At 39.2% G+C, this 72,089-nt stretch overlaps 1 protein-coding gene and 2 pseudogenes across 1 annotated transcript; 1 reads left to right on the plus strand and 2 right to left on the minus strand.

Moving 5' to 3' along the window:
• Positions 1-142: 142 nt before the first annotated feature.
• On the minus strand, positions 143-1,805 carry LOC127670675 (peptidyl-prolyl cis-trans isomerase FKBP3-like; annotated as a pseudogene).
• Positions 1,806-3,861: 2,056 nt separating this feature from the next.
• LOC127670676 (sperm motility kinase X-like) lies at positions 3,862-4,670 on the plus strand (annotated as a pseudogene).
• An 11,406-nt stretch (positions 4,671-16,076) lies between these two features.
• LOC127671006 (vomeronasal type-2 receptor 116-like) lies at positions 16,077-58,331 on the minus strand. Its single transcript, XM_052165648.1, has 6 exons — positions 58,117-58,331; positions 36,362-36,653; positions 35,192-35,998; positions 33,117-33,344; positions 29,224-29,347; positions 16,077-17,005 (listed from the first exon to the last, which is right to left on the minus strand). Exons 1-6 carry the CDS (start codon positions 58,329-58,331, stop codon positions 16,077-16,079), a joined length of 2,595 nt encoding a protein of 864 aa, XP_052021608.1.
• Positions 58,332-72,089: the final 13,758 nt, after the last annotated feature.

Consider the following 72,089-nt stretch of genomic DNA (forward strand, 5'->3'; position numbering starts at 1 on the left):
AAATTTCTCAAAAGTTGAGATCAAGTAAACAAACTTTAACTCTTTAAATTTTCCTGTTGCCTCTTCCCTCACGATAGTAACAAGTTCCAATTGGCCACATTAGGTTTTTATCCTTGCTGACGTCCGATCTGAAGTACCGGTTTCAGTCAATATCTACTAGTTCCACTTCAAAAGTGAGCTTGGAGTTTGGTGGAATTCTGGCATCGGGCTGTCCTTTCTTTCCGTAGGCCCATTCTGGTTCAATCTCCAGTCGAGCCTTTTCTTCTTTATTCATAGTCAAGACTGCTCCATCCTATCTTCTGTTAACCTTGCCTACTCCAACCTTAAATCTTAAAAGGCTTGGCATTTTTCTTCTTTGACCTTGTTTGAATATTAGGATCAAAAACAGTTCCATCTGGGAGTGTCCCCATTTACCAGCAGTGAACAACATCTCGCTTTTTAGGAATGTTGGTTTTTATCTCCATTTTTTTTAGAATAGATTTTGTATATTTTGGTGGACCCTCGAGAGTCTCCTCAGACTTGGATTCTTTGGGTTTATCGTCACCAAGTTTCACGTTTCTCACCTGTTCAGACGCTTTATTTCCAGTTTCAGCAATTTTGAGACACTTTCAAAAAGATGGTTATAGGCACTAACCAAATGGTCCTCATTAGCAGTCTTAGTTACATTTTTTTATGTTTCCCTGTAATTTATGCTCTGTGAGAAACGAATCTGAACCGGGACCCTGCAGAAACTTGATGATGGCCTTCCTTCTTGGGCAGCTGCTCCCTGCTGCACTGTTTGCAAGTGTGTTGTGGAATATTTTTTAGTATTGTATCTTCTTTCTTAATTTCCTCCTTTTCATTTTTTTCTTTCCTCCTCCTCCTCCCCCTTCCTCTTCCTCCTCCTCTTCCTCTTCCTCCCCTTCCTCCTCCCCTTCCTCCTCCCCTTCCTCCTCCCTTTCCTCCTCCCCTCCCTCCTCCCTTTCCTCCTTCCCTTCCTCCTCCTCTTCCTCCTCCTCCCCTTCCTCCTCCTCCTCTTCCTCCTCCTCTTCTTCCTCTTCCCCCCTCCTCCAATCACATTGTGCCTAATGGCGGCGGCCCTGAGGACTGTATAAAGGCCTGCTGCGTGGGTTGCACTTGGTCGTTCTCTCTCCATGTGCAGCGTGACCCATCATGTTAGAATGACAAATTCCTCTTGTTTTTTACATCGATTCCTGACTCTGAGTTTTTCATTCAGGAGATCCTGGTAAGCTAAGGCTCACCAGAGACTTACAGAACAACTAAGTTTGAATTTTTTTTCTCCAAATTTTCAGGTTTCATTAAATTAAAATATTTGTTTTACTGATTTCTTTTATTAATGTTAGCACTTATAGGTATCTATTTACCTCATAGGACTACTTTAAGTATGTGACACTGATTATGTAATGTTGGAATTTTACGCTTTCACATTTTGAAAATCTTTTTCTTCATTAACATAATTATTCAGTAATGCTTTCTTTTATTTCCAGGAGTTTGTAAATTTCTTGGGGATTTATTTGTTGTTAGTTGTAAGCTTTATTACATTCTGCTCAGATTGTAGTGCCTGAGTTGTTAACGTTCCCTGTCCCCATTCCTGTGAGGTTACAGCTGAGAAGCCGCCAAGGCCACTGCATGTCCTTTTCTGCCTCAGCCTGTGACAAACGTGAGGTACATCAGCCTGTGACATCCGCGAGGTGCCTCAGCCTGTGACCACCATGAGGTACCTCAGCAGGAGCCACCACTGCGGTGTGCTTACTCTCCACCCTCTTCCTGCCATCAACATGAGGTGCCACAACAGGGGCTGCCATGGGTCAGTGTCCTTTCCACCTGTCCTGAAGAGCTCCATGACTGAGCCCTAGAACCTAAGCAAAAGCAACCTGTGGCCTGAAAGGACTTCCCAGCCTGGCCAATGGAGCATATGTGGAAGAAACAGGGTGAAACAAGTAAATACAAACACCAAAAAACAAAACTGAGTAATCACTAAGCAAAAAACCCACTAGTTCCTGAGGGGAAAAAAAAAAAAACCACCAAACTCTGAGCTCCAGAAGATCAGGACATGACATTCCAGCAATCTTCACCTATTTCTAAGGGAAATATCTACCCTTAGAAATCTGTGCCTGCTAAGAATCCAGGACAAGCTTTGATTGCTTGGTCTTGGAGCAGAGAGCCCCTCTCCTGGATGCTTCCTCACCCCCAAATCTCCAAAATGAAGTTTGTTGTACTTTTATACATCTGGTTGGAAACACACACTCAAATGTGTGCACATACACACACACACACACACACACACACACACACACACACACACGAGAGAGAGAGAGAGAGAGAGAGAGAGAGAGAGAGAGAGAGGGGGGGAGATTCTCTTGTCCCCAACCCATCTAAAACATTCCTTTTGACATGAGACTAAAACCCTAGTGGGGGAACCCCAACATTCCCTCCAAACCCCTCATGCCATGAATCTAAATAAAGCTCTCCCTCCCTTAAGGTGTCTCTTGTCCAGTGCTTGCTCTCAGTGAAATGAACAGTAACAGACAGAGCACCTTGTAAGGAGTGAGAAAAATCACTGTGGGTTGTGCCAGCTCTGATTGGTCACTAATGCTCTGATGTCAGAGAGAGCCATTGTGAGGAATGACCAAGAGCTGATCATATAGTGCACTGTCCGGGCTGTTTTGTGTCCTTCTGTGCAGAGAGCTGTTTGGTAGTGAACTACAGGACTCCGTAGTTGGATCAGATTTGGACATCGGTGATTGTTTGGATTTCGACATTGAACATCAGCTACATGTCCACAGACTGAGTTCTTTCCTGCTGTTTCCGTAAACTCAGAGGTTTGGGTTTCTGTGTATGTGATTTCATTCATTTGGGAGCTTTGTTTACAGCTTTGCCTTCTTGTTGTTTGCTTGTTTGTTTAATTATTTTCATTTTGCTTTCTGGATTAACATCCATGTGTTTTCCTTCCTTCCCACTCCTTTCTCCTTCCTTTCTTCCTTTCTCTTTCCTTCTTCAGTTTGTTTTATTGTTCCTGGGAGACTGGATTTCTTTGTATGGCCTTGGCCAACCTGTAACTTTCTGTGTAGACCAGGGTAGCTTCAAACTCAAAGATTTGCCTGCCTCCGGAGTGCTGGGATGAAATGTGGGAAGAAACCTGAGCAGCGTCCCTCCCTGGCCAACATCCATATTTGTTTTCCTAACTTCTCTTTTGACTTTGTCACTGTCTGTTACTCTCTAGCTCATCCTGCCTCTTATCCTCCAGTCCCCTCAGAGTTCCCCTTCCCTTTAATTCAACCTCAAACCACCAGTATCCTGCATATAAAGAAAAAATTGTGGTATATATCTCTGTTGGACTAAGATGTTCTGTATATCAGAGTGATCTCAACATCCATTCCAGAAAAATACTGATAAATTTTCATTCTTATTCATAGGTGCTGTTTGACTTTTGCCCCCATCCCGTGTAGATACTGTATCTACTGGGGCAAATTGCATCCCACACATTTCTGGGTAAAGCTATCTTGATGTTCAAGTGTGGCCTTTAGCTCAGTCCTTCATGATGGACGTCTTGGGTAAGCTTGTCAATGTTCTGCTCCTTTGAAATGGGGATCCTTGTTCTCCTGGCTAAAATTTTATCTTCCATCACCCTTGCTCTCTTTCTGCTCTGAGCCTTCTTCCTTCTTTCCATCCTCTGTGTTTGTCTTTGCTTTGTTCTGGTTTCCCTGTGTCCTTAGGCAGAGCCAGACTCGTCTATGGAAGTGTCTGTGTCTCTTAATCTCAGAATCTCTAGTAGTAACCTATCTTAGAAGGAATTCTGATCTGTTTTCCCTGCCATCTTTGCTTGCTGTAGCTCCTGGTGACCAAGAGAATGGAAGTGTGATGTCGGGGGACCTCGAGGCCAGTTGTCATGAAGGGAACCCCCTCGCACAGCATTACTATATCCTGGGCACCCTAGATAAAGGGTCTTTTGCAGAAGTCAAAGTGGCTCTCCACCTTAAGACCTGGACCATGGTAGCCATCAAGATATTGAAAAGGGGCACAGATATAGACTTCCTGGTCATCTCTGAGATAGATCTTGTGAAATCCCTGAACCATAGTCACATAATACAGTTGTTCCAGATATTTGAGACAAGGCACAAAACGTACCTGGTGATGGAATATGCAGCCCGGGGATCCCTGCTGAAACACATCAACAAGTGTGGGCATCTGGACGAGGAAGAGGCACGTAGGATATTTACAGAACTCTCTTTGGCCGTCAACTATATCCACAGTCAGAATATTGTCCACCGAGACATCAAGGCCGAGAACATCCTATTGGATTGGGAGGGGCATGTGAAACTGACTGACTTTGGCTTAGGCAAAAGACTGGCCTCTGGGGAAAAGTTCAAAGGATTTTGTGGCACACCACAATATTGTGCTCCTGAAGTGTTTGATCACAAACAATATGATGGCCTCCCAACTGACATCTGGAGTCTCGGTGTAGTATTATACTATTTAGTTATTGGCCACCTTCCCTTCCGAGAGACAGTGCACTCCAAGATAAAGCATCTGATCCTAGCCCGGAGCTGTTGGATCCCGTATCACCTGTCTCCAGAGCTTCGAGACCTATTAAAGAGATTAATGACTATAGACCCCATAATGAGGCCATCCATTAAAGAAATATTGGTACACCCGTGGCTGTGCCATGATCAAGACCCATTGAGATCTTCAGAGGAAATCCCTAGAGAACCAGAATCCAACCTCGCTTTTGACATGTTTCTTATGGGGTACAACATTAAAGAGCTCAGGGAGGCTTTGAGGGAACGGAAGTACAATCATGATATGGCGACTTATTTGATTATAAAAAAGAAGTATACCAGGCAGCCCCAATTTTATCACGATGGAGGGCAGGGCAGTACTCTGGACCCTACAAAAGCCCCCAACCCTCCCTGGCCTGTAAGGAAGGGAACCAGTGCCCGTACTCTTTCCACCTTCACTTTGCCCACTCTCTCTGAGCTGCCCGGATGTGGAAGGAAAGGCTGTAGGAGGAGGCATAGTGTACCTCCCAGCCTTTCTTCCCTTGAGAGTAGCTTTCTGGAGAACACCTACCCACTCCAGGGGCTTATGCCTCATGTTGGAAAGAGTACATGCAGAGAGAAGGAGAGAAGCATCAATTCCACAAAATCATCATCAAGAAAAAGAAAGGCAACAACAACAACGCTAACCTCATCATCAGGAGCCCCATGGTCACTTTTCATATCCACACAATCCTCAACCTTTGAAAACACGCAAGATATGGCCCAAGAGAGCTCCAGTGCTACAGACACAAGTAGCAGCATGTCCTCCTGGGAGTCCAGAAGCAGCAGCCCTTCCCCCAGTGAGGAGAACCAGGAAGAGAATATAGGCATCGAATCCTTACAAGACACTAGCTCATCCTCAAGGGAAACAGTCCATCAGGAGCAGCTCCGAAGGAGGTCCCAGGGTATGCCCAGAGTCCCACTGAGAAATCGGGCCTGGAGGAGCCTGAAGAAGAGGATTTCCAAAGCCTTAAGGAACTTGTGTTGCTGCCTCCCAGTGAAAAATAACAAGGTCATGGCAGCCAATGAAGAGTGCTTCAGAGACACAGGCTGAAACAAGTAGGTGGGGTGTGATTGGAAAGGATGCACTCTCTAGTTCCTCCTTCCCTTAACATATTGCAGCATGCTCACTAAGGGTGTTGGTGACATTGGGTCTATCATGCCAGAGAGAAAAGTCTCATCCTGTTCTTCCTCCTCCTAAGACTACACCCTTCCTCAAAACTTGAGCAACATGTAGACAGCAGAGGATAGTGGCCTAATGCTAGGCAAGAATGCTGGAAATTTGTGAAGGAATCAATGGAGCACTTGGGCGGAATCAGCCTGAGGTCCCATGCCATCACAGGGCCAGCACAGCAAAGCATAAGTCCTGCAGATTTCTAAGATTTCTTCTGTCTGTTTCAAGGGCTATCAGAGGCCCTGTGGTCCCTGGAGGATGATACCAGAGAGTGGAGAGGAGTCTGCTGAGGATGCAGACAGGAGCAGGGAGGACAGAGCCAGACAGGAATTTCAGGTGGCTGTATGGCAGAGGGAAGATCTGTCTATAGTGCAGGCTTAAATTAGAGGCAAAATGTTATTTTCCCCTGAAGTCTGAAGGAAGATTCTGAGAAGTTCTGAATGATTTTCCTCCCGTCCCCTATAGGGAGTTCCACACTGGGCAGCAGTCCCAGGATAGCTGTGGCCCAGTGAGTTAATCTTCACAGCACTCAGAAGCCCCTGGAAGAAACATCCATGGAGTGCTAGTGGTTACCAAGGATACTGAGAAGAAACACCAGACTTCAGAGAACCTTCATGCACAGTGAGAATGTCAGCTCAGCAGCCTGTCTCCAGGTGTACTTGTGAGCTGAGGAGAGAGTGGTCCTGGAGGCAGAGGAAGGAACCCAGAAGACCTGACCTGTTGCATGTATCCAACAGATATGTCTGATATTGTAAGAGGAGGTAACAAAACTGTGAAGCCATGAGTGTCCATTGGAGTCTAGAAGTTAATACAGAGTGGGCGGAGATGGTTCAGACCCACAGCTATGATTCAGAGCAGAGCATCCTGATTACTGCATAGTCACACTGAGAGAGATCCTGAAGCCCTCACAAAACTACCAGCTCTAGTCTCTGATTGTGTATGTTGCACTCAAATTTGAGCCATTTGATGAGTATTCTTTACATCTGGTTGGACACACAACACACCCACACCACACACACACACACACACACACACACACACACGCAGACACACAAAGAGGTGCAGTCAGTACTAATGCTGTTTCTTTGAAGTGGAGAGAGCCCACGTTACAAACAAGGGAATTTCATAGTTTGAGTGACTCTGCCTTCTGTAACCTTTCTGATCTTCTGTCCTGGGTTGCCTGCAGTTCTGGTGATCAGTCAGACTTCAGGTCCAGTGTGGTCTCTTTTCTAAGACTTTTTGGCCTGGACAACCTCTTGGAATTGGATTTGGGGAACCACCATAACCTCTTGATCCCTAGAACTGGCATGACCTCTGGGAATGTAAAGATCTTCTAGCAACATTGTAGTGTCTAATATGGTTGCCCAGAAGATGGGGTGTACTTTATGGCTTTTGGGTACACTTTAAGGGGAGCTAGTATGCAGGGGACCATGTCTGACCTTGGGTCCCAAGTGCCCACATGGCCTCTGGGAAAGCTTCCAGAGTCATGGACCAGAATATAAAACCCAGAGCATTGGGGGCCTTTTGGTGATGTTAGGCATACTTTAAAGGGAAATTGTGGGCATTAGGTGTGGTCTTACATAGGGTCCCTGGCACTTAAATGGCCTCTGGGAAGGCAGCCAGAACTCAACAAGTCTTCTGAAGAAAAATATTTAATTGGGGCTTGCTTATAGTTCAGTGTTATAGTCCATTATCATCATATTGTGAAGCATGGTGGAATACAGGTAGACATAATGTTGAAGAGATAGCTAAGAGTTCTACAACTGAATTGGCAAGCTCCTGAGGAAGAGATTTTGGACCTGGCTTGAGCATTTGGAAAGTCAAGGCCCATTCCCAGTGACACAATTCCTCCAACAGGGCCACACTTACTTCAACAAGGCCACACCTCCTAAAAGTGTCACTCCCTGTGCCACTTTAGGGCCATTTTCACTCAAACTACTACATTCTACTCCATTGCATCAATAGTCCATCATCATCATGCAAAAATCATTTAGTCTTACTTAGAATGTCCCCATTGTCTAAAACGGGAACAGCTTCATTTGAAAGCACTGAGTCTCATGCAATCTAACTGTAATCCCCTGTAAAATCACAATGAAGAAGAAAGTCACATACTTTCAAGAAATAATGGCAGGGGATATATGCATTACCATTCCCAAAGGGTATAAAGAGGATGTAATGAGGAAATACTGGGCCAAGGGAGACTAAAAACCAGCTGAGCAGACTCCAAACTCTGCATCTTCATGTATGATGTCAAAACACTCTTCAGATCTCCAACTCCTTTCATACTTGTTGAGGCAACACACTATTTTTCTTGGGGTGATTCAGCCCTGTGTTAGCAGCTTTCTTCAGCAGATATCCCAGGGCTCTGGCATCTCTAACATCTTGGCGTCTCCAAGGCAATCCAGGCTTCACCTTCACAGATTCATGCAATGGCCTCTCTTGACCTCTATGCAGGGACACCCCTAACATGTCTGACCTCTGAGAATTCCCTTCAACATGGAGGGAGATTTCACAACCTCTTTCTTGTAACCTTGACTCTGACATGACCACAAGGCCAAGGCTGCCAAGTTTTGTTACTTGTTGGGCTGGAAAATAACCCCCTTATCAAAATATTCTTAGTTTTCAAATACATTTTTCACCAGATTTCTGTATTCAATGGATTTCTTCAGTGACTAAGGTTGAACGACTTAGAAATTGCTCTGAAAAAACATGGTGGCCTTGAACTCTGAAGTCTACTTGTCTCTGCCTCCCTAGTGCTAGTATTAAGGTATGAATCAGGCCTTTTCATGAGTTGGAAGCTTGGCTGGGTTTTGTCTTACCTTGATGTCAACCATTCCTTGTATTTCAACTAGCATCAGGCACTTCTTTACATTTTTTTTAAATGTCCTTGTGTACAGGATTTAGTTGCTTTAAATGTCCTGGTGCTCTCTTTTTCACACTGTACATTTTGTATTTTTCCTAGTTCAGATTGTTCCTTTTCATTATAAAACTGCATAAGTCAGACCAAAAAGAACCACATGACACAGTCAATGCTAGGCTGATTTAAGTGACCTCTGTCAAAACTTTTAATGCATATTATGTTCAATCTAGCCTCAGATTGATCTTAACATAATTGTAGAAAGCAGCAATGCTCTTAGCCAAAATACCACAAGAATATTTTTCTAGGCACTATACTAATAATATTCTCCCCTGAATCTTCTCTAACTGAGCCCTCACAGTTTAAATAACCCCAAGCATCACTGTTTTCCATGATCCTACTACTATAACCCAATAAACCCTGCTTGAATTGTCCATCTGCACTTTAGTTCGAAGTCTGAAAGTCTTCTGTATTCCTCCAGATGAAAGCATGTTCCATCCGATCTTGGCAACACCACAGGCCATGGCACCAGTTTCCATCTTAGTGTTTGATTGCTGTGAAGAGGAACCATAACCATCGCAACTCTTAAAATGGAGAATACTGAATTGGGGCTGGGTTGTATTTCAGAGGTGAAATACAACCATTATTATTATGACAGGAGACTTGGTGGCATACAGGCAGACATGGTACTGCAGAGTTAACTGAGAAATCTACATCTGGATTGGAAGGGAGAAGGAAGAGAGAGGGACCCTGAGCCTGGGTTGAGCATTTGAAACCTCGAAGCCCACCCTCAGTCACATACATCCTCCAACATGTCCTATGTGCTCCAGCAAAGTCACACCACTTAATCGTGCCAATCTCTGTGAGTGTATGGGGGGCGTTTTCATTCAAACCACCACAATCCTACTTTAGAAAAGTAATTTTTGTCTTCTTCCTCCTCTTCTTCCTCATCCTCCTCTTCCTTCTCTTCCTCTTTCTATCTTTCTGCCACCAACCAAAGATTATGAATGCATTTTTGTATAGTCGGCCTTTTCCACAGTTTTCTTTAGCCTTACATAGACTGCCTACACGACTGCCTGGTGACCTCCACTGTAACAGGAATGGCTTCCTTTGTCCTCTTCATTCCCTTGTGTTGGCAGCTCCTAACAGTTACTGCTAGCCTGTCATGGTTTTCTCTCAATACTTGAAAAAATGTTGAAGGGGTTCATTCAAGAGTTTTACAATATTATTTTATTCATTTAACTAAAACCTCAAGAAAAAAGAAACTCTGATATTGCTAGTACCACCATTAAAGCATTAGCCTAAGTAAGCCTTGTTTCCATGTCCTTCATTTATATAAAAATGAATCCTTGACCTATTGTCATCATTTATTATCAAACTCTGTCAAGTAAATGTCTCTACATGTGAAAAGATACCCAACCCTTCACATGTTATTTTTACAAACACTCATCATTACTGTATTACTAAAAGTACATACTATTTACATTTTTTACATTTAGTTGTGTCCGTGTGTGTGTGTGTGTGTGTGTGCATGTGTACGTGTGTGCATGCTTATATGAAGTTTATGTGCAATGAGTGTTGCCAGGAGTCCTGAAGAGCACATCTCAAGTCCTGATCTCTCAAACTGATGTCACAGGTGGTTGTGAGTCAACGTGTTGCTGAGACCCAAACCAGGACTTTCTTAATACCAGGAAGCACTGCACCATCTGTCTATCACTATTGTCTTACTGAGGGTGGTAGAGCTTCAACTTTATATATATATTGCTTGCACATGTTATTTACACAAATTGGAGAGTGTTACTTATGAGAAATCCATGTGTGTATCCATTGAAATTTAACTATAACAACCCGTCTACTTCTTTCTTCCGACCCTGTCTACATACATAGAAGGGCCCTGTCACTTTTTTAAAATACATCAGTATCAATTTTCCAATGTATATGATTTAACACAAGAGTTTATATTTTAACTCTTATGGTTCATAAGTTTGTGGTGGTGTACCTTTTTTAGGACAGCAAAATAAAAACTTTCCAATACAGCAAACAATGAAAACCTTAAGAATACATGCAACTCAACTGACCTTTGTATAAAGCCATGCATTTGTCAGTGCTCCCCCAATCACAAGGATTCTTGACTGTATAAAAGATTCTTTTTCCTATAAAGACATTCAACTATGAATGAAAAGATTAATATGAAAAGACAAAGTTAGTACCACCCATAATATCATGACAATTTATACCAACTTTGCTGTCCTTTGAAGCAAAAGAAAATAGTTACTTTTGTTATGCCATGCAGAGAGAAACAGCAAGTTCTTTTTCCTTTTGCCAATTCCATAAGAATTAGCTCCTCTTGGCACAAAACTCTAAATGGAAATCATGATTTGAGTCCTTATAAGTGGGCACAGACCTTGAAAAGGAGATGCTTTGGTATCCAGGTGGTCACAAAAGAGACTGAAAGAAAAACAAGCTCTCCCAGGACCTGCTATGGAGGTGTAAGGCATGACTCAAAGCACTGTGCCTGTGGTAAACTCATTGGAGGGAGGTTACATTTAAGTATTCTAATGAAGAACTAGGCATGACAAGTTCCCTTGTTCTTGTCCATATAATGCTCTCTGTACAGCCCTGAATGCCAGCCCAGGATTCTGGCTCCGCAGCTGTTGGAGATATGCTGTGACAACAGACTTTATCTCCAAGGGCTTGTGTGTCAACATTAGCATAGGATTCCAAACCAGTCAGTTTATGGGATAATCCATAACAAGCATGCCCTGATGTTTCAAACGTTTCTGAGAATAAAGATTCCAACAAGGTAACGCCAGAAGAAAGTACCGAACTTGCATCATTCATGTGTTTAGCTGCTTAACTGTACCTCAGCACTCACTAAGCAGCACTGTGGGAGGCTTAGACTTTGTTTTCTCTACTTGATTGCCAGTATTTCACCTTCTGTCACACAGAAACAAATTCCCTCTTCCCTAGAACCCAACCAGCTCTGCAACTGATACACTCAGACTTCTGCAGGACCTTGAAACACAGAGCTCTTCCTGACGGGGCAGAGGCCAGGTCTCCATTCACACCTTGTTCACTGCAGTACCTTAAAACCCACACCGTTCTAATAGGACATGAAATTCATTCCAACTCACTTTGTGTCTTCAGAAATTCATCTTCATAATCCCCATCTTCCGCTTAGAAAATGAAGGCTCCCTTTGCCCTTCTGCCACCTCCAGCTAGAGTGCGTTCCTGTCAGCAGTGATGGCAGAAGTCTTTGTGACTGCCTCCTGTACAGTGGCTATGGGCAGAAATGTGTACCATGAGCTCTTCTGTCCTGCAACCAGGGTGCAAGGTCTCTGGTGAAGTATTTATTTATCAGGGCATAGCATGAGGACAGGACACAAAGGCCTCTGGGTGGACCAGTTAACTGGGTGTAGCACAAAGGAGCAAAGGCCTCTGGGTAAAAGAGTTGGTAGGTGTTTCTGTTTCTTGGTCGTGGAGATCTCTGGGAGGATCTCAGCAGTTGGTCTCTGTGGGCTTTTTGCCAAAGGTAAGAAGGGATTAAGTAAAAGGATTAAAAATATTTAACTGCAAACTTAATACAAGTACTCATTGCCTGGGTCTTTCAGTTTTGTATGTACCAGAACTTCAGGCGTTTGTCACATTGATTAAAAAAAAAAAAAAACCTATCTTCAGTAATTTCCCACATGTACACATTACAGTTAGATAAGGTTCATTTGTTTCTCCTGCCTCCAACTGCAAAAGGGTGTTTTCTTGTTAACCAGGTGAACTGAATGCTGTCCCCTGTGCCTTATTGCATCTTCAATTAGCCACAACTTTGCCCTCCTGCTTTTTACTAGAAATACTTTGGATGTCTTTGAAGTAGGCTACCTATGTTTTATAGATGTTATTTCCTGAAAGGTATTGCCATATCTTTTTTTTAATGTCTGAATATTTATTTATTTATTTTTACTGAATATAGTCTTCATTTACTTTTCTTTTTTGCTTTTTTTCATTTTAATATTTTTATTTTCTATATTCTTTGTTTACATTCCAAATGATTTCCCCTTTCGCAGATCCCCCTCCACATATGTCCCATAAACCTTTTCTCTACACCCATTCTCCAATCACCTTCCTCCTTTTTCTCTGTCCTTATATTCCCCTCCAATGCTTGATCAATCCTTTCCAGGATCAGGAACCTCTCCATACTTCTACATGGGAGTCATTTGTTATGCGATTTGTGCCTCCCGAATTCAGAGCTTCTGGGCTAATTAATATCCACTTATCAGAGATTGCATTCCATGTGTATTCTTTTGTGATTTGGATACCTCACTTAGGATATTTTCCAGATCAAATTATTTGCCTAAAATTTTTGTGAATTCCTTGTTTCTAATTTCTGAGTAGTATTCCATTGTGTAAATATACCACATTTTCTGTACCCATTCCTCCTTTGAGGGACATCTTGGTTCTTTCCAGCTTCTGGATATTATAAATAAGGCTCATAAGAGGGGCTTCCCGGCGGCCAGCGGGGAGAGGTCGGTGTGCTCTGGTGAATCCAGCGGGCCCCAGCGGGAGCCTTCGGGTGCCTGCTTTGGGATCTGCATGGCCAGGACCACAGCACTCGGTCTCCAGGAAGTGCGGGAGACCCGGTGTGCAACCAGAGGCAGTCTGGGAGCTCGCAGCACAGCTTGCTCCTGTGGCCCAGAGCTTGGGTTCCAGTCCTGAGGCCTCTGGCAGGAGCCCTCAGCTCTCTCCGCTTCCAGATCCAGATTAGCCTGGGCAGCAACACCGCATCTCCAAGTCCTGCAAGAGGCTAGAGGGGCTTCTGGGCAGCCAGCTGGGAGAAGTCGGTGTGCTCTGGTGAATCCAGTGGGCCCCAGTGGGAACCTTCAGGTGTCTGCTTCGGGATGTGAACAGCCACCATACACTAGCTGGCCCAAGGCCCCTCACGCACACACACACACACACACACACACACACACACACACACACACACACACACATGAGGACTCACTGAAATGGCCTCACTGAGAGTAGACACACCTATCACTTGAGAGACTTGAGGTCCCAGGAAATGTGTAGGCCTGGTGGTGTGTGGTGGGGGTGGGGGTGTTGGAGGTTGGGCCATTCCCTTGGAGACTGTGGTGGAGGAATGGGGTGAGGAAATGTCAGAGGGCAGAGTGGGAAAGGGATAGAGACTGAACTGTAAAAATAAATTGGGGATTAGTAATATACTGATAATAATAAATAAAAAATATGAAGTACCATTGGTAGCTTTACCACTAGAACAAATAATCACAAAGAGACTTGCTAAGTACAATTTCTAATTATATCATAAAACAGATATGAGACTGAGTCTCAACCTTTCTAAGACATATGTTAAATATCATGAAACTCTACAGTCCATAAAGACCCTTAACTGTAAATATCTGTGTTTACGATTAAAATAATTAATATAAAAAGAATTCTTTTAGTCTCCTTTCATTAGGTTGATTTGCCTTGTCCTAGTTCAATGAGATGGGCTTTTTTTCTTATATGATTTGCTAGTATGTTTTGTTTTTGTCTTACAGAATCCTATTCTTTTCTAATGAGAAACAGAAATGGACTAGATCCAGAAGGGATGAGAGTAGAGCAAAATTAGGAAGATTAAATTGGGATAAAACTGTAATCAGGATATTTTGTTTAAGAAAAGAATCAATTTTTAACAAAAGGGATAAGTTGCCAATGGTTGGCGAATATGTGAGTTGGTAATAAATGTTTAAACTGAATTAAAGTACAGTAAATAAATGAGTCCATTATAGCTATTAATAGCAGTCTTTGGTTCAGAGAGAATAAAAAATATTCCCCTAAAAGATTTAGACTGCCAAAGCTGCTGATGGTTATCTAGACAAGTAGCTTTTAGTTGAAGACAGATAATTTTTGCTTCAAGGAAGATTTTATCAGTAGAAAAGGAAAAACATAGGAGAGGAAGCAGAGAGGAAGGAGTGAAGGAAGGAAAGAAGGAAGAAGGAGGGAAGAAAACGAGAGTATACTGGAGTTAGTTTATTTTCCTTTGAAAGTAAAGAAGGATGCCTTTGAAGTTCTGAAATTACTGTAAATTCAGTGAGAGCAGTGATTCTCAACCCTTGAGTCATGTCCCATCTGTGTTCACAGGACTCTTCACAAGAGTCACCAAATACCTTTGATCAGGAGATAATTATTTAATGATTCATAATGGTAGCAGAATTATTGTGATGAATTATCCATGAAAATAATATTATTATTGGAGTAACCAGAATATTTGGGAATATATTAAAGGGTCACAAAGTTATAGAGCTTGTGAACCACAGATTTAAGATGGTCAAGCAAATTTTAATTCATGTTAGGAGCAAACCATTACCATTGTGAGTTTTGGGCAAGTGGTCTGCTAACTTAGTCTGAAAATGTGGGTTACATGCCCACATTTTGAATAGATTTTAAAAGTAAAGAATTCTATGTGCTAAAAATTATGCATAATTTTAGAGCACATTGTTTGTTTGCAAAGACTCAGGATTTAATCCACTATTATCTTTATATGGTGTCAAGAAATAATTTTAGATTTTGAGATACACAAAATTTTCAAAATATGGTGGGAAGAGTTTAAAGGACACTTTTCATAATTTTGGATAAGAAGGTAGAGAATAATGGGTAGAGTGATGTCACAATTAACTTATGGTTCTAGAGGAACAAGAATTTTATTGGTCAATATAATCATGTTACACATTGTACATATGTGAAGCAGTGTCAGGGATTCGCCCACATGATGCTGACCTCAGACTCAGAGAACTAATTGCTTATTTAGCAGGAGAAACATGAAGAATGGGTCACATTTAGCTATGCCATGGTTTCTGCTGATTGCTGTTTCAGGACTTCATTTGAAATAAGAACAGTACTAAAAGATTTGAAAATGTAAAAATTTATGAGGAATGTTGTGGTAAAAAGATTTATGTGGCAGTCAAACTGTGTGAAATTCATGATATCTGAAACTGTTAGAAACCAATGCCACCAGAAAGACATTGCATAGTCAGCACTGAGAGAAATGAAAAGTCCTTAAAGTAAAAAACACCACTGGTTGAAGTAATTAATATGATTTAGAAATAAGAACTTAGAGAAAAAGCCCCAGGACCATCACATGATTTGGTGAATAGAGTGTCCTTACTGCAAAATGTGAGAGATTTCAATAGGAAAAATTAATAATTTAAGTCAGTGGAAACAATAAGAGCTCATGCAATCATATCTCAATGTTATGATTGTTTTCAAAAGGGTTTTCTAAAGTTATATTACAAATGTTTACTTATTTTGGGGACTGGAAATGCACTAGTCCAACTTCAGAAAATCGATTCCTTACTTCATCATGGAGTTCCCGGGAATTAAGCTCAGAATATAATATCTGGTGAGAAGAAGCCATACCCACAAAGCCATCACAGGAAAAACATGTGACCTAATATGTTATGGTCAGATCTGTAGAGATCCAGTGAAATTCAGTTTAGATGAAGAATCATGTGAACTATGTTTTAAGTAAATATTTGCCCCTGTGGTGTCTTTCATCCCTGGTATGAGGAAGTGTGTTTAATTCTGGCCTAAACAAAACAATATAGCACTTAGGGAAAAAGATTACAATTAGAATGCTTGCACTTGAAGCCAGGATAGAGAACATTTCCATGGCTACCCTGACCTTCCCAGTGGTGCTGTGGTAGACAGGGAGGAATGTGACCCATATACTGCAGAACACAAGCATGCTGAAAGCCATGGACTTGGATTCATTAAATGTGTCAGGAAGGTTCCTGGACAAGAAAGCCATGAGGTAACTACCCAAGGCCATGACTCCCAGGTAGGCCAGAGCAGAGTGGAAGGCAACAGCTGAGCCCTTGTTGCAAAGAATGATGATGTGTCCCTGTTCAGAGTGAGCATCCATGTCAATAAAGGGAGGGGATGTTCCCAGCCATATGCCAGAGAGAAGTACTTGTATCAGAGTGCAAGCTGGAATGACACACTTAGGGACCTGTGATATCTGCAACCATCTGATCTTTCTTCCTGGAGCTGTAACCTTAAAGGCCATAACTACAGTGATGGTTTTGGCCAACACAGTGGATAGAGTCACTGTGAACAGAAGTCCAAACACGTTCTGTTGCAGGATACATGTGGCTGTGTTTGGAAGACCAAGGAAGAGCAATGGACAGAGGAAACAGAGGGTCAGAATGATGAGCAGGATGTAACTGAGAGATCTGTTATTGGCCTTCACTACTGGAGTGTCTCTGTGGTTTACAAAAACCCCAATAACAAGAGCTGTGAGACTAGAAAATCCAAGGGACACGAGTGTGAGTCCCTTCCCCAAGGGATCATCATAGGCCAGAAAGGTGACAGTTTTCTCCAGGCAGTGTGTCTTCTCTGCATTTGCATAATGAGTTTCTGGACACTGCACACACTGATCCATACCTGGTGGAAATGAAGTTGATCATGAATGCATGGTCAAGTTTCCCTTGATCCTAATACATTTTATGCTTCAAACTCATTGGATTGTTATTACAACCATGTTCCCTTGTCACTTTTGGTATAGAGATATGAGTATTCTAAAGTGAATAATCACACAAGGTAAGGTTTATACACCTTTCGAAAAACCCCATGAAGAGTATCTTTTTCTGGAGAAAAGGGTATTTTTCACATTATACATTATAAATATATCACTGAGGAAACCATGCAGGAACTGAAGGTAGAATAAGGAGGTAAGAACTGAAGGTGAGTCCACTGGGGTGTGGTGCTGCCTGCCCTGCCTCTACTATTTTCCCTGACCTGCTTTGTTATGTAGCTTATGATCACCTCCTCAGAGCTGCACCAACCCAGTGAGGCAGCGCAGCCCACAGCAACCACTAAACATGAGGATGTATAAAACTTTTTGCTACACTCCAGCCCTTCAAAGGATTTTCAATTGTGGTTTTCTTTTATTACATAAATCTTGATTGTGTCAAATTGACAATGAAAACACCCATAAAATCTCATACCTAGAGCCGATTTATTTTAGTTGTATATTGAAGTATTCTTATTTTTTTGCTTTTTACCTCTCTTTTATTTATATTTTGTAATACAGTTGAAGCATATATTTTCAAACTAGAAAATACCAAATTACATGGCAATAACTAATTCAATTTTTATGCCAGTTCTCAAAAATATTTCTAAATTTCCAATAGAAGATGCGAAATCAATTTTGAAATAAACATTTTTCATTGAATTTCTTATGTAAAATGATTTTTTAGTCTGGGATATATGACACAAATTCATTTTTATTTATAAATTTTTTTCAGTTTGAAAATATTTTCTTCTCATGTGATGTTGGTTGGAAACTACTAAATATGTCTTCAAACCATTCCTTATCTTTCCCCAGCCCCTTTCATTTTTGATGGAAGGAAGTTCTCACAGATATTATAGTGAATATATGGATGTTTGGGAAAAGTTAGTAGGCCTTTTCTCTTTTAACTACTACTGGGTTCTGTGATGGAATTAAGGGTAGAGTAGGGGATGTAAATTCCTTTTCAAATTGAGATAATTTCGTGGCTATTAGTTTACTGTTTTGGAAAACTTTTTGAAAGATTTTCAGGAAAACAACTACTTAATAGCTAAATTTATGTTTTCTTTGTTCCACCAGAATAGATTTTAAGAACTAAATCTTTGTGAATAAAACTCAGAGGAGAAAAATAAATGCTCCTAATATTATTTAATCACATATTTCTTGTCACAAATAACTTTCCGTATTTTTGTAAAGGCTTTATTTCAAAAACTATTTTAGTTTCACTTCTCCTTAAAAGATACAGAAAGACTACATTTACTTCTTTTTACACTCAGTTCTGTATTTGTGTATCTATCTTATGCTTTCTTGAACTCTCCTGTCAAATAGTTAACATTTTCTCAATGTGACTATTCATGCTAATGTAACAATTTTACATAAATCTGTTCTGCTACGTTGTTAGATTATATTTGTTGCTGTGTTATACTAGCTTTTAATATTATATCTTATAAACAATATTCATTAATTTATGGCAACTGATCTATAAGACAAAATTTATTTCGTATAAGGCATATGGTTTGTCTTGAAATATATGTTTATTATATTTCCCTGTATTCAAATTCCTTTGATCAGTAATTTCTTTAACTTTTGAGTGTTCAACATATATGTAGCTGTACTTTTAATCAATGCAATCTGATACTGTGATGTAGGTCTAAACCTTAATTCTATTCCATCCCTCCAAATGTACATATCTCTAAAGTGTCTGAACTTCAGTCTGTAATAAAAAAAAGCATTTTGGGGAGACAGTTGAAGTGGTCCTTCTACAACCACATTAAATTCATAAGTGAAATTTATATGTCTTCAATCTGCATACAGGAACTATAACCGAATTAACAGGCAATTAGGTAGTCTATATGTAGCAGAGAAATACCTTATATAAAATATTTTACAGTCAAATAATGGAAATTAATAGATGAGGAAATATAATTATCCAGAAATCTGCACCAGACTTCTATTCTCCCACTATATCTCAGCCCAGGTTCATCAAGCCTGTTGATCCAGAACCAAAACATTTAGATTTCTTTCCTTCTCTAATGGTCCCTGCCCAAAAAACTTTGTCAGGCATGGCTCTGAGGAGATCGTCCCTGCCAGATATAAAATTTTCTGCCAAGTCTCTTGCCATCTTTTTAAGACCTGCTATTCCAGAACCATATAGCCCCAAAATATACACCAGGGGACTATCACACCAAGATCACGGTGGTTAACCATCATCCCAATATATATCATAACAGGAACATGCAGTGACTAAAACATCTAGATTGCTGTAGGAGTTCTCTAGTGGAGTTTTTTGGGTCTCTTAGGTAGACTATCATGTCATCTGCAAATAATGATAGTTTAACTTCTTCCTTTCCAATTTGTATCCCTTTGACCTCCTTATGTTGTCGAATTATTTATTGTTTTATTATTTAAAATAAAAAAAAAACATCTAGATGCCTAAAGGCATGAAACGAACTCAAACACAAAATTCAATAATTTTATGACACCAACAGGGCAAACTTACTCTACAACAGCAAGCCCTGCAAATCTTAACACAACTGAACCACGGTGCCCTTAAATCCAGTCTTATGAAGATGATAGAGGCCATTAAAGAGGAAAGGAATAAAATGCTTAAAAAAGAAAAGGAAAACACAATCAGACAAATATAGGACTTTACAGCGGAAACAAATAAATCTCTTAAAGTAATAGCAGAAACTACAGTTAACCAGGGAAATAAGTAAAGCTGTTCAGGAAATGAAAGTGGAAATAGAAGCCAGAATGAAAATACAAACGGAGGGTAAACTGCAGATGGAAAACCTAAAGAAGCTTACAGAACAACAAATGCAAGGATCACCAATAAGATGAAAGGATGTAGGAGAGAATCTCAGGCATACAAAAATAGAAACTGGCACATCAGTAAAAGAAAATGTTAACGCTAAAATATCCCTGAAACAAAATAGCCAAGAAATCTGGAATACAAGGAAAACAAGTAACCTTAGAATGATCGGAATAGTAGAAGGTAAAGAGTCCCAGATCCCAGGGTGAGAAAGTATTTTCAACAAAATTATATTAGAAAAAATCACAATGTAAAGAGAGAAATACCTATAAACATAAAAGATGCTTGTGTAACACAAAATAGAGTGGGCCAGAAAAGTCCTCTCTCAACAAAATAATGAAAATGCAGAATGTAGAGGACTAAGAAAGACTAAGCACTGAGGGAAAAGACCAGGTATCATTCCATGGCAGACCTGTTAGAATTGTGCATTTTCAATAGATTCTCTAAAAACTGAAGGGCCTGGACAGATATCTTAAAACCTATGAAAACAACACACATGCCAACCTAGAGTCCTATAACCAGCAAAACTGTCAATCACAATAGATGGAGTAAACAACCATAATTCAAGACAAGTCTGGATTTAAACAATATTTATCCAAAAATCCATTCATAAAACAAAATGCTAGAAGGAAAACTCCAACAGAAAGATGATAGCTAATTTGAAGGAAACACAAGAAATAGGTAATTCCATACAAGGAAAATCAATTTAAACACACACAAACCCATATACACACAACACCAACATCAAATAATAGGGATGAACAAACACTGAACATTAATATTTCTCACCATCTATGGATTTTCAATTTCTCAATAAATGACACAGACTAACAGAACAAGTACAAAAACAAGAACTATCTGTACTGGCTGGTTTTGTGTGTCAACATGACACAGGTTGGACTTACCAAAAAGACAGGTGCTTCATTTGAGAAAATGGCTCCATGAGATACAGCTGTGGGGCATTTCCTCAATTAGTGATTACAGGGAAGGGCCCCTTGTCAGTGTTGCCATCCCTGGGCTGGTAGTCTTGCTTTCCATAAGAAAGCATGCCGAGAAAGCCAGGGATGCTAGCCCAAAAGTAACATCCCTCCATGGCCTCTGCATCAGCTCCTGCTTCCTGACCTGCTTGAGTTCCAGTCCTTACTTCCTTTAGTGATGAACAGCAATGTGGAAGTGTAAGCTGAATAAACCCTTTCCTCCCCAACTTCCTTCATGGTCATGATGTTTGTGCAGAAATAGAAACCCTGACTAAGATGCTTTCATTTTGCTGTATAAAACAAACAACTCAGCAATACCAATAGACATTACCTTAGAGTAAGTTCTGAAACAAATTTCCAGGACAAAAATCCCTAGAAGTAAGCTGAAATAATCATTCTTATACTTATTAAAATAAACTTCCAACTAAAATTAATAAAAGGAGATGGGAATGGATAATTCATACTCAGCAAAGGAAAAATCTACTAAGATGATATTTCAATTCTCAACATGCATGCCTCCAGTTCAAAGGCATGAACATTTGTAAATGAAACATTGATAAAGCTTGAACCACATGTCAAACTCTGATCATTATTAGTGGTTAATTTCAACGCCCTGTTTTCACCAATTGACATGTTATTTAGTCAGAAACTAAACAGAGAAATAACAAAACTTATAGACATTATGAATTAAATGCACTTAAAAGGCATCTAGAGAATATTTCACACAAACATAAAAGAATATACTGTCTTCTCAGCACCTAATGGATTCTTCCCCCCAATATTTACCAGATAATCAGTCACAAAGCATCCTTCATGGATACAAGAAAATTGAAACATCATTTTTTCTGTTATGAGAGAACCTTGGAGGAAATTTGGACTTCAACAACAGAAATACCATGAAACCTAAACACTCATGAAAACTGAAGAACTCATTACTCAATGATCTCTGGATTAGGGGAGAAATAAAGAAATTTTTAGATTTCAATAAAAACAAAGCACAGCAAACCCAAATTCTTGGGAAACAGTAAAAATAGTTCTAAGAGGAAGGATCATTGCACTGAGTGTCTTTATAAAGAATTTAATTTGAAAATTCTCAAAAGAGTAATTTAAACATATATGTGAGAGCTCTAGAAAAATGAAATACAAGGAAGAGGAGGCAAGAAGAGGAAATAATCAAATCAGGGCTGAAATCAATCAGTTAGAGCAAAAGGAATAAAATTAATCAATGAAGACAAGAACTAGTTCATCGAGAAAATCAATAAGATAGACAAAACCTCACCATATTAACTACATAGCAATCGTATCAAAATAAATAAAACCCACACTTGAGAATTCTTTGTTTAGCTCTGTACCCCATTGTTAATAGGTTTCTTTTGTTCTCTGGAATCTAACTTCTTAAATTCTTTGTGTACATTGGATATTAGACCTCTACCAGATATCCGGTTGGTAAAGATCTTTTCTCAATTTGTTGGTTGCCATTGTGTTTGTTCTATTGACAGTGTCCTTTGTCTTACAGAAACTTTGTAATTTTATGAAGTCCCATTTGCCAATTCTTTATCTTAGAGCATAAGTCACTGGTGCTCTGTTCAGGGAATTTTCCCCTGTGTCCATGTGCTCGAGGCTCTTCCACACTTCCTCTTCTATTAGTTTCAGTGGATCTGGTTTTATGTGGAGGTCCTTGATCCAATTGAACTTGAGCTTTGTACAAGGAGATAATAATGGATCAATTTGCATTCTTCTGCAAGCTGATCACCAGTTAAACCATAACCATTTGATGAAATGATAATCTTTTTCTCACTGGATGGTTTTACCTACTTTGTCAAACATCAAGTGACCATAGGTGTGTTGTTTCATTTCTGGGTCTTCAATTCCATTGCACTGATCTACCAGTCTGTCACTGTACCAGTTTACCATTCACTTTTTAAACACTGTTGCTCTGTAGTACAGTTTGAGGTCCAGGATGCTGGATTCCCACAGAAGTTCTTTTATTTTTGAGAATCATTTTTACTATCCTGGGTTTTTTGTTATGCCAGATGAATTTGAGAATTGCTCTTTCTAACTCTGAAAAATTGAGTTGAAATTTGGATGGGGACAGCATTTAATCTGTATATTGCTTTTGACAAGATGGTCATTTTTACTATATTAATCCTGCCAATCCACAAGCATGGGAGATCTTTCCATCTTCTGAGGTCTTCTTCAATTTCTTTCTTCAGTGACTTGAAGTTCTTGTCATACAGATCTTTGACTTGTTTGGTTAGAGTCACATCAAGATACTTTATATTGTTGGTGATTACTGTGTAGGATGTTATTTTTGTAATTTCTTTCTCTTACTGAGAAACACCTAAAGAAATGTTCAAGATCCTTAGTCATCAGGGAAATGCAAATCAAAACAACCCTGAATTTCTGCCTCACCCCAGTAAGAATGGCTAAGATCAAAAACTCAAGTGACAGCAGGTGCTGGCAAGGATGTGGAGAAAGAGGAACACCCCCCCCCCCCCACTGCTGGTGGGACTGCAAGCTGGTACAACCACTCTGAAGTCAGTTTGATGTTTCCTCAGAAATTTGGACATAGTATTACTTGATGACCCAGCTCTACCACTGCTGGGCATATACCCAGATGATTCTCCAACATGTAATAAGGACACATGCTACACTATGTTCATAGCAGCCAGAAGCTGGGAAGAACCTACATGTTCCTCAACACTGGAATGGATACAGAAAATGTGGTACATTTACACAATAGAATACACTATTCAGCTATTAAAAACAATGAATTTATTAATTTTGAAATTCTTAGGGAAATGAATGGAAGCAGAAGATATCATCCCAAGTGAGATAACCCAATCACAAAAGAACACACATGGTATGTGCTCACTGATAAGTGGATATTAGCCTAGAAGCTCAGAATACCTAAGATACAATTTCCAGACCAAACAAAGCTCAAGAAGAAGGAACACCAAAGTATGAATACTTTGGTCCTTCTTAGAAGGGGGCACAAAATGCCCATGGGAGGAGATAAAGAGACCAAGTGTGAGCAGAGCCTGAATGAAAGACCTTCCAGAGACTGCCCCACAGAGAGATCAATCCCATATACAGTCACCAAACCCAATCACTATTGTGGATGCCAACAAGCACTTGCTGACAGTAGCCCGAAATAGCTGTCTCTTGAGAGGCTCTGCCAGTACCTGACAAACACAGAGGTGGATGATCTCAGAAAACCACTGAACTGATCATAAGGTCCCCAATGGAGGACCTAGAGAAAGGTCCCAAGGAGCTGAAGGAACTTGTAGTCCCATAGAAGCAACAACAATATGAACCAACCAGAATCCCCCCAGAGCTCCCAGGGACTAAACCACCAACCAAAGAGTACACATGGAGGAACCCATGGTTCCCGCTTCGTATGGAGCAGAGGATGGCCTTGTTGGACATCAACGGGAAGAGAATCCATTGGTCCTGAGAAGATTCGATGCTTCAGTATAGGGGAATGCCAGGACAAGGAAGCATGAGTATGTAGGATGGTGAACTGGGGGAGGGGCGATGGAATAGGGCGTTTTCAGAGGGGAAACGAGGAAAGGGGATAACATTTGAAATGTAAGTAAAGAAAATATCTGATCAAACATAAATAAATATATATAAATAAAAAAATTCAGAAATGAAAAGGGAGGCAAAAACACACACAAGAAAAAAAAAGTGTTAGCTTACTTCAAAGCTTATACTCCACAACACTGGAAAAGCTTAATGAACTGGCTGAATTTCTAAACAAATTCCATACTTACTAAAGTTAAATCAAGATCAGGTATCCTATATAAATATCTGTAAAACCCTAAAAAAAAAAAAAGAGAGAGAAGCAGTCATGAAATGTCTCTTGATTAAAAATACCCTAGAAAATTGGAATACCCAAAACATAATCCACACATCAAATGATGTGCAAGAAGAATGTAGAAGTGGCCCCTAGTTCTGGAAAGACTCAGTGTAGCAGTATAGGGCAAAACCAGAACAGGGAAGTGGGAAGGGGTGTATGGGAGAACAGGGGGAGGGAAGAGGGCTTATGGGACTTTTGGGTAGTGGGGGAACAGAAAAGGGGAAATCATTTGAAATGTAAATAAAAAATATATCAAATAAAAAAAAATACCCAGGGCCAAGTGGTTTTATTTCAGAATTCTCCCAGACTATTAAAGGAGAGCTAAAACCAATTCTTCATGGATTACTCCACCAAATAGAAGCAGGAGCACTGCCATACTCATTTTATGAGTCCACGGTCAAACTGATACACAAATTTCACAGACTCAACAAACAAAAATAATTTCGGACCTATTTCACTTATGCATATTGATGCAGAAATACTAAAAACAATCTATAAAAATCAAAACTCACAAACCAATTCCAAGAACACATCAAAAATGTCATAAACCATAACTCAGTAGGATTCATCCCTGAGATCCAAAGATGGTTCAATACATGAAAATCCTTCTGCCTGATTCACCATATAAAAAAATTGAAGAAAAAAAACATATTGATCATCTCATTAAATGCTGAAGGAAACATTATGAAAATGTGATACCAATTCATTCACAGAAAGGAACCTCTTATCTTGACAGAGCACTGGAAATCCCAAAAAGCAGCAGAAAGTGTCAGATGCAGATATTTGTACCCAACCAATAGACAGAAGCAGCTGACCCTTGTTGTTGAACTAGTGAAGGTTGAAAGAAGCTGAGGAGAAGAGCGATCCTGTAGGAGGACCAGCAGTCTCAATTAATCTGGACTTATGTGATCTTTCGATCACTGGACCACCAAACAGGCAGCATATACCAGCTCCCGCACACATACAGTAGAGGACTGATGGGTCAGTGTTATGAGATGATGCACCTAACCATCAAGAGACTGGAGACCTCAGGGAGTTTAGAGGTCAGGCAGGGTGGGGGTCTGGACCTCCATGTGGAGACAGAGGATGTGAAGGAAGTATGAGATGTTGAACAGTTGGTGAGTCGATGGGGGTGAATAAAATATGGAGTGTAAAAAATTAATTAAAATAAAGAAAATGTGACATTAATTCATTTTTTAAGTGTTCGAAAAATCAGGGATATATGTCAAAGATCTAAATTTTACACAAACAGCATACAGAAAGCCAGTATCTAACATCAAATTAAATGGACAGAAACTTAGCTAATTCCACTAAGATCAGGGACAAGACAATGTTGCCCACTCTCACTAATCTATTCAATACAGAGGTTGAAGTAGTAGCTGGAACAGTCAGAGAACTAAAACAGATCAAGTGGCTACAAATTGGAAAGAAAGAAGTCAAAGTATTGCTTTTGACAGATGATATGATAATAAACATAAATAATTCCAAAAATTTCTACCAGAGAACACGTACAACTGATGAACACTCGGGGAGTAGGGGACCAGAAAAGGGGAAATCATTTGAAATGTAAATAAAAAATGTATCGAATAAAATTAATAAAATTAATAAAAAAGAAAAAAGAAATAATAATTAAAGAAATATTAAAAATCAGAAAAAAGTGGCTGAATACAAAATTAACATTAAAAATGCCATATTCCTTCTTTACACAAATGATAAATGAGCTGAGAAAGAAATTATGGAAACAGATTACTTTACAATATTTATAAATAATATAAATATCTTCATGTAATTCTAGCCATGCAACTGAAAACCTATAAGAAATTATCTTGAAATCACTGAAGAAAACATTGAGAAAGATATCAGAATATCCAAAGATCTCTCATGTCCTTGAAATCGAAATTAACATAATGTAAATGATTACCAAACCAAAAGTAACCTACATATTCAATCCAATTCCCATAAAAATTTCAATACAATTCTTTACAGACCTTGAAATAGTAATCTTAACTTTATATGGAAAAACAAAATCCCAGCATCACTAAGGGAATCCTGAACTATAATAGAACTTTTGGAGGTAACACCATCCTTGACCTTAAGTAATAGTAATAAAATCTGCATGATACTAGTCTAGGAACAAACAGATTGATTAATGGTACCAATCCTCAAAGCCACATGCCTACAGACACTTAAATTTCTGACAAAAACCCAAAATCATACAATGGGGAAAAAAGAAAGCATCTAAATAATAGTGGTGAGCTAATGGGATGTCTGATGTAGAGGAATGAAAATAGATGTATATCTATCACCCTGCACAAAACTTCAAGTGAAGTTGATCAAAGACGTTAGCATAAAGACTCCAGAGAACCAGGTAATGCTATTAAAAATGGAATACAGAGCTAATAAAAGACTTTCCAAATAAGGAATCTCAAGTGTCTTAGAAGCTCCTAGTGAATTGTTCAACATTCTTAGTCATCAGAGAAATGTAAATCAAAATGACCCTCAGATTCCACCACACACCCTTTAGAATAACTAAAATCAAACTCTCAGGTGACAGCAAATGCTGGTAAGGATGTGGAGAAAGAAGCAAACTCTTCTATTGCTGGTGGGAATGGAAGCTGGTACAACCACTCTTGAAATCAGTCTGTTAGTTTCTCAGAAAATTGTAAATAGTACTACCTGAGGATCCAGTTACACCACTCCTGGGCATATATCCAAAAGATGCTCCAATATAATCATATCAGCCTTTTTTATAATAGCCAGAACTTGAAACAACCCAGATGCCCATCAATGAAAGAATGGATACAATACTTATCATACAAATACACAATGGAGTGATATTTAGCTATTAGAAATGGCAACTTTGAGTTTTGCATTCAAACGGATGGAAGTAGAAAATACCATCCTTACTGAGGATGTCAAGTAGCAAAAGAACACGAAACATATGTGCTACTCTCTCATAGTGATGTGGCTATTAGGCAAAAGGCTTGTAATACCCACCATACAATGGAGAAACTATGAAGATCAAGCTGAAAGAAGACCAAATTGTGGATCCTTCAGTCCTACTTAGATGACGGAAGAAAATAATAATGGGAGCTAGAGGGAGAAAATTGGTTGACAGAGTGGAGGATGAGGGGAGAAGAGGGGCAGGATACAATTCACAGACTAAATGAAGCTCAAGAAGAAGGAAGAACAAATTATGGATACTCTAGTCCTTCTTAGAAGGGGGAACTAAATACCCACAGGAGGAGATACAGAGACAAAGTGTAGATCAGAGACTGAGGGAGAGATTTACCAGAGACTGCCCCACCTAGGGATCCATCTCATATACAGTTACAAAACCTGGACACTATTGTGGATGCCAACAAGTGCTTGTTGATAGGAGCCTGATATAGCTGTCACCTGGGAGGCTCTGCCAGTGATTGACAAATATAGAGGTGGATGCTCTCAGCCAACCATTGAACTGAGCACAATGGACGAGCTAGAGAAAAGACCCAAGGAGCTGAAGGGGTTTGCAGCACCATAGGAAGAACAACAATATGAACCACCCAGCTCCCCCAGAGCTCCCAGGGACTAAATCATCAACCATAGAGTACACAGGGAGGGTCACATGGCTCTAGATACATATGAAGCAGAGGATGGCCTTGTTGGACATCAAAGGGAGGAGAGGCCCTTGGTACTGAGAAAGCTAGATGCCCCAGTATAGGGGATTGCCAAGACAGGGAAGTGAGAGTCCGTGGAATGGTGAGCAGGGGGAGGGGCGATGAGTTAGGGGATTTTCGGGAGGAAATCAGGAATGGGGACGACATTTGAAATGTAAATAAAGAATATAACTAATAAAAATAAAAGTGCTTGCTCAGAGGAGCCAGATACAGGTGTCTACTAACAGAGCCTGAGAAATACAGATGGGGATGCTCACAGCCAACCGCTGGACTGAGCACAAGAATCCCAATGGAGGAGTTAGACGAAGGCCTGCAGGAGCTGAAGGGGTTGCAACTCCATAGGAAGAACAGTATCAACCAACCAGAACACATGGAGAGAACCATGGGTACAGCTGCATATGCACCAGAAGATTACCTTATCTGGCATCAGTGGGAGGGGAGCCCTTTAGTCCTGTGGAGGGTGGATGACGCAGTGGTGGAGAATGCTAGGCCTCTGAAGTAGGAAGGTGTTGTGTGGGTGGGGGTGGCATCATCATAGAAGCAGGAGGGATAGGATAGGAGGGTTGCTGAGGGCAAAACAGGAAGGGAGATAATATTTGAAATGTAAACAAATAAAACAAACAATTAAAAAATTTTAAAGAAAGAGCATAGACTTAAAGATTTAGTTGCGACTCTGAAGTAATGTAATTGCCACGTAGTTCTCTTGTCTAATTTTTTTCATTACTTAGTTTTGTCAGTGCGCCGTAGAGAAGATGTAAAACCCTCTGATCGACTTGCCCTTGACCTGTCTCATTGAAAATCTCATTGTCTGGGCAAGGACTGCAGTCAAAGCAACAGGTAGGCCTTCCCTCCAGGACAACTTTCCTGAATCCAGGGCTGCAGCTCTCACTGCAGACAGACCGAGGAATCTGAAAAATATTTAATACAAGATACAAAATGCTTAGCTCCTAATCAGTGCCCAAGTACATATTTTATAATGGAAGGTGTATTAATTAAAATTTATTTTTAAAAACGTACAAACGTGCTATTGAATGAAAAGTGGAAATGAAGTTTGGCCAGCAACAGCCATCGCTTTCCTCCTCCTGAATGTGGACAGAATCTGCCCAGTTTCCTCAAATCACTGCTGTCCTGATTCCCTGCCATGATGAACTTCACCCTCCAACTGTGATGTTCTGAAGGGAATCCTACTTTCCTCGCATTGGTTTTGTTGTCCCCATTTTTCCAAGATGAGACTTAAAAATAAAAGAACATCCTCTCAGTTTGTTGTGTCTCTGCCAAAGGCTTAAAAGCAAAGGCTACCTGAAAACTGATTGTGACTGCCTTTCCAGTTGTCTTAGTTCCGGTTTCTATTGTGATCAGACAGCATGCCAATAGTAAACTGAGGACAGACATGTTTCTCATCAATGGAAATAAGGACAGGAGTTAAAGCAGAAAACTGGAAAATTAATAGAAATGGAGAATGTGCAGTATTTCTGTTTACTATCCTGCTAATCATGGGTTTCTCACCCATGATTCTTAAACAACTAAGGACCACCTGACACCACTCCATTTTTTATGTGTCATTGTGAGATTATTTTTTCACTAATTGTTTTATTCAATTTCCATATAGGATGCTGCCCCTCCCGGTCCACACCCTAACAGTCCTCCCCCTCCCCAACTCTGCTGAGAGGGTGTGGGCCCCCTAGATTTATTGCCACTCTGCCACATCATGTCTCTACAGGATTAACTTCATACTCTCCCACTCTGACTAAGGAAGGTAGCTAAGTTGTGGAGTGAGTCCCACAGACAGCTTAAGGACAGCCCCCACTTCAGCTATTTGGAACCAACATGGAGTTTGAGCTGCACATCTACTACATATTTTGAGGGTGTGGAGACTATGTCTATCTCATGTATGGCCTTTGATTAGTGGATTATTTTGACAGAGCCCCCAAGGGTTGAGGTTACTAGACTCTTGGTCTTACTGTGGAGGTACTATTCTGGGCCTCAATCCTTCCATAAGAGACCCTTAGCTCTGTCCAGTGTTAGGCTGTGGATCTCTTCATCTGTGTCAGTCTACTGTTGGGTGAAGCATCTTAGAGGACACTTGTGCTAGGTCTTTTTCTGCAAGCATAAAAGAATATCACTAACTGTTTCAGGGACTGAGTATTGCCCCAGGATGGATCTTAAATTGGGCCAATTATTGGTTGGCCATTCTATCAATCTCTTTTCCATCCTTGCATTTCTTTTAAATAGGACAGATTTGGGGTCAAAATTTTTGTGTCTGTGTTGTTGTCCTTATCCCCCCAAGGCAGGACCAGCATGGCTATAGGAGTTGTTTGTCCTCTTCATGTTACACATCTCCACACATCTGCTATTTTTCTCAGCTATGGTCACCTGAATTTTCTACTGGTACCCTTCCTAAAGCGATGACTCTGACACTTCCTTGTGACTCCCCCAAACCCTATACTGATGGCAGCTACAGATTGCCTTTCATTCTTCTAACTCTCCCAACACCTGATACTGAGACCACCGTTCCCTACCACCTTCCCTCTCACACCCAGTTCCTCCCTCACTCTACCCATTATGACTGTTTCAAACCACTTCTAAGAGAGATTCATATATCCTCGCTTCAGTATCCTGCTTTGTTTAGCTTCATTGGGTCTGTGGATTGAATCAGGGCTAATATATACTTTATGACTAATGTCCTCTCAAGAGTTTGCAAATACTGTGCATGCCTTTTGGGTCTGGGTTACCTCATTGGGGAGGATATTTTCTAGTTCCATCCATTTTCCTTGAAAATTTATAATGGCCGAGTGTTTTAATAGCTGAATAGTAGACCACTATGTGAATGAACCACATTTTCTGAATCTATTTTTCCACTGAGGCCTATCTGGGTTGTTTCCAGTTTATGGCTATTATGAACAAGGCTACTATAAAGATAGGAGAGCAAGTGTCTTTCTGATATGGTAGAGCAGTTTTGGTTATATGCCCAGGAGCAGTATATATACACGTCTTCACGTAGTACTATTTACAGTTTTCTGAGAAAATGCCAGATTGTTTTCCTGTGTGATTGTACAAGTTTGCAATCTCACCAGAAACGGAGGAGTGCTGCCCTTTCTCTATATTCTTACTACCATATGCTATCTCTTGAACTTTTCTTTTTATCTTAGCCATTTTGATTGGTGTAAGATGATTTCTCAGGGTCATTTTCACTTGCATTTCCCTGATGACTAGGGTTGTTGAACATTTCTTTAACTGCTTCTAAGACATTCAAGGCTACCCTTTGGGAATTCTCTATTTAGATCTTTACCACATTTTAAAAATTTTGTTATTAGCTTTTCAAATTAAGGAATCTAATTTCTTGAATTACTTATTATTTAGAATATTAGGCTTCTACTGAATGTAATGTTAATGAAGATCTTTTCACAGTCTATCAGCTGCAATTTTTGTCCTATTGATAATGTCCTTTGCCTTATGGGAGTGTTTCAGGTTCAGTTATCAATGGTTTCATGATCCGTCCAGGAAATTGTCTTCTCTGCCAATGGGTTCAAAACTATTTCCCACTTTCTCTTCTATTAGACTCTGTGTATCTTGGTATTATGTTGAGGTTTTTGAAGCACTTGGTCTTGGGTGTCCTCAGAGTGATAAACATTGGTCTATTTGCATTCTTCTACAAGCATATATTCAGTGGGAGAGACATCATTTGTTGAAGATGCTTTCTTTTTTCCATTGTAAGGTTTGGCTTCTGTAAAAATCAAGTCTCCGTAAATGTACTACAGGGAACTGATTTCATTCCACCGATCAACTACTTTCATTTTATAGGAAACCATAAAGGTTTTATACCATTGCTCAGTATTACATTTTGAGGGCAAGGATGGTGATTTCTCCAGAAGTTCTTTTATTGTTCAGGTTCATTTAGCTATCCTTGGTTTTTGTTTTTCCATATGAAGTTGAGAATTGCTCTTTGAAGGTCTGTAAATAATTGTCTGAGAATTTTCATAGTAATTACACTGTATCTGTAAATTCCTTTATGAAATTTGTAAAATTTAGGGAACACTCTAAATTTCCAATGTTCACTAGTTTAATCAAATTCATCCATGAGGATGAAAGAGGTTTCCATCTTCTGACATCTTCTTCAATTTATTTCTCCAAGGACTTGAATTTGTTTTCATACATGTCTTTGATTTCTTTGGTTAGAGTTACACCAATATAGTTTACATTATTTGTGGTTATTATTGGTAAGGGTGTTTTTTCACTATTTTTTTTCTAATCCCATTTTTTAATAAATTAGGGAAATATCTCCCATATTAATGGTCCCTCATACTACCATGTTTTATGATAATACTCGACAGGTTTTCCTTGATGAAAGAAGTTCAGAAATACTATGTATACTAAGATTCCTCTTCTCAGGGAAGTTCAATTTATGTGATTTTGAAAAAAATTTACCTTGGACTCTGGAAGTTAATGTAAACAGCCTGATATCTCTTTTGTTACAATGATGTCAGAAAGTAGTAATTGATAACCTTTCTTTAAAGGTCAAAATGATTAGATAATTTAAAAATGTTTAAAACACTTCCACAAGAATGAGCGATCAGTAAAACTCTTAATAATAATAGTTATGAGAGTATTGATGGGGTAATTATTAACAACCAAGATTTACTACATCAAGAAGCATATAAGATTTACTTAGAATCACACCTCTGTAAATCCTATGGGCCAGTTAATCATGTATTCAGATATCATCAGCTGTTTCCCCTTGGAAGCACTAGGAACAAATGTACCCACTTTCACCAATAGTGAAAGACCTGATGGAAAGTTCCAAACGTTGTTAATATCATACTCTGGATCAGCCTTCCTTTTCCAGTCCAGAACCACAGGGTCACCAACAGAGTTTTTGACTTGAATATTCTTCAGAAAAGGGTGAAGCTAAAAGATATGAGAAATCTTATGATGAAGTTGAAGTTATGGATTTATAATTTAATTATGAATAAGGAGTTATTTCCTGACAATAATGTATGATGTTAACACTGTTTTAATTAATTTTCTATGGAATTGAACACAACAAAAGAAAGCTTAGGAGAAAATAAATATAATTTTTTTCTTAAATATCAATTTGCATAGAATATGCCAGGCCAAGAAGAGCCAAATGATCAAAGATAATACAGCAAACAATTCACAACTTTTTATCCCTTTTCAAAAGATTGAAACTACTTCATTTCTATCACTATTATCTAATAGAATACAATATAATTCCAAGAATCTATAAAATGCTACAAAAGAGCCTATTACTTTGCCATGGTTTAAAGAAATGATCTTATTACTATTCCAAGTACTACCAAATGTTCAAGGACTATGGAGTGAACGGATCTCAACTTCTTTGAAAAACTAGGTATATCCTTATATTCCCTGACATTTTCACAGCCTCAATGCTTAAGATGAGGTTATTTGAGTTTGGTGGATAATCAGGAGTTGGCTGATTTAGAGTACATACTTATTCTAATGGCATACAGGAGTTTGTATATATTTTGTGTAAAATGAACTTGAAAACCTGGATTTTTCTTCCTTTTTTCTTTTTTCTTTTTGTTCTTTTTGTTTATTTGCTAGAATGGGAACATGCATTTCAAACAATCAAATGTTTTATAAACTTAGCAACATAGAATACAATGGCAGTTTTCAAACTAGAAAGCATAGCCTAACATGAATTGGTAGCCATGACTTACATGTATGTTGACTTCTATGAAACCCAGAGGTACACAGTTGTCCTGTATGCTTCACTGACTTAGAGAGTGCTTATTGTTCCTATGAATACAAAGACACACAAAATTTCCCTAGATCCAATGGCCTAATGCCCCTAAGTCGCCTGACACATGCCTCTCAAGACAGCTTAACCAGGGTAACTCCAGGAGACCCAGCAGCTTGGCATTTGGATTTGGATTGCAGATGCAGTCACATTGACAACTATGACTACCCATCACAACTAACTATATGTCTTGCTGTGAAACAACAAATTATTCTTACTTATCTAAAGTGTGGTATCCTCTAAACAACATTTTCATTACCTTTACCCTCTAATCACCTTTTCTTGGCAATTCCCATTCTACTTTCTAAATCTACTCTAGAATTTGGATCTACATTTCCTTTTTTATAGTTTTTGTATGCTTTTCAATGTAATTATTCAGTTCCATCCTGATTGCAGTTCCTCTTTTTAGACTAATCCATCTCACCACCCAACCCCCATCAACTTCTCTGAGATGGTGGAGCATCCCCTGGGTATTCCCAACTCTAAGACATGAAGATTCTTCAGGGATCGGCACATTAATGAAAATCTTGGTTTTTTTACTGAGAAATTATCAAGACAAATATCTCTGCTATTTCTTATTTTGTTTGCTTGGGGGTTTTGGGTTCTTTTTCAAGACAGGGTTTCTCTGTGTAGTCCTAGCTGTCCTGGAACTCACTCTGTAGACCAAGCTGGCCTCGAACTCAGAAATCTGCCTACTTCTGCCTCCCAAGTGCTGGGATTACAGGCATGTGCCACCATGCCCAGCTATCTCGGCTATTTCTACAAAAAGAAAAATTAGTGTGTTGAACAGAATCTTCTACAGGCCATTCATCATATACATAGACATTGAACTATATTGATATCTAAGCACTGAAATATGCACTATGTCTTATAGGTTATTGAATGGAAAAATAATATAGCATTACTAGTTTGAGAGCTTTTCAGGCATCTGTGTCATGTTGGTGAATTTAAAATACAAAGAAAGTCACATTACCTGCCAGGGGGATAACAGAGTTCTATCACTATTTGCCTGTGGTTGAACTTGTATTTGATCGAGATTCTTCTCATGGAGACTGTGGGCCACTGCATACACAGCATTGTACACATTGTAACTCTCTTCAGTCATGACCATTTCAAAAAGACTCCTTGGCAACAATCCCAAAGATGCATTGGACAGACATTTTTCGATGATTTTAGGTACAGAAGGCAATCTTGAGCAATTGAAAAAAATCATCCACAAGATAAGAAGAAAAGTATCTTCTGGGTACTTAACAGGATTGGCTTCCCACATAAATTTTGTGAAACCAACAATCTCCCCATGATGGGGTGAAAAAGTGAGAGCCCCATGGGATAAATGTAACACTGTATATGGATGAATACTTGGGCTAATCCAGTTTTTATTCATAACCCAGATTTTATTCATTGTGTACTTTCTATGGATATTTACTATTACAGTTAATAGTAAATTAATGGGTCCATAAATTACAATCACATCTGCTGATGACTCTAGAGTACGCATCTGATCATAGGTTAGCGAATGATATATTGATTCTCCCACATATGATACTGTTTCCACAAAAGCTATGCAGGCTTTGTTCTTTTCCATCTCCATTCTAAAATCTGATGCAAACTGAGAACCTTTGTGGTCATCTGTGATTAGCAGTCCCACCCAGGTCCAGCTGAAATGAAGCATCAAAGAGGCAATACCACAGAACAGAGCCGTGTCTTTGGGGGCTACCTGGTACAGAGATGTAAACTGATTTGTGTCAATCTCTGCATGATCAAAAGGCCCAACAGTAAGCTGAAAGGAAATCAGTATTTTAAAAAGTAGAACAATAAATGGCATGTAAGTAGTCTTAGTCTTAAAAACCCGATTTAAGTTATAAAGTTGATACTCTGCTCAATAGTTCTTAATGTCACATCTCATCTCCTGAGTGTTTCCAGAAAAATTATTGAAAAGTATTAAAGTTTTAAATTGCCTTGTGTACTGTTCCCCCCTCCTTACTCTACATCAAAGTAAAAAAATAACAGGCTGTGTCCGTACTTCTCTTTGTATTTGCTCTTTAATGCCAATTAATCAAAATCTCTCCTTTTCATTTTGCAAACAGCTAATTCTGAGGGAAAAAATAGCTGGCTTCCCACCACTCACATCATGTGCACTTACCTGAGGAAATTTGTAAAGACCCAACAATGTCCCAATGATTTCAGATGATTTCGATGATATTCCAGTAAGTGTAGCAGCCGATTTCCACTTTTTTCTACAATTGTAATTAGGGATAAATATGCTCAAACCTGTGAGCCAATAGAATACATTCTTCAGAATGTTCCTTTCAGCATCTGGGAGATTATATATCTCAAGTCCCAGAGACGTGTTTGGTAAAACATGAGGGTTCAAGTTGATTTCATTGATGGCAAATAACATTGCCAAAACAAGTTGGTAGTTTTGTATATTCATCCTGCATAGAAGTATCACAGCATTCATATTGGGAACTTATAACTATTATACCTATAACTTTAGAGCAATGGCTTTTACATTCTGAAAGCTTGTGTTTGCTTAGAGCACACAGTCCTTCAACAAATTCTTCATTTCAAATGATATACTGAAGAGCAAAACTTGTTAATTATATATCCAAGGGAGTTTGCTTTCTCTGACTTCCAGATGTGGAAATATAACATAATTCCATCGTAGAATAAAATATATTTCTTCACAAATTATCCACTCTTCTTATCTTCCAGTATGCCAAACTATGTAAAATAGTTTATTTTTCATGAAGTCACCAGATTCGTGTGATTTACTATTATGAAAGGGCTAGCTTTGTGATTCCAGTCTATCTGTGGCAAGATTTGGCTTTTGAACTAACTGTTCATTTTTGGTTTACCCTGGAAAATAGATGGATGCAACGTTCTCTGTGTGGGCCAGAGATGAAATACCTTTTGCAAGATGGAATAGCTAGAAAGCGAATCATAGTGTGTAAACCCTCAGAGCCACTAGGTACCTCATTTGCATGGAAAACTATGTTTTGTGGTATGTGATCACATGTCTTATGTCCTTATGTGGAAAATATGGCAAATAACCAATTCAGGAATGTAGTAGTGAGTTAGGAGATGCCTACAATCTCTAGTGGGTGCCTGGGTACCAGGATGCCAGGGTCTCAGATATATTCAAGCTTACTAGGTTTCTGGTTTTGTCTACTTTCTATACTATCCCAGATTCATTTCCTTAAGAAAACTGGGTGGTGGTGGCACACGCCAGTAATCCCATCACTCTGGGAGGCAGAGGCAGGCGGATTTCTGAATTCAAGGCCAGCCTGGTCTACAGGGTGAGTTCCAGGAAAGCCAGGGAACTCTGTCTCAGGGAACAGAGAAACCCTGTCTCAAAAAAAAAACCAAATCCAAAAAAACCAAAAAAAAAAAAAAAAAAAAAAAAAAAAAGAAAGAAAGAAAGAAAGAAAGAAAACCAGGAAGAGGATCAAGATTGGTGGTAAGTTTCTATGCTGGGGCACATTGTGTGATGTTTTGTCACTATTATTGGATTGCTGAATTCTAATCATTCAGGGAGTAAAGTGCTAGCTTAGTTGTCACTTCTTGGTTTTGCTATTTCTGCAGACCATCACTGGCCTGATATTTTGTGAACATACATCCTTCCTCACTTTCCTTTTGGATGTAAGATATATCTGACTACCAATAGCTGGAAAGAAAGTGAATAGCAAAACTTCCAGGAGATATAGGGATATTTCAAAGCAGAAATCAAAGGTGGGAGTCTTGCTAGCAGGACACTGTGGTTTCTGGATGGACCTGAAGTTGAGCAAAGAAGTAGAGTTGACCACATCCAGGACATAGTGGCAGGTATTTCAGTGGAGAGTTTCAAAGCTTTCTGGTAATCTGCCCACCTAAAACTCCTATGCCTTAAAATATTGAAAAGCATCTGTCATTATCTATACCACTGGTGGGTGCATGAGTCTACTACATACAACCTTATTAAACATGCAGAAGCAGGCCTATCTGTAAATTCCAAATGAGTCTGTCTATATCTTGCTTCCATACAACCCTGGATATACATTAATCCTATCTCAAAGAAAATGAAAAAGTAGAAAAATTCCACTGTGAAGTCACAAATATTGTTAAAAAGTATCTAAGTTATCGTTTCTTGACGTTTTGGCTAAGTTAGATGCTTTCCACTAAATGATTCTAAAATACAGGAGAAAGAAAGAAGTCAACATAGTAGAACTTCACTGCTAAAGAGGACAGTCAGGTCTGACGGTCAGAATAACATATGGACGTCTAGCCTCAAGTGATTCGGTGATTTCTGCTTTTCCCCACTGATGAGCACTCATGGAAGCCCACGTAAGCTCTGAAGCTGCAACATTGACAGGATATTTTCCCTGCCCAAAAACAACATCTAGTTTCACTTCTGGTTTCCATCCCAGAGCTGAACCTGTGCACCAGCTCTCTATTCCAAAATACTGCCAATAGAGAGTTAGTCTCCAAGTAGTGATGACAAACCTATGAGCACAGATAAGACTAACAATCTGCTCTGAGGGACCTGACTAGAGCCCTCAGATCACAGGAACCAATGAGAAGTGTGAGATAGGATCCCTTGAGTTTCTGTCTGTGCCCAGAGTTGACCCTGGGCCACAGAAAGAACTCCTTCCAGAAAGAACTGATATCAAAGGAGTGCTGATACGCAGACTTGCAGAAGGGACAAGCCACAATCAGGGACAGGAATACCAACTAACACCAGAGATAACTAGATGGCAAGAGCCAAGGGCAAGAACACAAACAACAGAAACCAAGGCTACTTGTCATCAGCAGAACCCAGATCTCCTACCACAGCAAGCCCTGGATATGCCAACCATCTACTTTCTATATGCCAGAAAATCAAGGCTCTCATTTAAAATCAAATCTCATGATAATGATAGAGGACTGTAAGGACATAAATAACCCCCTTAAAGAAATACAGGAGAATACAGGAAAACAGGTAGAAAGTGTTAAAGAGGAAACATGAAAATGCCTTAAAGAATTACAGGAAAACACAACCAAATAGGTTAAGGAACTGAACAAAACCATCCATGATTAAAAATGGAAATAGAAACAACAAAGGAAACAAAGGGAGACAACACTGAAGATAGAAAAACTAGGAAAGAGATCAGGACTCATAGATGCAAGCGTCACTAAGAGAAGACAAAAAATAGAACAGAGAATCTAAGATGGAGAAGACACCATAGAAAATATTGACACAACAATCAAAGAAACCACAAAATGAAAAAAAAGTTCCTAACTCAAAACATCCTGTGAATCCAAGACATAATGAGAAGACTAAACCTAAGGATAATAGATATAGAATAGAACAAAGATTCCCGACAGAGAGAGCGATTAAATATCTTCAATAAAATTATAGAAGAAAACTTCCATAACCTAAAGAAAGAGATGCCCATAAGCCTACAGAACTCCAAACAGACTGAACCAGAACACAAATTCCTCCCATTACATAATAGACAAATCACAAAATGCACAAAGAAAATAAAGAATATTAAAAACAGCAAGTTTAAAAGGTCAGGTAACATATAAAGGCAGACCTATCAGGATTACACAAGACTTCTCAACAGAAACTATGAGAGCTAGAAGATCCTCAGCAGATATCATACAAACCCTAAGAGAAGACAAATGCCAGCACAGGCTACTATCTTTATACATATCAGCCCTACAAAGGATAACAGATGGAAAATTCCAAGAGGAGGAGGGAAACTACACCCTAGAAACAGAAGAAAGTAATCTTCTTTCAAGGAACCCCAAAGAAGATACCCAAAAGAAAAGAACATAATTTCATCTCTAACAACAAAAATAACAGGAAACAACAATCACTATTTCCTAACATCTCTTAATATCAATAGACTCAATTCCCCAATAAAAAGATATAGACTAACAGACTGGATATGTGAACAAGATACAGAATTTTGCTGCATACAGGAAGCGTACCTCACAGACAAAAACAGAAACTACTTCAGGGTAAAGGGCTGGAAAACAATTTTCAAAGCAAATGGTCTCAGGAAAGAAGCTGGAGTAGCGATTCCAATACTGTATAAAATCTACTTACAACCAAAAGATTTCAAAAAAGATAAGGAAGGACACTTCATACTCATCAGATGAAAAATCTGCCAAGGAAAGCTCTCAATTCTGAACATCTGTGCTACAAATGCAAGGGCACCCACATTCATAATAGAAATTTTATTAAAGCTCAAAGCACACAGTGAATCTCACAATAATAGTGGGGCACTTTAATACTTCAATCTAACCAATGGTCAGATCATGGATACATAACTAAAGAGAGAGACACAGTGAAACTAACAGAAGTTATGAAACAAATGGATTTAACTGATAACTACAGATGATTTAACCCTAAAGCAAAATAATAAACCTTCTTCTCACCATGGTACCTTCTCAAAAATCTACCATATAATTTGGACACAAAATAAACATCAACAGATCCAAGAATTTTGAGTTAATCCCATGTATTCTACCAGGCCACCACAGAATGAGGCTGATTTTCGATAACTACAAAAATGGGAAGACCATGTACACATGGAAGGTGAACATCTATCTCTTCAATGGTAACTTGGTCAGGGAAGAAATAAAGAAGCAAATGAAAGACTTTTAGAAGTCAATGAAAATGAAAGACACAACATACCCAAACTTATGGGGCACAGTGAAAGCAGTGCTAAGAGGAAAGCTCATAGCTCTGAGTGCCTCCAAAAAGTAACTGGAGGGAGCATACACTAGCAGTTTAACAGCACACCAGAAAGCTCGCTTACAGAAATAAGTAAATACACCAAAGAGGAGTAGACAGCTGGAAATAATCAAACTCGAGGATGAAATCAACCAAGTAGAAACAAAAAGAACTATATAAAGAATCAGCAAAAGCACTTGCTGTTTCTTTATCAACAGGATAGTGGAAAGACTTAGCCAAACTATTTAGACAACACAGAGACAGTATCCAAATTAACAATGTCATAGATGAAAAGGGAGACATAGCAACAGAGATGGAGGAAATTTAAAGAAATTATCAGGTCCTAATACCATAGCCTGTACTCAACAAAACTGGAAGCCCCTTTCTCAGAGGAACCATAGCACCCTCACGTAAGTCCTCCTTCTTCTTGATCTTCCTGTTATGGGTGAATTGTAAATTGTTTATTTTGAGCTTTTGGACTAGCATCTGCTTATTAGTTAGTGCATACCATGTGCATTCATTTGTGACTCGGTTACCTCACTCTGGATGACACTTTCCAGTTCCATCCATTTGCCTAAAAATTTCATGAATTCATTGTTTTTAATAGCTGAATAGTATTTCATTGTGTATATATACCACAGTTTCTGTATCCATAATACTCTCAGGAGCAATAAGGGAGGTAATGTGTGGAGCAGAGTCTGAAGTAAAGGCCACACAGTGACTGCCCTACGTGGAGATTCATCCTATAAACAGTCACCAAACCCTGATACTATGACAAGAAGCATGTACCAAAAGGAGCATGCCATGGCGTCTCCAGAGGGGCCCTGCCAGAGCCTTATAAATAGAGGCAGAATCTAGCAACCAACTATTGGACTGAGCTTGTGGTCCCCACGGAGGATATGGAGGGTGGTCCGGAGGACTGAAGGAGTATATAGCCCCCTGGAAAGAACAATGACTTCGGACACGCAGACACCCCAAGACTCCCAGGGACTGAACTCTCAACAAAGGGGTACACATGGTTCTAGCCAAAAATGTGTCAGAGGAAGGCCTTGTTAGGCATCAGAGACAAGAGTTGTCTTTGGTCATGTAAAGGCTCAATAGAGGCCGCAACAAAGGGAAACGAACAGGGGAAATGTTGGGGGGAAGTTGGTACTGAGTCCGGTAGAGGGGCATATACATGGAGGCAGGGGGTGGGAGGAGGTGTAGGGAATCTTTTGGGAGGGGGCCTTCGGGAGGGGGTAAATTGGGAAAGGTTTACCATTGGCAATGTAAATGAAGAAGATACTCAATAAAAAAAAAAAGAGAGAAAGAAAGAAAGAGATGCAGTCATTAAAACTTTGCCAACCAAAAAAATTAAAAAAAAATTAAAAAAAAATCACAGGGCCAGAAGATTTGAGGGTAGATTTCTATCAGAATTAAAGATGTCCTAATACCAAAGTTTCTTTAAGGCAAAGGACACCATCAAATGGACAAATCGGCAACCAACAAATTGGGAAAAGATCTTCACCAATCCTACATCAGATAGAGGGCTAATATCCAATTTATATAAAGAACTCAAGAAGTTAGACTCCAGAAAACCGAACAACCCTATTAAAAAATGGGGTACAGAGTTAAACAAAGAATTCTCACCTGAAGAACTTCGGATGGCGGAGAAGCATCTTTAAAAATGCTCAACTTCATTAGTCATTACGGAAATGTAAATCAAAACAACCCTAAGATTTCATCTTACACCAGTCATAATGGCTAAGATTAAAAATTCAGGAGACAGCAGATGTTGGAGAGGGTGTGGAGAAAGAGGAACACTCCTCCACTGCTGGTGGGGTTGCAAATTGGTACAACCACTCTGGAAAGCAGTCTGGCGGTTCCTCCGAAAACTGGGCACCTCACTTCCAGAAGATCCTGCTATACCACTCCTGGGCATATCCCCAGAGGATTCCCCACCATGTAATAAGGATACATGCTCTACTATGTTCATAGCAGCCCTATTTATAATTGCCACATGCTGGAAAGAACCCAGGTATCCCTCAACAGAAGAGTGGATGCAAAAAATGTGGTATATCTACACAATGGAGTACTATTCAGCCATTAGAAACAATGAATTCATAAAATTCTTAGGCAAATGGATGGAGCTAGAGAACATCATACTAAGTGAGGTAACCCTGACTCAAAAGGTGAATCATGGTATGCAATCACTAATAAGTGGTTATTAACCTAGAAAACTGGAATACCCAAAACATAATCCACACATCAAATGAGGTACAAGAAGAAAGGAGGAGTGGCCCCTTGTTCTGGAAAGAGTCAGTGAAATAGTATTCGGCAAAACCAGAACGGGGAAGTGGGAAGGGGTGGGTGGGAGGACAGGTGAAGAGAAGGGGGCTTACGAGACTTTTGGGGAGTGGGGGGTATAGAAAAGGGGAAATCACTTGAAATGTAAATAAATTATATCGAATAAAAAAATTAAAAAAAAAGATGTCCTAATACCAATAATCTCAAACTCTTTCACAAAACAAAAACAGAAGGAACACTACCCAATACATTTTACAAAGCCTCATTTATGCTTTGTAAAGCCTCATTTATGCTAAACCACACAAAGACCCAACAAAGAAAGAGAACTTCAGAACAGTTAACAATTTCCCTTATGAATATTGCTGTAAAAATATTCAATAGAATTCTAGCAAAATGAATCCAAAACACATCAAAATGATTAGTCACCATGATCAATTGTGTTTCATCTCAGGGTTGCAGAGATGTTTCAATACATGGAAATCCATCAACTTAATCCATTATATAAACAATGTCAAACAAAAAACCCCCACATGATCTTCTCATTGGATCCTGAAAAACTTTTCACAAAATAAAACACCCCCTCATGCTAAAAGTATAGGAGAGATCCGGAATTCAATTCCATACCTAAACATAATTAAAGAACTATAAAGCTCACCAACAGAGTTAGAGAACAAGAGCTACTGGAGAGGGATAGAGGAGCAGGAGGGCAAAAGGGAGGGGCATGAACAGGTAATGGAAGAGACAGGGGAGAAGACAGAAAATAAAACAGAAACAAGTAGCAGTGGAGATGGGTAAATGGGGGTAGCCAGAAGACAGTCCCAGACTCCAGAAAAGTGAGAGGCTCCCAGGATGCAATGTGGATGACTTTAGTAGTAATATCCAAGAAAGAGATACAAAACCTGTACAGACAACCTCCAATAGATCGTCAAATGACCCCCAGTTGAATCATGATGCCACCCATGTAATTCAAAACTTTAAACCCAGAAATATTCCTGTCCAAAGGAAAGAGAGAGACAAAAATGCAAGAGAGACGGAAGGAAAACCCTTCTAGAGGCCACCCCTACTAGGAATTCATCCTACCTGTAGAACCAAACCCCCACAATTTTGTTGATATCAAGGGCTTGCTGGAAGGAGCCTGGTATGTCTGTTCTCTGAGAGGTTATGCCAGCAACTGATTATTACTAATGGAGAAACTAACAGGCAACTACTGGACTGAACGCAGGGACCCCAATAGAAGAGAAGGGGAAGAACTGTAGGAGCTGAAGGGGATTGCAACCCCATATGAAGAGCAACATCAAGTAACTGGACCATCCAGGCCTCCCAGGGACTAAACAAGCAACCAAAGATTGTACATGAAACAAGACATGATTCCAGATACATATGGAGAAGGAGATGGCCTTCTCTGACATCAAGGGAAGGGAAGGAGGCATGATTCTATGTGTAAAGGGATGCTAGATGGGTGAGGCAGAAGGGGGTGAGTGGGTGGAGGAGCACCCTCTTAGAGGTAAAGAGTAGGGGGTTGAGGGGCAATGTGATGGGGGGCTTTGTGAAAGTGTAACTGGAAAAGGAATTCTCATTTTAAATATAAACAAAAAACGATAAATAATGTATTTGTATAAGAAAAAAGAAGACAGCATAGAAAAAATAGACACATCTTTCAAATAAAATGTAAAATTTAAAAAAATCCCAGACCCAAAACATCCAGAAAAATCTTGGACAATATAAAAAACAAAGTTTAGACACATAGAAATAGGAGAAGTAGAGAATCCCCGTGTCAGAAATCCAGGATATTTTAACAAAGCCTTAGAATAAAAATGTCATATCCTACAGAAAGAATTGCCTATAATCATGCAAGAAACTTACAAAATAACAAAAAGACAAGCTAAGTAAGCATTCCTGCTACATAATAATCAAAACACTAAGTACACAAAAGAAAAGAAAAGAAGAAATACAAAAAAGATTAAAATTAAAGAGAGAAAATGGAAAGTAATATATAAAGGCATACCAAATAGAATTAAATCAGAATTCTTTTTTTTAATTTTTTTAATCGATATAATTTATTTACATTCCAAATGATTTCCCTTTTCTAGCCCCCCCACTCCCCGAAAGTCCCGTAAGCCCCCTTCTCTTCCCCTGTCCTCCCACCCACCCTTTCCCACTTCCCCATTCTGCTTTTGCCGAATACTGTTTCACTGAGTCTTTCCAGAACCAGGGGCCACTCCTCATTTCTTCTTGTACCTCATTTGATATGTGGATTATGTTTTGGATATTCCAGTTTTCTAGGTTAATATTCACTTGTTAGTGAGTGCATACCATGATTCACCTTTTGAGTCTGGGTTACCTCACTTAGTATGATATTCTCTAGCTCCATCCATTTGCCTAAGAATTTCATGAATTCATTGTTTCTAATGGCTGAATAGTACTCCATTGTGTAGATATACCACATTTTTTGCATCCACTCTTCTGTTGAGGGATACCTGGGTTCTTTCCAGCATGTGGCAATTATAAATAGGGCTGCTATGAACATAGTAGAGCATGTATCCTTAATACATGGTGGGGAATCCTCTGGGGATATGCCCAGGAGTGGTATAGCAGGATCTTCTGGAAGTGAGGTGCCCAGTTTTCGGAGGAACTGCCAGACTGCTTTCCAGAGTGGTTGTACCAATTTGCAACCCCACCAGCAGTGGAGGAGTGTTCCTCTTTCTCCACACCCTCTCCAACACCTGCTGTCTCCTGAATTTTTAATCTTAGCCATTCTGACTGGTGTAAGATGAAATCTTAGGGTTGTTTTGATTTACATTTCTGTAATGACTAATGAAGTTGAGCATTTTTTAAGATGCTTCTCCGCTATCCGAAGTTCTTCAGGTGAGAATTCTTTGTTTAACTCTGTACCCCATTTTTTAATAGGGTTGTTCGGTTTTCTGGAGTCTAACTTCTTGAGTTCTTTATATATATTGGATATTAGCCCTCTTTCTAATATATATAAAGGATATAGGATTGGATTGGTGAAGATCTTTTCCCAATTTGTTGGTTGCCGATTTGTCCTCTTGATGGTGTCCTTTGCCTTACAGAAACTTTGTAATTTTATGAGGTCCCATTTGTCAATTCTTGCTCTTAGAGCATACGCTATTGGTGTTGTGTTCAGAAACTTTCTCCCTGTACCGATGTCCTCAAGGGTCTTCCCCAGTTTCTTTTCTATTAGCTTCAGAGTATCTGGCTTTATGTGGAGGTTCTTGATCCATTTGGATTTGAGCTTAGTACAAGGAGACAAGGATGGATCAATTCGCATTCTTCTGCATGCTGCCCTCCAGTTGAACCAGCACCATTTGTTGAAAAGTCTATCTTTTTTCCATTGGATGTTTTCAGCCTCTTTGTCGAGGATCAAGTGGCCATAGGTGTGTGGGTTCATTTCTGGATCTTCAATCCTGTTCCATTGATCCTCCTGCCTGTCACTGTACCAATACCATGCAGTTTTTAACACTATTGCTCTGTAGTATTGCTCGAGGTCAGGGATACTGATTCCCCCAGATTTTCTTTTGTTGCTGAGAATAGTTTTAGCTATCCTGGGTTTTTTGTTGTTCCAGATGAATTTGATAATTGCTCTTTCTATCTCTGTGAAGAATTGAGTTGGGATTTTGATGGGTATTGCATTGAATCTGTATATTGCTTTAGGCAAAATGTCCATTTTAACTATATTGATTCTATCAATCCATGAGCATGGGAGGTTTTCCCATTTTTTGAGGTCTTCTTCCATTTCCTTCTTCAGAGTCTTGAAGTTCTTGTCATACAGATCTTTCACATGTTTGGTAAGAGTCACCCCAAGATACTTTATACTGTTTGTGGCTATTGTGAAGGGGTTCATTTCCCTAATTTCTTTCTCAGCCTGCTTATACTTTGAGTATAGGAAGGCCACTGATTTGCTTGAGTTGATTTTATAACCTGGCACTTTGCTGAAGTTGTTTATCAGCTGTAGGATCTCTCTAGCGGAGTTTTTTGGGTCACTTAGGTAGACGATCATGTCGTCTGCAAATAATGATAGTTTTACTTCTTCCTTTCCAGTTTGTATCCCTTTGACCTCCTTATGTTGTCGAATTGCCCGAGCTAGTACCTCAAGTACAATATTGAAAAGATAAGGAGAAAGGGGGCAGCCTTGTCTGGTCCCTGATTTCAGTGGGATTGCTTCAAGTTTCTCTCCATTTAGTTTGATTGCTGGCTACCGGTTTGCTGTATATTGCTTTTACTATGTTTAGGTATGGGCCTTGAATTCCTGTTCTCTCCAAGACTTTAAGCATGAAAGGATGCTGAATTTTGTCAAATGCTTTTTCAGCATCCAATGAAATGACCATGTGGTTTTGTTCTTTGAGTTTGTTTATGTAGTGGATTGTATTGATGGATTTCCATATATTGAACCAACCCTGCATTCCTGGGATAAAGCCTACTTGATCATGGTGGATGATCGTTTTGATGTGTTCTTGGATTCAGTTAGCAAGAATTTTATTGAGTATTTTTGCATCGATGTTCATAAGGGAAATTGGTCTGAAGTTCTCTTTCTTTGTTGGATCTTTTTGTGGCTTTGGTATCAGCGTAATTGTGGCTTCGTAGAAGGAATTGGGTAGTGTTCCTTCTGTTTCTATTTTGTGGAATAGTTTGAAGAGTGTTAGTGTTAACTCTTCTTTGAAGGTCTGGTAGAATTCTGCACTGAAGCCATCTGGTCCTGTGCTTTTTTTGGTTGGAAGACTTTCTATGACTCCTTCTATTTCGTTAGGCATTATGGGACTGTTTAGATGGTCTAGTTGGTCCTGATTTAATTTTGGTATTTGGTATCTGTCAAGGAAATTGTCCATTTCCTCCAGATTCTCCAGTTGTGTTGAGTACAGGCTCTTGTAGTAGGATCTGATGATTTTTTGGATTTCCTCAGTTTCCGTTGTTATATCTCCCTTTTCATTTCTAAGTTTGTTAATTTGGATACTTTCTCTGTGCCATTTGGTCAGTCTGGCTAAGGGTTTATCTATCTTGTTGATTTTCTCAAAGAACCAGCTCCTTGTTTTGTTGATTTTTTGTATGGTTCTCTTTGTTTCTACTTGATTGATTTCGGCCCTGAGTTTGATGATTTCCTGCCTTCTACTCCTCCTGGGCGAAATAGCTTCTTTTTGTTCTAGGGCTTTCAGGTGTGTCATTAAGCTGGTAATGTATGCTCTCTCCATTTTCTTTTTGGAGGCACTCAGGGCTATGAGTTTTCCTCTTATCACTGCTTTCATTGTGTCCCATAGATTTGGGTATGTTGTGTTTTCATTTTCATTGTGTTCTAAAAAGTCTTTAATTTCTTTCTTTATTTCTTCCTTGACCAAGGTATCATTGAGTAGAGTATTGTTCAGTTTCCACGTGTATGTGGGTTTTCTGTTGTTTCTGTTGCTATTGAAGACCACTTTTACTCCGTAGTGATCAGATAGGAGGCATGGGATTAGTTCTATCTTCTTATATTTGTTGAGGTCTGTCTTGTGACCAATTATATGGTCGATTTTGGAGAAGGTACCATGAGGTGCTGAGAAAAAGGTATATTCTTTTGTTTTAGGATAGAATGTTCTATATATATCTGTTAAATCTAATTGGTCCAAAGCTTCAATTAGTTTCATTGTGTCCCTGTTTAGTTTCTGTTTTCCTGATCGGTCCATTGAGGAAAGTGCAGTGTTGAAGTCACCCACAATTATTGTGTTAGGTGCAATGTGTGCTTTTAGTTTTAATAAAGTTTCTTTTACGAAAGAGGGTGCCCTTGCATTTGGGGCATAGATGTTCAGGATTGACAGTTCTTCTTTATGTATTTTTCCTTTGACCAGCAAGAAGTGTCCCTCAGGGTCTCTTTTGATGACTTTGGGTTGAAAGTCAATTTCATCTGATATTAAAATTGCCACTCCAGCTTGTTTCCTGAGACCATTTGCTTGTAAAATTTTCTTCCAGCCTTTTACTCTAAGGTAGTGTTTGTCTTTGACCCTGAGGTGTGTTACCTGTAAGCAGCAAAATGTAGGGTCCTGTTTACGTATCCAGTCAATTAGTCTGTGTCTTTTTATTGGGGCATTAAGTCCATTGATGTTTAGAGATATTAAGGAATAGCGATTGTTACTTCCTATCATTTTTGACGTTATGTTTTAAATTTGAATGCTTAACTTTTTTGGGTTTTATGAAAGGTTACTATCTTGCTTTTTCCAGGGTGAAGTTTCCCTCCTTGTATTGGTGTTGTCCTCCTATTATCCTTTTTAGGGCTGGGTTTGTGGCTAGATATTGGGTAAACTTGGTTTTGTCTTGAAATACCTTAGTTTCTCCATCTATGGTGATTGAGAGTTTTGCTGGATACAGTAGTTTTGGTTGGCATTTGTGTTCTCTTAGAGTCTGCATGAGATCTGCCCAGGACCTTCTAGCCTTCATAGACTCAGGTGAAAAGTCTGCTTTTATTCTGATAGGTCTTCCTTTATATGTTACTTGGCCCTTTTCTCTTACTGCCTTTAGTATTCTTTCTTTGTTTAGAACATTTGGTGTTTTGATTATTATGTGACGGGAAATATTTCTGTTCTGGTCCAGTCTGTTTGGAGTTCTGTAGGCTTCTTGTATATTCATGAGCATCTCTCTCTTTAGGTTAGGGAAGTTTTCTTCCATAATTTAATTGAAGATATTTGCTGGCCCTTTAAGTTGTAAATCTTCACTCTCATCTATGCCTATAATCCTTAGGTTTGGTCTTCTCATTGTGTCCTGGATTTCCTGGATATTTTGGGTTACAAACTATTTGCATTTTGCATTTTCTTTAACTGTTGAGTCCATGGTTTCTATGGAATCTTCAGGATCTGAGATTCTTTCTTCTATCTCTTGTATTCTGTTGTTGATATTTGCATCTCTGTCCCCTGATTTCTTCCCAAGGCTTTCTATCTCCAAAGTTGTCTCCCCTTGAGTTTTCTTAGTTGTTTCTACTTCTGATTTTAGATCCTGGATGGTTTTGCTTAGCTCCTTCAGTTGCTTGTTTGTGCTTTCCTGTAATTCTTTAAGAGATTTTTGTGTTTCCTCTTTCATGACCTCAGCCTGTTGACCAAAGTTCTCCTGTATTTCTTTAAGAGATTTTTGTGTTTCCTCTTTCATGACCTCAGCCTGTTGACCAAAGTTCTCCTGTATTTCTTTAAGTGTTTTTTGCATTTCCTCCTTGTTGGCATTTGTATTCTCCTGGATTTCTTTCAATGATTTTTGTGTATCCCTTGCAAGGGCTTCTAACTTTTTATGTATTTTCTCCTGAATTTCTTTAAGTATGTCCTTCATGTGTTCCTATACCAGCATCATGACCAGTGATTTTAAATCCAAATCTTGTTTTACTGGTGTGATGGGGTATCCAGGACATGCTGGTAGAGGAGAATTGGGTTCAGATGTCGCCATATTGCCTTGATTTCTGTTAGTGACGTTCCTGCGTTTGCCTTTTGCCATCTAGTTCTCACTAGTGTTAGTTTGTCTTGTCAGTGCAAGCTGCCCCTTCCCCGTTGGCCTCTGGTGCACAGCTTACCCCCTGCACTGCCTGTAGACAGGGTGCTGCTGCCCAGGCTGTTCAGATCCTGAAGCAGGCACCCGAAGGCTCACGCTGGGGCCCGCTGGATTCACTGGAGCACACTGACTTCTCCCAGCTGGCCGCCCGAAAGCCCAGCTAGCCTCTTGCAGGACCTGAAGATGTGGTGCGGCTGCCCAGGCTGATCTGGCTCCGGAATCAGAGAGAGTTGAGCTGAGGGCTTCTGCCTGAGTCCTTTCCCCAGATTGTGTCTGTGGACCAGATGGAGCCCGTGTGCATCCCCAGGGAGTGCCGACGGTTTATGCTGCTGTGACCTCCCCTGTGTTCCGCTCACTCCGCTGGGCAGCCGATCCCCCAACTGGGCTGGCGCACACAAGGTTAGCCTGGCTGCCCAGTCCCTGAGTCCAGGCAAAAGCCTGGGAGGCCAAGGTCCGAGCAAAGGTCCCCTAGGGCTATGACTGTTAATTGCGTCTACCAGGTGACTAGGATGGCGGTCGTGCGCGCCCGTGCTCCCTGAAAGCGCCGGGAGAGTCTGCTGTGCTAACAACCTCCTGGGTTGGTTGACTCACAGATGGCCAACCAAGCCGCCCAGTTCTTGGGGTCAGTCTTGTGCCTTTTGGGGCCTAGTCCCCCGCTTTGTTAGCCTCAGGCTATGCCTGTTACAGGTCTGCCCGCCAGAGCTCTCTGTCGTCCTACAGGCAAAATGGTGGTGCGCGCGCAGGCCTGGGCAAAAACCTCCAGGCTGGGTTGGCACCCCGATGGCCCCCCGACCAGCCCAGGGCCTGGGTGCAGGCCAACGCCCGTCGGGCTCAGACCACCGCGGTGTTGGCCTCAGATTATGTTTGTGTACCTCAGTCTGTCCGATCTCTGGAGCCCGAAACCAAGATGGATGAACCTCTCCTGACTGGTGGGAGACAGAGTTCTGAAGTGGCTTCCGTGCAGGCTAAATCAGAATTCTTAAGAGAGACTCTAAAATCCATGTGGGCCAAGGCAGATTTCATATAGACTCCAAGAGACCACAGATATCCATGGATAGTATTTTACCCAGTGAAACCTTCACTAACAATAGATGAAGAAAACGAGATAGTCCATGAGAAAGACAAAGTACACAATGGACTTGTAGAAAAATTCAAACTAAAGGAGGTCAAATGTAGCCCTGAAAATTCAGACAATAAATAATCTCATACCAACATTACAAAAGAAGCAAAGCAAACATACACTCCACCACTACCACCAACATCAATACCTAAAATAAAATAACAAGGGTTAATAATCATTAATCATTGTCTCTCATTAACAATGGAAATAATTCTCTGAAAAACAACACAACCAAATAAAATGACTACAAAATCAAGATGTTACTATGTTATTTTTATAATACAAAAACTCCTCAACATCAAAGATAAAAAAAAAAAATATCTCAGAATAAAAGCCTGGAAGGAGTTTCCCAACCAATATCCACGAAGATCAGTAAGGTACCATCTAACAAGATAGACTTCCAGCTAAAATTGCCAAAAGGAGATGGGGAAGTGGACTTCATACCTACCAAGGAAACATCTATCAATATTATACTTCTATTCTCAACAACTATGCCTCAAATTCAAGGGCACCAATATTTGAAAAGAAACATTACTAAAGCTCAAATCCCATCATCCTTCACACCCTTGTAGTGCAAGATTTCAATATTCCACTCTCACCAATAGTCTGGACATACCAGACAAAAACTAAATATAGAAATTGTAGATGTAATAGACAATATGAACCAAATGGACATAGCAGATAACTAAAAAGTATTTCACCCAAACACAAAAGAAAATACTTTCTTCTGAGCACCTCCTCTAATACTCTTAGAAAATGACCACATAATTATTCACAAAGTATGTTTAAACTCATAAAAACATTGAAATAAACCTTTATATTTGATCAGGCAAATACTAATTAACAGGCTATCAACAATGACATCATTTGTAAGCTATCATGAATGACAGAACAACAAATAGCATAGTAACTCATGGAAACTGAAGGTATCTCTTCAGAATGACTACTGGATCAAGGTATACATAAAGGAAGAAATTCAAAACTTCGTTGCCATTCAATGAAAATGAATACAGATCATAGTCAAAGTTGTGGGACTCAATGAAGTTGTGCTAAGAGGAAATGTTAAAGCAGTCTGTACTTTCATAAAGTAATTGGAGAGATCTTCTACATTCAACTTAATAGCACACCAGAATATTCTACAATAAAAAGAAGCAAACACATGCAAGATAAGTGCATGGTAGGAAATAGTCAAACACATGGCTGAAATTATTAAAACTGAAACAGAAAGAACAAAACAATCAGTTAAACAAGAGTTGATTCTCTAAAACAAAACAAGATGAAAAAATGTTTATCCAAACTGCCTAAAAGACACGAAAGCTGTACCCAAATTAACAAATTCAGAAAGAAAAAGAGGCAAACAACCAAAGATAACAAAGAAATTCAAATAATCATTAGTTCCTCCTTTAAAGACCCTTCTTCCAAACAATTGGTAAAAGAAAGGGACAGTTTTCTTCATAAATACTACTTACCACAGTTAAATGAAAATCAGATAAGCAGTACAAATTGACCTGTAGCCCCAAAGGATATAGAAGAAGTCATTAAAATCATTCAATTAAAGCAAAGCAACAACAAAAACAAAAACTGAAGGTCAGATGGTTTTAGAGGAGAATTCAACAAGAGTCTCAAAGAAAGACTAATGCTAATCTTCCTAGAAATATATTCAGAAGGAACATTGCCCAATTCCTTTTATGATGCCACTGACACTCTAATGACCAAACACCACAGAGTATAAGAAAGCCTGTTGTAGAAAAATTTCTACTGAAAGTAGGTGAAACTACTCAATAAAGGACTTGCAAAGAACTGAAAGGGCATTGACAACATCATCTACTATGATCAACCGGGTCTCATCTCTGAGATGAAGAAATGGTTAAATATATACAAATCTTTCAATGTAATCCACAGTATGAAAAACCTGAAAAAAGTGCATAATCATGTCATTAAATGTTGAAACAGCATTTGAAAACATGGAGAAACCTTTAAAGATAAATAATTTTCTACTGATCTGTGGTATAAGGGACATACACTTAAGAAAGCCAGTTTACACCAAGCCTAAATCCAAGAAAGCAATTCTTCAAACATCAGGAAGAAGACAAAGCTGTCCACTATCTCCAGAACTATTTAATATAGTACTTGAAGTTGTAGATTGAACAATAAAACAGAAAAGGAGTTTATGGGAATTCAAATTGAAAAGGAAGCTATCAAAATATCACTATTCACAGATGATATGATAATATAAATAAGTGAGTCCAAAGTCACATATACTAAACTAACCAAATATTATCAATAACCATCTTATATGGAATCAATAAGGAGACCAAGGAAGAAATTGCTAGGGAACCACTCTATACAACAGCCACAAATTATAAAAAATCTTGTGGTAACAAACACCAAGCAAGTTAAAAACATGTATAATAAAAATGTTCAGTCATTGAAAATAAATTGAAGATGTCAGAAGACAGAAAGATCTCAAGAGCTGATGTAATAGTAGGATCAACATAATGAAAATGGCCTTCTAATCAAAAGAAATCTCCTGTTTCAACTTAATCATTATCAAAATTACAACAGAATACTTTTCAAAACTTAAAAGAATATGTAACTTCATACGTAGAAATAAAATCCCACTGTAGATAAAACAATTATGTACAATAAAGAAAATCCCAAGGTATTACTTTCCCTGATATCAAACTGTACTACACAGCAATCGTAATAAAACCATCAAACGGGTTTATTAATAGAATTAAATGAAAAAACCCTTATTGGAATCCATACACCTATGGACAATTGATCTCAGATAAAAATCCAAAAATTATACAATTGTAAATAAGAAAGTATTTTCCATGAATTGTTGTGGTCTCACTAGATGTCAATGATTATAGAATGCAATTAGTTGCACATCCAGGTTTTGCACAAACCTAAATTCCAAATAGATCAAAGATATTAACATTAGACCAGAAATACTGAATCTAATCCTAGAGAAATTAGGGCAAACCGTTGCATGCATTGAAGAGGAAAGATTTCTGAACAGAACACCAATCATGCAGTTGCTGTACATTATCACAGCTAATAAAATGATAATAAAAAAGGTTTGGTAAGGCCAAGGAAAGACCAGTTGTTCAAAACAGCAGTCTTCAGAATGCAGAAAGATTTTCACCAATTCCACTTCTTGCAGATAGCTATTATCCAAAATATTTAGAGTACTCAAGAGACTAGAAAACAACAAATCAAATATTTCAATTAAAATGCAGTACAGATCTAAACAGAATTTTCAACAGAAAAATCTTAAGTGTCTGGGAAACATTTAAATAAATGTTCAAAATTCAACAGAAAAATGTAAACCAAAATGATTCCGTGATTTCATCTTACACATGTCTGCTTGGCTAAGATCAGAAACAAAAGTGACAGTTGACGCTGGTGAGGACCTCAAGGAAAGGATATGCTTGCTCCTCCATTCATGGCAAACTTCTACAGTGACCTTGTCCATCAGCAACTCAATAGCCAGCCATACCTCTTCTGAGCATACATCAAAATATTCTACAGTTGTGCCCAAGGACATTTGCTCAACCATGTTCTTTGCAACTTACTGCATAACAGCCAGAAACCAGAAGCAATCTAGATATCCCTCAGTCAAAGAATAGACAAAAATGTGTTAAGTTTACATACTGCCATAGTACACAACTCTTTAATAGAGCATCATGGAATTTGGAAGTAGATTTATCCAGAGCAAGCTTATCCAGACCCAGGAAGATGAACATGGCATGTTCTCACTGACAAGCAGATTAGTTCTGAGGTACAGATTTGGAGAGAGCAAGTAAGAAATAGGGCTTAAGGGACAATGCAAGAATAGCCCCAATGTAACAAATATTAGTGTCATGTGTGTATAAAGAACTTGTTCTTTGCCAGGCGGTGGTTGCACACACATGTAATCCCAGCACTCTGGGAGACAGAGGCAGGCAGATTTCTGAGTTCGACGCCAGCCTGGTCTACTGAGTGAGTTCCAGGACAGCCAGGGCTATACAGAGAAGCCCCGTCTCCAAAAAACAAAAACAACAAACAAAAAACAAAAACAAAACAAAACAAAAAAACAAAAGAACTTGTTCTTTTGATTATTACTATGTACTTTCACTTCCACAGTACTATTATCATGTTATTTTGTTAATTTAAATCACCTTACACCAAAAATACTACAGTTTAATGATTAGGATGTTTTGGGTAATTTGAAATCCACCAAATATCCTTGTAACTGAAGGCATCACTAGCAATATTTTTGCTGAAAAAAGTTAGTTATTTAAACACCAGTATATAAAATGGATCAAACATGTAGACTTCATTTTATTGGGAAACACTTCAGCTTGGGGTTTTCATGCTTGCCTGCTGTTTATGATTCCAAAATATTTTTTTTTGATTAAAAAAATACCTTCCACTAAACTATTGCAAATTGGATTAATAATAAAAAATCAGAAAATGAGTTCAATTACACACACGTATATTGAAACTCCAGTGTTAAGTCTCATAATTATAGCCACTCTAAAGCACATGATCATTGTGTTCATTGTGACCCTGACGCTTGCACTTGTGCACATAGAAACGGAAAAGGAAGAATATCAGAAAGATCCTTTTTCAAAATGACTGTGCACTGCATCACTCTATTATAAAAGATTTAATCAGAAGCATGAATGAAATTTAATAGATCTTACTCTATATTTACTTTATATGAATACTTTATATTCAGATACCCTTTCTTGTAGAAAACTAGATAATTTTAAATTACATTAAATAAGGCGAATATAAATATATTTAATATATTTATACTTTATACATATATTTATCATACATGAAAAAAGAAATCACTTCCCAAATTCTGTTGTCTTATTTCATATCCTGTTAAATCATCTGACAAGTCATTTTCCACTTGTTAGCATTTGATGAGCTGTTCTACTGCAAATGTGCTTTTGCAGTGAGATTGCTCCCACTACACAGTCTGGACAGACATGGGGTATAGTGCAAAGTGGTTCCTGACGTGGTGCAACTGCACAACAGTGTAAAAGATTTATCAAGTGCATCCATGGTTCTTGCAAAGTTAAAAAAGATACATACCTGGGGCATTTAGAGAGCCACATGAAATATTCCAGCTGGTTGTGAACTTTTGGATTACTCTGATCATCTTTAATATTAAAATTTATTTCAAAATATGAAAAGATGTCTTCTTCACCTAATGATGTTTTATTTCTGAATCATTTCCCTTCTACACTGTCTTGACCTAACAATTTATCAACTTACCAATTTGCTAGCAAAGTGTTAGCAATGTTTCTACTTAGACTAAATCCACTTAGACATTCAGCAATTTTCCAGCAACTGACCAGAAGCAGGACATTCATTGCACAGTTTTCCTTCCCCAGGTTGAATTCAGAGTTGAGTGTGTACTTTGTTTCTCTATTTCAGTTCTTTAGTTTATATATACCCTGATAGAAATTTCAGCATGCTACAATATACACTTTATTTCCTTGAAAAATTATTGTACATTGCTATATATGTCTGAGATTACCAAGGAAGCTGAAGCAGACTTTGTCTAGATCTGCAGTTCCTGCAGATATTAGACTGTCTAGGAAAGAGCCTTCAGTGACATAATCTCAGAATATTCCTGTATGAATAAATTCATGAAATCAAGTATTGCATAGTGGAAATTTATAAATTAAATAGGTTGTAATGGATAAAAATCTGAAATCATATGAATTAAAAATATTAGCTTTCAATACTCTGCAAAATGGTAAGGATAGAAATTAAAAGTGAAGAGAGATAAATTTCTAATTCTGCCATCACTGCATTCAAATCTGTGTCAGCTGACACAAGCAACACTGATCACTCTAGAACCTGAGGAGGTATTACAATGTCACAGATTTCAAAGGTATTACCTGCTCTAATACAATCACAAATGAAACTCCGCGATTCTCTGAAGTGTTGTGTTAGGCTACTGCCAACATCCCTTGTAGTACAGGACTGGCATGAAATGTGCTCACAGTCTGAGGAATTACAGACAGCATGGTGAAAGGTGATCAAACTGCAATGACCAAATATGAAACACAAAACTCTGTAATGACATATTTCTCTTCTCACTTGAGAGGACATAAGGAGTCACCAAGAAAGGAAAATTAAACAGAGGATCTTGGAAGGGAATATATGAAGGAAACCTCATGAGGAGAAATTTTTGGAATAAGGTTCAAATCCACACTTAAAGTAGGACAAATGAATATTTAAAAATGAGTTGATACAAATCACTTACCATAAATCATTAGATGTGCCCAAAGGTAATGTTTTCCAATCTATTTTTAAACTTGAAGCAGTGTCACCTATGAGAGGAAAAAATGCACCAATGACCACAGACCCATCATGTTGCAGTACATGTTCTGATTCTGTTAGGCCAAAAGGGGCTGCAATGATCCAGATGGGTGTTCGCATCTGTAAAAACCAGAAGATAAAAAGCCAAGAGAAGAGCATATTAAGAGATCTTTCTGCCAAGATCTAAGTCGTGGAATGGTACAACCTATGGTGTGTTACAAATATATATATATATATATATATATATATATATATTCAGTGCTCATATGTGTTTGCATGTGTGTGCTTGTGTGTGTGTGAGTGTGTGTGTGTTTACACTGTTGTTGTTGACATGATGACCGAATATTACACTCTAATCAGCCAGATATATGTGCAAGGATACTTCCATTCACCCTGTGAGAATTCTATGGCACTTTATCCTTCAGGCTATCCATATGAGTCACCTCACTCAGTGACAAACAGGTTACAGCATCAAAGGACATGCTTTCATTTCCACTAGGAATCACAATAATTACTCCAAGACTGAAATACCCCAGTGTTGCTTTCTGCCTCTGTGTTTATGGCCTAAAATGTTTACCAAGAAAGAATTTATTCGAGAGCCTTTCAAGATAATGCCCACATATCACATCAAAGGAAATCATTGTTGGAAAAATATAAATACACATTAAAGACCCATACCAAGAACTGATGAACTTAATTAAAGGTGCACCATGCTCCAAAAAACTTAATAGTATTGGTCTTAAGTTCACTTTTTACTCTCGTATGGTTCTTAGGGTTCTGAGACAATTCTATCTTTCATACATGCATGTCTATATACCAATACTTGGCCAGTTTACTCCTGCATACCCTTGTGTCACATTTGTGTCACATTGTTGTGTAACCTACTACCAAGGTGAAGTTATTACTTCAGATGCATAACTTAATTTCAAGGTAGAAATCAGGTTAATGATTTGTTCTTTATCCATCCTGGAACAATGAATATATATATATATATGTATGTGAATGTGTATGTGTATGTGTATGTGTATGTGAATGTGTAAGTGTATGTGTATGTGTATGTGAATGTGTATGTGTATGTGTATGTGTATGTATATGTATATGTATATAATTCATATTCATTGCCCTCTTAACAACTCATTTCTTTTTTTCTTTTTTTTGACATGAGGGTATTAGAGAAATTCCCCCCATTTCTCCAAAGAACATATCATATGCTGTGGGGGTCTCTATGTTTCTTTCATGGAGTCACTCAAGAAATGTATCATAAGCAGGGACTATTTTCAATCAATAAAACAATTTAAGGCAGAATAAATACATTGTTCTGTAGTGTAGACGTGCTTGCATTTTCCTGTTAGTTTCATTGCCATGAAGGTTGTACAACATAATAACTAATAGAATGTATAGGCACGTGTAGATGAATGATACAGGTAAGCAAAAACTTCTGTAAATTAAAAAAAAACCCTATCCCACCCTCCCTCCCCCTGCATCTATGAGGATTCTCCCCCACTCACCACTCATTCCTGCCTCTATTCCCTACCATTCTCCTATACTGGGGCATCAAACCTTCATAGGACCAAGTTCCTCCCTTCCCACTGTTGCCAGATAATCCCATCCTCTGCTACCAATACAGCTGGAGCCATGGTCCCTCCATGTGTATTCTTTGGTTGGTGGTTTAATTCCTCAGAGCTCTGGGGGGGGTCTGGTTTGTGGATTTGTTGTACTTCCGATGGGGTTGCAAACCTCATCATCTTATTCATCCTTCCGCTAACTCATCCACTGGGGTCCCCATGTTCAGTCTGATGGTTGGCTGCAAGCATCCTTGCCTGTATCAGTAAGGGTCTGGCAGAGCTTCTCAGGAGAGAGCCTTATCAGGCTGCCATCAGCAAGTACTTGTTGGCATCAACAATAGAGAATGAGTTTGGTGGCTGCATATGGGATGGATTCCCTGGTGGGGCAGTCTATGGATGGCCTCTCCTTCAGTCTCTGTACCATTCTTTGTCCCTGTATTTCCTTTAGACAGGAGTAATTGTATATTAAAATTTTAAGAAGGGTGAGTGACCCCATCCCTCAACCAGGGGCTGTGCCTAACCTCTGGATATGGTCTCTATAGTTTCTCTCTCCATATTTTCTTAGATAGTTCAGCTAAAGTCATCCCCATTAGGTCCTGGGAGCCTCTTGCTTTCCTTGCTCTGGGACTTCCTATTGGCTACCCCCAGTTCCCATCTGCCATTGGTACAGACCTCCGTTCAATTTCCTGACCCTCTTTACACATCCCCAGTCTCCTCCCACACCTGATTCTGCTCCATCTTTTTTTCTCTCCCTCCTCTCTTCCTTCAAAGTCCCTCCCACCCTCTACCTCTTGTGATTATTTTGTTCTCTTTTCTAAATAGAAGTGAAGCATCCGCAGATTGATATTTCTTCTTCATGACCTTCCTGTTATCTGTAAGGCAAAGGACACAGTCAATAGGACAAAGCAACAACCTTCAGAATGGGACAAGATCTTTACCAACCATACATCTGATAAAAGGATAATATGTGCCACTGCTGCCTGTCCTTTCTACTGGGGGAGACTCTTTCCAGGTCTGCCATAGTGAAAACACCATTTTCTGATACATTCTAGAGAATCAGCTGCACTCAGAGCATTTGAGAACGAGAAGCACTCAGGGACTTTGGGTCTGCTATAGTGAAGACAACGTCTCCTGATGCATCATAAAGAGCCCACTGCACTCAGGGCACTTGGTCCCTCTGCAGGACTGTGGAGTGGCCTGGGAGCATGGTGATGATCCTGGACCACAGAGCTACATACACAAACACCACTACAGGAGAGCTCGTCTCCCAAGAGTGCCTACATACCAGTGTGCACAGAGAGAACAGGAATCCCAGGAGTACAGATACACAGGCTTGCAGGACAGAGAAGCCACAGTCAGAGACAGCAAGACCAGCTAACACCAGAGATAACCAGATGGCAAAAGGCAAACACGAGAACATTACAAACAGAAACCAAGGCAACATGGCACCATCCAAATCTAGATCTCCCATAACAGCCAATCCTGGATACACCTAACACAACACAAAGGCAAGATCTAGATTGAAAATCACATCTCATGATGCTGACAGAGGACTTCAAGAAGGACATAAATAATTCCCTTAAAGAAATACAGGAGAACATGAGTCAACAAGAAGCCCTTAAAAAACGAAACACAAAAATCCTTTAAAGAAATACAAGCAAGCATGGGTCAACAGGTAGAAGCCCTTAAAGAGGAATCACAAAAACTCCTTAAAGAATTATAGGAAAACACAAACAAGCGAAGGAACTGAACAAAACCATCCAGAGTCTAAATATGGAAGTAGAAACAACAAAGAAATCACAAAGGGAGACAACTCTGGAGATAGAAAACATTGTAAAGAAATCAGGAGTCATAGATGCAAACATCAGCAACAGAATACAGGAGAAAGAAGAATCTCAGGGGCTGAAGATACCAGAGAAAGCATGGACTCAACAATCAGAGAAAATGCAAAATACAAAACGTTTGTAACTCAAATCATGCAGGAAATCCAGGACAGAATGAGAAGATTATATACCTAAGCATTATAGGTATAGAAGATAGAAAAATTTACAACTTAAAGTGACAGTAAATAACTTCAACAAAAATTATAGAAGAAAACTTCCCTAACCTAAAGAGAGAGATGCCCATGAACATACAAGAAGCCTACAGAACTCCAAATAGACTGGACCAAAACAGAAACCCCTCCCATCACATAATTTAAACACCAAATGCACAAAACAAAGAAAAAATATTAAAAGCAGTAAGGGAAAAAGGTCAAGAAACATATAAAAGCAGACCTATCAGAATTACACCAGACTTCTCACCAGAAACTGTGAAAGCTAGAAGATCCTGGGTAGATGTCACAAATCCTAAGAGAACATGAATGTCACTCCAGGCTACTATACCCACCAAAACTCTCAATTACCATAGTCAAAGAAAACAAGACATTCCATGACAAAACCAAATTTACACAATATCTTTCCATGAACCCAGCTCTACAAAGGATAATGAGTAGAAAATACCAACAAAGGAGGGAAACTACACCCTAGAAAAAAAAAAGCAAGAAAGTAATCTTCTTTCAACAAACCCAAAAGAAGATAGCCACACCATCAGTATTCCACTTTTAACAATGTAAATAACAGAAAGTAGCAATCACTTTTCCTTAATATCTCTTAACATCAATGGTCTCAATTCCCCAATAAAAAGCCATAGACTAACAGACTGGATATGTTAAGAGGACCCAACAATTTTCTTCATACGAGAAACCCACCTCAGTAACAAAGACAGTCACTTCCGCACAGTCAAAAGTTGGAAAACAATTTTCCAAGCAAATGGTCCCAAGAAACAAGCTGGAGTGCCAATTCTTATATCAAATAAAATCAACTTTCAACCAAAAGTTGTCAAAAAAAGATAAGGAGGGACACTTCATAGTGGTCAAAGAAAAATCTACCAAGATGAACTCTCAGTTGTGAACATCTATGCTCCAAATGCAGGGATACCCACATTTATAAAAGAAACTTTATTAAAGCTCAAAGCATACATTGCACCCCACACAATAACAGTGGGAGACTTCAACACCCCACACTCAGCAATGGACAAATCATGGAAACACAAGCTAAACAGAGAAACAGTAAAACTAACTGAAGTTATGGACTAATTGGATCTAACAGATATTAATAGAACATTCAATCCTAAACAAAAAGAATATACTTTCTTCTCAGCACCTCATGGTACCTTCTCCAAAATTGACCGTATAATTAATTGATCTCAAAAGAGGTCTCAACAGATACAGGAATATTGAAATAATTCCATGCACCCTATCAGATCACTACGGCCTAAGGCTGGACTTTAGTTCAAACAAAAACAGCAGAAAATATACATAATCAGGGACGCTGAACAATGTTCTACTCAATGATAGCTTGCTCAAGGGAGAAATAAAGAAAGAAATTAAAGACTTTATAGAAATTAATGAACATGAGGACACATCATCATGCCAAAACTTATGGGATACAATGAAAGCAGTGCTAAGAGGAAAACTCAGAGCTCTAAGTGTCTCCAAAAAAAAAAATGGAGCTTACGCTAGCAGCTTGACAACACACCTTAAAGTTATAGAACAAAAGAAAGGAAATACACCCAAGAGGAGTAAACTTCAGGAAATAACCAAACTCAGGACTGAAATCAACCAAATAGAAACAAAAAGAACTATACAAAGAATCAACGAAACCAGGAGGTGGTTCTTTGAGAAAATCAACCAGAGAGATAAACCCTTAGCCAGACTAACCAGAGGGCACAGAGGCTCTCCCCAAATTAATAAAATCAGAAATGTAAAGGGAGATATAACAATAGAAACTAGCCAGGCGGTAGTGTCACATGCCTTTAATTCCCAGCACTTGGGAGGCAGAGGCAGGAAGATTCCAGAGTTCAAAGCCAGCCTAGTCTACAGAGTGAGTTCCAGGACAGCCAGGGATATACAGAGAAACCCTGTCTCATGGAAAAAAAAAATAGAAACTGTGGAAATTAAGAAATCACCAGATACTACTACAAGAGCTAATACTCAACAAAATTGGAAAATCTGTACAAAATGGACAATTTTCTAGACACATACCAGGTGACAGCATTAAAACGGGATCAGATAAACCATCTAAATAGCATCTAAATAGTTACATTAATCCTGTTGAAATAGAAGCAGTTGTTAAGAGTCTCCCAAGCAAAAAAAAAAAAAAAAAAAAAAAAAAAAAAAAAAAAAAGAGCCCAGGACCAGATTGGTTTAGTGGGGAATTCTATCAGATCGTCAAAGAAGAGTTAATACCAATACTCTTCAAACTATTCCACAAAATAGAAACACAAGGAACACCAGCCAATTCATTCTATGAAGCCACAATAATACTTATACCTAAACCAAACAAAGACCAAACAAGGAAAGAAAAGTGAAGACCAATTTCCTTTATGAACATTGATGCAAAAATACTCAACAAAACTCTGGCCAGCCGAATCAAAGAATGCATCAAGACAATAATTAACCATTATCAAGTAGGATTTATCTCAGGGATGCAGGGATGGTACAATATATGGAAATCCGTCAATGTAAGCCACTACAAAAACAAAATTAAAAACACCCACATGGTCATTTTATTAGATGCTGAAATCACTTTTGCCAAAATTCAGCATCCCTTCATGATAAAAAACTTGGAGAGATCAGGAATTCAAGGCCCATACCCAAATTTAGTGAAAGCAATTTACTGTAAAGCGGTAGCCACTACCTTATTAGGACTACACATTATAAATCCACCTGTGACAAGAGCTCTCTACCCCCAAACTGTAGTAGGCAAATTTGGCATAAGGCTGAATTTGTCCTGAATTGCCTTGTTCATCTTTCCAGGTTAGAAGTTTAGCGCTTTGCTTTGGGTTATTGACATAACCAATCCCTCAGAGGTGAGTGAGCGTATCTGACAAGGGCCAAGTTGAAGCCCAGTCTTGTCCTCTAATAATTGTCACTTCAGCTCCAGTATCTATTAATCCTTCAAAGTTTTTTCCCTCAATTGTTAATTTAAGGTTAGATCTCTTACTAGTAATAGATTGAACCCAGTACACAACAAAGGGACCAAAGCCACTCTGTCCTCTCTTACTGGAATCTGGAACGTAGTTGATAAAAGGGAACTAAGTTGAGCAATTCTTTGGTTAGCAGATATAGTTATAATACCATGAAGGGAAGCAGCTACAATTTTAATTTCTCCCTCATAATCATTGTCTATGACACCTGGATAACACTGCAGTTCTTTTACAATAGTACTGCTTCGTCCTAGAAGCAATCCACAAGTTTCTGCAGGCAAAGATCCAAAAACTCCTGTAGGCAGTGTCTGAACTCCCATTTCTGGGGTTAATACAACATGGGAGGTGGAATAGATGTCCAATCCTGAGCTGCCTTGTGTTGCCCTGAAAATTCAAAAACAGATGTCCCTGGCCTGGCAGAGGCTTCATGGCCCCACAAAATGCTTGCTGTGGGCATCTGGGAGGAGGCTGGCCCCTCTGCCTGAGGCTGGGCCCTCTGCCTGAGGCTAGCCCCTCTGCCTGGTTCCCGACATGGGAAAGCCCTGAATATATCTTAGATTTACAGTCCCTGGCCCAGTGATTACCTTTCATGCATCTAGGACAAACTCCTGGAGATAATTTGATTGCCCACTTACAGAGCCTCTGTTCCTAGGGCAATCACTTCTAAAATGGCCCAAACCTCCACATTTAAAACACATTTTATTCTCTGTCTCTGTGAGAGTATTGCTTGCCTGGTGGTTCCTTGCAAAGCTATAGCCATAGCTAGACTTTGATTGTATGAAGGCCCAATCTCTGCACAAAGGCAAATATACCCAGCTAAGTCTATCCGTCCCTTGTAAGGTCTAATGGTGGTGTGACAAGCTGCATTAGCATTCTCATAAGCCAACTGTGTGACAAAGATTCTGCTTGAGAATTTCCAAAAATTCTACCTGATTTCAGTAGCCTATCCACAAAATCCTGAAAAAAGTTCATCAGGTGCCTGTCTAATGCTTGCTAAACTTCCACGGAGATCCCCTTTAGTTGATAATTGATTCCACGAATGGTGAGTGGTGGGCAGCCATTGCAACCTGTGCATACACTCCAACAGGGAACCCAATCTGATTAGCATTGCCTCCATATTGACCCTCTCCTAGTAGCATGTTAGTGTCCCAATCTGAATTACCTGATTCATCCCAGCAGTTCTCTTACTAGCTTCACGCCATTCAGAATTCCAAAGCAAGAAATCTCCTCCTGACAAAGTAGGCTTACATAGAATCTTCCAATCTTGTGGGGTTAAGTTTGACTGTATCACAGTATCCAATAAAGCTTGTGGAAAAGGACCGAGGGCTATGCTGTGCCACAGCTGTCTTTAATTCCTTTATCACTTTGAACTCCAAGGTTTGATATTGTCTAACTATATTCTGCTGGCCTATGATTTCAACGACAAAGTTAGATGTGTCCTGCCTTTCCATGTGAGCCTGACTTACAGCTCTTTCTATGGGCGATTGGTGTGTCTCAGGATCACTGCTCCTTTCTGCACTTGATACCCTTTCTGCAACTTAATTTCAAACTCCAATTCATGTAATTGCATCTCCATCTTGGTATCATCTCCTACAGTAGAGGCCACAGGCAGAGCAGAAGGTGCACTAGGAGCCCAATCCTCACCATAATATTAGGCAGCTCCTTCATCTGAATGAGCTTCTTCCTCTAATGTTAGCTCATCAATAGTGTCTCTATATCTTTCTAAGTTAGGGTTGAGAAGACTCTTTTCTGAGGAAGTCCTCTCTGGCAGGCTTCCTTCTTGAGATTCCTCAAGTTCTCCCTGTGTGATATCTGGTGCCTGAGAGATCTCCTCATCAGTAGCATCTTTTATAAGCATCCGGAGGCAGAGGGTAGTATTATCTGCCTCGGTATCTCTTTGTGCTTTTCCAATTTTTTCCCAGGTTCTCTTATATAAAGTTCTTTTTTTCTCGGAACCATGGGCAACAAGAATCTATCTGATCTAAAAAAAACCTTCTAAGCATTGTTTTTCAAACCCTACTCTTCTCTCCTGAAGCAGCTCTTGAAGGCTGCGAACAAACACCTGTTTTGAAGTTCCTATCCCATTTCCCACTGTCACCTCCTAAACAAGCTCAGTGTTGGGTCTACCCTGTCCCACTTAGCCCCTATCCTTCTGCACTGACAACATCAGCTTCAAAAAGATGAAATTTTAGACTAGTGTTAGTATTTAGCTCCTGTATTTACTCACCATGCATGATACTGTCTTTTTCTATTTTCTGCAAAGCTCGGGTGCCAATCTTTAATTGCCCGCAGTTATGTCGAACAGGTTCCCTGGAAGGGAAGCTGGGGATGCATGGGAAGGTGGCAAAAAGAGATGGAGACCAAGACAACAGCACCTGCTCAAAGCCTCAAGGTTTAATGGAGGACTCAGAATTTTAAGGTTTCAGGCAAGACTCTTCCCCCAAATTCCAGGGTGTGTTCTGGGAACTGGTCTGGCTGTTCACTTGGCATTGGCTCCACTGCTCAGACAGCTGGGTGGGTCACCTGCTTAATTCAAGAATTTGTAAATCTGGAGGAACAAAGAACTTCACCTTGGTCTGAGTGCTCCACCCTAGGTGGAGAGGATTATGGCTAACACAGGAATTTCTGCCCAGAGGCTGGGAGAAGAACTTCATCTTTGTCGATGTCAAGTTCCTGCCAGGTGGCATGGCACCCCAATATGGCTCTCTACACTGCATGTTTTCAGTCAGGAGCTTTTTGCATTTTGCGTTTCTTTGACTGCTGTGTCAATGTTTTCTATCTTCTGCACCCGAGATTCTCTCTTCTTTCTCTTGTATTCTGTTGGTGATGCTTGCATCTATTACTCCTGATTTCTTTCCTAGGTTTCCTATCTCCAGTGTTGTCTCTCTTTGTGATTTCTTAAATTTTCAACTTCCATTTTTAGATCCTGGATTGTTTTATTCAGTTCCTTCACCTGTTTGAGTGTGTTTTTCTGTAATTCTTTAAGGGCTTCTATCTGTTTACCTGTGTTCTCCTGTATTTCTTTAAGTAAGATACTAATGTTATTCTTTTTTTTATTCGATATAATTTATTTACATTTCAAATGATTTCCCCTTTTCTAGCCCCCCACTCCCCGAAAGTCCCGCAAGCCCCCTTCTCTTCCCCTGTCCTCCCATCCAACCCTTCCCACTTCCCCGTTCTGTTTTTGCTGAATACTGTTTCACTGAGTCTTTCCAGAACCAGGGGCCACTCCTCCTTTCTTCTTGTACCTCATTTGATGTGTGGATTATGTTTTGGGTATTTCAGCTTAATAGGTTAATATCCACTTATTAGTGAGTGCATACCATGATTCACCTTTTGAGTCTGGGTTACCTCACTTAGTATGATGTTCTCTAGCTCCATCCATTTGCCTAAGAATTTCATGAATTCATTGTTTTTTTTATTATTATTCGATATAATTTATTGACATTTCAAATGATTTCCCCTTTTCTAGCCCCCCCACTCCCCGAAAGTCCCGCAAGCCCCCTTCTCTTCCCCTGTCCTCCCACCCACCCCTTCCCACTTCCCCGTTCTGGTTTTGCTGAATACTCTTTCACTGAGTCTTTCCAGAACCAGGGGCCACTCCTCCTTTCTTCTTGTACCTCGTTTGATGTGTGGATTATGTTTTGGGTATTCCAGTTTTCTAGGTTAATATCCACTTATTAGAGAGTGCATACCGTGATTCACCTTTTGAGTCTGGGTTACCTCACTTAGTATGATATTCTCTAGCTCCATCCATTTGCCTAAGAATTTCATGAATTCATTGTTTCTAATGGCTGAATAGTACTCCATTGTGTAGATATACCAAATTTTTTACATCCACTGTTCTGTTGAAGGATACCTGGGTTCTTTCGAGCATCTGGCAATTACAAATAGGGCTGCTATGAACATAGTAGAACATGTATCCTTATTACATGGTGGGGAGTCTTCTGGGTATATGCCCAGGAGTGGTATAGCAGGATCTTCTGGAAGTGAGGTGCCCAGTTTTCGGAGGAACCGCCAGACTGCTTTCCAGAGTGGTTGTACCAATTTGCAAACCCACCAGCAGTGGAGGAGTGTTCCTCTTTCTCCACACCCTCTCCAACACTTGCTGTCTCCTGAATTTTTAATCTTAGCCATTCTGACTGGGGTAAGATGAAATCTTAGGGTTGTTTTGATTTGCATTTCTCTAATGACTAATGAAGTTGAGCATTTTTTAAGATGCTTCTCCGCCATCCGAAGTTCTTCAGGTGAGAATTCTTTGTTTAACTCTGTACCCCATTTTTTAATAGGTTTGTTCGGATTTCTGGAGTCTAACTTCTTGAGTTCTTTATATATATTGGATATTAGCCCTCTATTTGATGTAGGATTGGTGAAGATCTTTTCCCAATTTGTTGGTTGCCGATTTGTCCTCTTGATGGTGTCCTTTGCCTTACAGAAACTTTGTAATTTTATGAGGTCCCATTTGTCAATTCTTGGTCTTAGAGCATACGCTATTGGTGTTCTGTTCAGAAACTTTCTCCCTGTACTGATGTCCTCAAGGGTTTTCCCCAGTTTCTTTTCTATTAGCTTCAGAGTGTCTGGCTTTATGTGGAGGTCCTTGATCCATTTGGATTTGAGCTTAGTACAAGGAGACAAGGATGGATCAATTCGCATTCTTCTACATGCTGACCTCCAGTTGAACCAGCACCATTTGTTGAAAAGGCTATCTTTTTTCCATTGGATGTTTTCAGCCTCTTTGTCGAGGATCAAGTGGCCATAGGTGTGTGGGTTCATTTCTGGATCTTCAATCCTGTTCCTTTGATCCTCCTGCCTATCACTGTACCAATACCGTGCAGTTTTTAACACTATTGCTCTGTAGTATTGCTTGAGGTCAGGGATACTGATTCTCCCAGATTTTCTTTTGTTGCTGAGAATAGTTTTAGCGATCCTGGGTTTTTTGTTGTTCCAGATGAATTTAAAAATTGCTCTTTCTAACTCTGTGAAGAATTGAGTTGGGATTTTGATGGGTATTGCATTGAATCTGTATATTGCTTTTGGCAAAATGGCCATTTTAACTATATTGATTCTACTGATCCATGAGCATGGGAGGTTTTCCCATTTTTTGAGGTCTTCTTACATTTCCTTCTTCAGAGTCTTGAAGTTCTTGTCATACAGATCTTTCACATGTTTAGTAAGAGTCACCCCAAGATACTTTATACAGTTTGTGGCTATTGTGAAGGGGGTCATTTCCCTAATTTCTTTCTCAGCCTGCTTATCCTTTGAGTATAGGAAGGCCACTGATTTGCTTGAGTTGATTTTATAACCTGCCACTTTGCTGAAGTTGTTTATCAGCTGTAAGAGCTCACTAGTGGAGTTTTTTGGGTCACTTAGGTAGACGACCATGTCGTCTGCAAATAATGATAGTTTGACTTCTTCCTTTCCAATTTGTATCCCTTTGACCTCCTTATGTTGTCGAAATGCCCAAGCTAGTACCTCAAGTACAATATTGAAAAGATAAGGAGAAAGGGGCAGCCTTGTCTGGTCCCTAATTTCAGTGGGATTGCTTCAAGTTTCTCTCCATTTAGTTTGATGCTGGCTACCGATTTGCTATATATTGCTTTTACCATGTTTAGGTATGGGCCTTGAATTCCAGTTCTCTCCAAGACTTTCAGCATGAAAGGATGCTGAATTTTGTCAAATGCTTTTTCAGCATCCAATAAAATGACCATGTGGTTTTGTTCTTTGAGTTTGTTTATGTAGTGGATTGTATTGATGGATTTCCGTATATTGAACCAACCCTGCATTCCCGGGATAAAGCCTACTTGATCATGGTGGATGATCGTTTTGATGTGTTCTTGGATTCGGTTGGCAAGAATTTTATTGAGTATTTTTGCATCGATGTTCATAAGGGAAATTGGTCTGAAGTTCTCTTTCTTTGTTGGATCTTTTTGTGGCTTTGGTATCAGTGTAATTGTGGCTTCGTAGAAGGAATTGGGTAGTGTTCCTTCTTTTTCTATTTTGTGGAATAGTTTGAAGAGTATTGGTGTAAACTCTTCTTTGAAGGTCTGGTAGAATTCTGCACTGAAGCCATCTGGTCCTGTGCTTTTTTTGGTTGGAAAACTTTCTATGACTCCTTCTATTTCTTTAGGCATTATGGGACTGTTTAGATGGTCTAGTTGGTCCTGATTTAATTTTGGTATTTGGTATCTGTCAAGGAAATTGTCCATTTCCTCCAGATTCTCCAGTTGTGTTGAGTACAGGCTCTTGTAGTAGGATCTGATGATTTTTTGGATTTCCTCAGTTTCCCTTGTTATATCTCCTTTTTCATTTCTAAGTTTGTTAATTTGGATACTTTCTCTGTGTCCTTTGGTCAGTCTGGCTAAGGGTTTATCTATCTTGTTGATTTTCTCAAAGAACCAGCTCCTGGTATTGTTAATTTTTTTTATGGTTCTCTTTGTTTCTACTTGATTGATTTCGGCCCTGAGTTTGATGATTTCCTGCCTTCTACTCCTCCTGGGTGAAATAGCTTCTTTTTGTTCCAGGGCTTTCAGGTGTGTCATTAAGCTGGCAGTGTATGCTCTCTCCATTTTCTTTTTGGAGGCACTCGGGGCTATGAGTTTTCCTCTTAGCACTGCTTTCATTGTGTCTCATAGATTTGGGTATGTTGTGTTTTCATTTTCATTGTGTTCTAAAAAGTCTTTAATTTCTTTCTTTATTTCTTCCTTGACCAAGGTATCATTGAGTAGAGTATTGTTCAGTTTCCACGTGTATGTGGGTTTTCTGTTGTTTCTGTTGCTATTGAAGACCACTTTTACTCTATGGTGATCAGATAGGAGGCATGGGATTAGTTCTATCTTCTTATATATGTTGAGGTCTGTCTTGTGACCAATTATATGGTCGATTATGGAGAACGTACCATGAGGTGCTGAGAAAAAGGTATATTCTTTTGTTTTAGGATAGAATGTTCTATATATATCTGTTAAATCTAATTGGTCCAAAGCTTCAATTAGTTTCATTGTCTCCCTGTTTAGTTTCTGTTTTCCTGATCGGTCCATTGAGGAAAGTGCAGTGTTGAAGTCACCCACAATTATTGTGTTAGGTGCAATGTGTGCTTTTAGTTTTAATAAAGTTTCTTTTATGAAAGAAGGTGCCCTTGCATTTGGGGCATAGATGTTCAGGATTGACAGTTCTTCTTTTTGTATTTTTCCTTTGACCAGCAAGAAATGTCCCTCAGAGTCTCTTTTGATGACTTTGGGTTGAAAGTCAATTTTATCTGATATTAAAATGGCTACTCCAGCTTTTTTCCTGAGACCATTTGCTTGTAAAATTGTCTTCCAGCCTTTTA

This window comes from Apodemus sylvaticus, chromosome 20 (assembly GCF_947179515.1).
Source record: "Apodemus sylvaticus chromosome 20, mApoSyl1.1, whole genome shotgun sequence".
Lineage (NCBI taxonomy): Eukaryota > Metazoa > Chordata > Mammalia > Rodentia > Muridae > Apodemus > Apodemus sylvaticus.

Bases quoted from the DNA above. Each gene is read 5' to 3' on its own strand.
- LOC127671006 (XM_052165648.1), bottom strand. From the start codon at position 58,331: ATGCTCTTCTCTTGGCTTTTTATCTTCTGGTTTTTACAGATGCGAACA. The intron at 35,999-36,361 runs GTAAGTGCACAT...ATTTCCTTTCAG, and splicing joins GTCTTTACAAATTTCCTCAG to CTTACTGTTGGGCCTTTTGA. The intron at 29,348-33,116 runs GTGTGATTCTAA...AATATTTTTCAG, and splicing joins GGCCCATAGGATTTACAGAG to ATTCCTCGGTCTGTCTGCAG.